Source organism: Engystomops pustulosus, chromosome 5, assembly GCF_040894005.1.
Source record: "Engystomops pustulosus chromosome 5, aEngPut4.maternal, whole genome shotgun sequence".
NCBI classification, from domain to species: Eukaryota; Metazoa; Chordata; class Amphibia; order Anura; family Leptodactylidae; genus Engystomops; species Engystomops pustulosus.
The window spans coordinates 23,164,113-23,236,201 of NC_092415.1; the positions used below are offsets into that span (position 1 = coordinate 23,164,113).

Consider the following 72,089-nt stretch of genomic DNA (forward strand, 5'->3'; position numbering starts at 1 on the left):
CCCCCTACTATGTAGGCCAAGCTTAGTCCCCCTGCAATGTGCGCCAAGCTTAGTGCCCCTACAATGTACGCCAAACGTAGTCCCCCTACTTTGTTTGTCTAGCATATCCAAACTAGCCTTTTAAGCAGGACAGGTCCTCCAAAGTAGGAGACACTATTTCTATGTTCTCACAAGGGCACACGGTGTTGGGGATGACTGTACAGCTTGTCCTTATAGAGGCTGTTAAGGGCCAAAGTGATCAACACCTTCTCTTCTGCAGAACTCGTTGCTGTTGAAGGACCTGCACAGATGCAGTCACATGACCACACTTGGAGAGGTCCCGAAATCAGAGAACAGAAGGTGTGGTCTGGTTATGTATTTATTTAAGAGGTTGTGCCCACTTGTTCCAAGGTACATATTTATTTAGTGGTCCACTTTTATGTACCACTAGTGTTTGAAGAATCATCTTTTTTAATGCTTTGGTATGGTTTTCTAAATCAAAGTCTTAAAGGGGCTGGCCACTCTTTTACTGCCTTGTGGATAATACCTGAATGTTCATCAAGTGATTCAGCATTCCTTATACTTACTTTTGTACTGTGTGCAGACCTTCCATGCTTCTTTGTTTACGTGTCTCAACTCTGATGAATAGGAGGAGCTGCAGCAGGAGATTATAACTCATCATTTGCCTCCCCCCACCTTCCTGCCTGTCATTGAGTAAGAAAAAGTTAGAAGAAAGATGACGTAGGTGACACCATGAGGATGGCCTAGAATAGTAAGATGGAGGAAGCTGTGTATATATGCAGAGGGCAGCACGGTGAGAACAGGGAGAGGCTTAAACTCTTAAAGGAGGCAAAGACACAGGTACATATACATGAAGGGACAGGTCTACTTTAAGGGTCACGCAAACAGGGCAACAAGAGGCTGAAGATTAATGCTAGTAGTATCATAGGGAGCTAGTGTAAATGGTGGGCAATAGATTGACATTTGCTGTAGGTGCAAACAACGATATTTAAGTAGCAAACTTTAGAGTTTGCTTCTTTCAGACAAGACTAATCAATGGCCTCATCGTGAGGTTGGATCTCAGAAGAAAAGGATAGATAGTGCCACAGGGCCAGGGAAAAGGGGGGGGGGGCTGAGGGAATCAACATGACCCCAACCCTTTTCAAGACTGCAAAATTTGAGAATTTGTTGTTCCATAAGTCTACTTTCCTGGCTCCAATAAATTTTGTATCCCTTAGTAATGACACACTGTACTATACTGTAAGTGACAACTACTTTGACTGTGGCTTAGTGTTAAGCATTACAGCCTTGCAGCGCTGGGATCCTGGGTTCGAGTCCCAGGGTCAACATCTGCAAAGAGTTTGTATGTTCTCTCCGTGTTTGCGTTGGTTTCCTATGGGTCCTCCGGTTTCCTCCCACACTCCTAAACATACTGGTAGGTTGATTAGATTGTGAGTCCTATTTGGGACAGGGACTGATTTGTCAAGCTCTGTGCAGCGCTGCGTAATCTGTGTGCGATATATAAATAAAGGAATTATTATTATTAAATAAAAAATCTTTGTAGCCCATGACCCATTTTCACCCGTCACCTTTTAGCCGTGTGTCATTTCCAACAAGTCTATCAGATTATATTGTACCTGCTCTGTATTAACAAAAATAAAAGTCTTTTATGTCTATACAAGAAGCTCGTAAACGACTCTGTATTGTCCAAATTGGCCAAATGCCTCTTAGATCTATCCCATTGCCAAATCCCTCTCTTATAATCAGCTAAATAGTAGTGAGACGTAAAGGAACCTTCACGAGAAGCAAAGATGATATTTGTTCTGTAATATTTTATGTCTAGATGTAAAGATTTTTTTATATAATTATTTACAGTAATATTTTGATGCCAACTCCTTACTACATGTACAATCGACCACTGACTGGCTCGCGATCAATGGGCCCAAGCTAATCCAAGTTTTTTTTTGTTTTATTTGCAGACAGAACATTGAATTGTGAAAATGAAAAACATATTGTTTCTTGAATTCATTTCATTGTTACAAGAAATGAAATACACTACCAAAATTATTAGAGACATGTTTTTAAAGAGATATATACGGGGAACATGTGACGATGGTGTGGAAACCATGGCCGAGATCACAGAGGGCCTAAAGTGTCATTGTCCTGCAATGTCCCCTATCCAGGGTCGGCTGCAGGTTTCTGTAGGCCCCTGGGTCACAGAGCCTCAGTGGGCCCCTTTGCAGTGAACTCACGTAACGGCATTAAAGATTCAGGAATGAAAACAGTTTATTGTTCCCTAAAATATTTGTTAGTTAATTATACCAAACAGCCCCATCCTATGGATTCATTAGAGACAGCCCCCCTCACTCCCTCATATGGGCCCTCCCAGGAGCCCTGTGATGGGGGTCCACAATGTATCCTCAAGGCCATGTCTGAGGATAAAGATGGTGATCTAATTGTCCCTTCTGAATAAGTATTATGTAGAGGTGTAATGTAGGGTAAAAAGGTAGTTAGGATGGGCAAATTGAAGAAAAAGTTTGGAGAGGTTGTTTTCTGATAATCCACAGTTCAGGTCAGGCAGAACTTACTTGGTAACAAATATAAAAGACATTCAACGACTCACCTCCAGCCTAGACGACTCCGTGCTCAGGGAATGTGTCCGGTCCTCGACATCGATGCTTAAGCCAAAAAGATGCAAATCACTCTGGCACTCATCCTGCCATGGAGTTTATGGCTTACTCTTTATGGTCCAACTACTTTTTGCCAAAGTGTACTATCCACTATGGATACCATTCACCAAGTAAGTCCTAATGTCCGGTATTTGATGTCTTGCGTCCAATCTATATTCACGCAATGGAAAAATGGCTATGATTAAGAGTGTCTTGAACGCTCGAAACGCGTAGGCTATACTCCCCGCTGGTCGATATGGTGTTGCCATGAATATGGCTTGGGTTAAAGTTGATTATTACACAACTAGGGGCAAGACTTTATAGCTATTTATTTAAAGCTCTTTGTAACCCTGCTGGCCCGTGCCTGATAGTATCTCATCCAGTGGCCATAACCACAACATATCCTCTCCCAATGTGCCTCTTCATTCTTCGGGGGCATAGCCACTCATCTCAAGGAAGCAGATGCAACTCCTCTTCTTAATATGTCTCTAGAGTGTGCGCCTGGCTCTTGCTGGTTCATAAAGGAACCCCCTATACAGCATCCCACACAACTGAGTGGAGCTATGGAAACCAGGGGGCTTCACACACAGGTGGGATGCAATTTCAGTAGATTTGGGGAACCGGGGTGGAGTGGCATAGATATAAAAGTGCTGCATCACACAAGGCTTCAAATTAAGAGGGCCTCAAGACATAACTTTACTTGCTAAAGCCACCCTTGAATGTGTGCACCCACTATTCTGTCCCCAGCCATTTCCCAGTGGCACCTGGTAATATATACCCACAGGAAGCTGCCTGAGCAATTAAAGTTCCTAACTTGCCAGTTTTTTGCAATTCTGTTTTGTGTTGCTGACTGTTTTCTGTGATCCTGATTTAGGCTTCTTTTTACGTCCTTGAGCTGCTGAACTCTAGTGTTGACCCTACATGACTCTGACTACAAATATGTGTAATTTACCCAGAGAATGGCCCTTACCTCCAACATTGTATCTGACTACTCTTCCCATCGGTGTTTCTTGACCCTAAATCATCCTTCACCACTACCTGGACCACTTTAAGAGGAAGTGGTCTGTGACCTTCCCGTGACAAATTTTAGATCCCTTTACAGGAGATAATGGGGCAGATTTACTTACCCGGTCCTGTCGTGATCCGATGAAGATTCGGGTCTGCCGGGATTCACTAACCTCGTGCGCCCGATATCCAGCAGTTGCCGCTGCTGCGCCGAGGTCCGCCGGAGTTCACCTTCTTCTTCCTGGTGCATGTGAGTGCTTGATCTTTCAACGCAAATCGTTTTTTAAATTCTGCAGGTTTAAATTCTGTCGGGTTATCCGACGGCCACGCCACAATCCGATCGCGTACTCCAAAATCCCGGGGTAATTCGTCGCAAAACAGGAATATTCAGGAAACCCGATGAAAGTGCGGTGTTCGGACCCTTAATAAATGAGCCCCAATGGGTAAAAACCACAGGAGTGGATCATAGTCCAACTGTGTAGGTGATACAGAAAGCTGTAGCTTACCTACAGATACACCAGAATAAACACTAATCACCTACACACGGGATAGGTAATGGGTATCTGATTACTCACCGGTCGGACCCCACCATCATGAAATAAGAAGCCCATGTCCTCTGCTTCACCACTATTGGAGGTTCACTGCCACTTTCTCTCACTATGAGACTGATGGAATTAGCTGAGCACAGTTTAGCTATCTTTACTAGTCTCATAGTCATTGAATGCAGTTACCTTGTGAGCGTGGTACCCAGGATCATTCTTTGTATGATCAGTCGGACCTCTATAAAGCCAGGTTTAACAATGTTTACCCCTACTTACCCATTGCTGACTTTTTTCGCTCCAGGTTAGAAGAATTTTTCCTATGTATTCTGTATTATCCCTTTTCTGCTTGTTATCACACACAAATGTCAGGGCTGGGAACTTTCTCCAGTAGTAATACATTTTTATTTTTCCTCCCTGGACTCATTTGGTCCGGTGCCAGCGCCTCGGGCCAATAAATGGTGGATTCCTAAGCCACTTAAGATACTGTAAACGTGTTACTTCTTCTTTCGAAAATAAAGTTATGGCTCTTAAAGTCTTGGTTGTGTATCGTGTTTCTGGAACATGCCTCATGTTAGATATTTCCACACTCAACACCAGTTCAGGTTCCCCGGGGCGTTAATTTCCTTTTTAAAATGTATGAAATATGTCATTCTTTTGTTGAACTTGCACAGTCAGCAGGGACCGCTGCAGCCTTCCCATTCCCCATGTTTCCAATCTCCCAGGCATCCATATAATGAATGACTCACTCAATTTGAAAAGTCGCAGGGAGGTGCAATTTGCAAAAAAGTGATAGGTTAATCTTTGTGTCCACATAGATCAGATTAAATTGTTGTACGCTTCCATCAGGCGCAGTGTTCGTGATGGCTGCGAGAGACAATCCCACTAACCAGAACAAGCCTTTAATGCTTTCCAAATGTTGCCTTTTGCGCTTTAAGTGACAATTTTCATTGTGATCTTGCCAACGTTTTGGGAAAAAAAATACTAAAATAAAAAAAAACGAAATAAAATACTGGCATATTTTCAGGTTTCATTGGGTTTTGTGTGGAAATTAATTGCGCTAGCCTGCTGCGATCACACCTTGATTGTTTATATGGGGAAGGTGATTAATTCCATGTTTTCTCACACATACAAAATATGACAGACGCTTGGGAAAACTTGGGAAACTACAATCTGGGCTGTACGGGAATCTGAAACACAATGGTTTTATGGGCTCCCTGGTGTATTTACGCCATCCTATGGATTGCCTATTTGTAAGTGGATCTGGTGATGTTTAGATGGATATAGAATTTTATAGGGGTCGTTCAATCAGGGCAGCCCCTGCCCATAGGCCCAAGGCACCGTAGAGTAATTCTATATTGGAATTGTACAGTATATAAGGTCAAACCTACCCCCTAATAATACAAGAGAGCGCAACACTGGGGCCCCTTATATTCACCATGTACATGGCTATACATGTCACAGCGGCTATGCTAGACATTGCAACTTCTCTTGATTCTCTTGAACTTGGGACTGCGCCCTATTAAGGGCACATGAATGATGGAGGCCACGATACTTACCTGTTAAAAGGGAGTGGATGTGCCATTGTCGAACTAACACAATGGGGCAGATTTACTTACCCAGTCCATTCGCGATCCAGCGGCGCGCTCTCCGTCGAGGATTCGTGTCTGCCGGCGATTCACTAAGGTAGTGCGCCCGATGTCCACCAGGTGTCGCTTTTTTTAAATACCGCTTTTTTTCCCGAATCCGTCGGGTTTTCCGACGGCCATGCCCCAAAAACCCGGGGCAATTCAGCACAAAACGGTAATATTCGGGAAACTCGACGGAAAAAACGTGATTCAGGCCCCCATTATGATACTTATTCTGAAGATGAGCAATCAGTGTTTTGCAACCCCTTTAACACATGTTTTGCTTCTATCTGCGCAGTATATGCCAAGTCCAGCAGGAACAATGAATGCTAAAACACAGTAAGCTGCACTCTATCATCCTGCTACAGAGCAATATACACACTCAGCTGAGGCCATCATAGCCCGTATGGCATCCATCCCCAACTTCTGCTGAGCGTACACTGTGAGTGTTACATCGCTCTGGTTCCGCTGGGGAGGAGCCAAACTGGAAGACTTATCTCGTTGTATGAATGGATGGTGGAATACGTTGTAGCCCTCTGTTGTAAATGTAACCTTATTTATTCCTAAGGCTAAACAATGATTAGGAAAGCTGACCTGCGCTGGTGTCCCTTCCATACTATGGTTCCAGGAAACATGCAGCTTACTCCAGGGCTGGTTTTAGACAATGTGGGTCCTTGGGCAAAACTAAAAGTGGGGCCCCAAAATAAAACTATTTTATGAGCAGTCACAGTTAGTAAGAGGCTCATTTATCTCTGCACAATAATAACACTTTGTAGTTACACACAGTAGTAGGTAAGTATCTGTAATATGGGACTGTAGGGGAATGTTATAGGAGATAGACAGATGGTAGGGAAATGGATGATAGAAGGTAAATATGAAAGATGATAACACATTCTCTAATTTACTGTTATTAACAAAAATGCAGCATTTCACAGATATAATTTCACTCTGTCTCTATCAGTCCGGGTGTACACAATTTCAGTTGCCCAGGGTCAGGGAAGACATATTGGGGCACATTTACTTACCCGTCCCGTCGTGATCCCCGAGGTCACCGTCTTCTTCCTGGTGCATGTAAATGCTCGGTTTGAGACGGCCCGTATATTGTGGTTGAGATGTAGCAGACCTGAGAATGTTATATGCATCTCATTGATCTCATCATCTCTCAACTCTGATTGTGTCTCATCTCTCTATGTGTCAGGTACTAGTCGAATGTTCATAAGCTAAATGAAAGTGTATATAAACCCGGACTTTAATAATCTAACCATCACAAGGGGATTGAAATTTGAGATGTTTCTTTCATGGGCAAACCCCTTTAATAGAGGTATGCGATGGAAAACCCATTTAAAGGAAATATGCATCAAAATCCATCATGATAAACCAGGGACACTTACTCATATATGGAGGCACTGTGACTGTGGTAATCTTCTTATACTGTATTAGTTATCCCAGTGTTACCAGAGCCCCTCCGTGCTGCAGCTTTACAGGCTGTTACACTATCTCCCCTTTTTGCTCCCTCTGCACTCTCCACCCTCTCTCTGCCTTCTGTAATCTCACACAGTGGGAGGGAAATTACGGCTGGGAGTGGGAGCAGTAGCGTAACTAGGAGTGGCAGGGCCCCATAGAAGGCTTCGGCTTAGGGCCCCCCTTCCCACTTAAAAATTATACATATATGTATACTCACACATGCAAGTTACAATCACACATTTGTACACTTATGCACACTCATATACAGCGTATACACACAGATACAGTGACATATACAAACACACAGCATATAAACACACATACAGAATATGCAGACGCCATACACTGTATACACATACAACATATACACACATACAGTATATGCAGACGCCATACACTGTATACACATACAACATATACACATCACAGATGCAGCATATATATATATATATCACATATTTGTTATATAGATATTATGATGTACAAAGTGCAGCATAATATGGATATAATGATGCACATCCTCCACTCTTTAGTGTGTCAGGTCGGATGCTGGGGCCCCCTGACACTGTGGGCCCCATAGCGATTGCTATGGCTGCTACCACTGTAGTTACGCCCCTGAGTGGGAGTGATGGGAATTACCGAGAAGAGCTGGCTTTTGACTGGCTCCTACATATATAATAGGAAGTCGCAGTCCAGCCAGTAACCTCATGCCACACCACATTTAATCCGATTGTATTGGTCTAAAGGGGCACGGTGAGCTGGTTGGGGGCGGGGTTAAGTGAGCCATTGGCTCACTGATGGGAGCCGGCTCTAGTGGGAGGAGGAAATATTTCTCCACAGTGTAGCAGTCAATGAAGCAACAGAGCTCACAGAGGAGCTCTGGTAAGCGCCCCATCCAAGCCATGCCGTTCTTGTCTATGATCTTACATATGGATTTTAGTAGGAACAAGGCAATATAAGATTACCACTGTCCCTGAGTAAGTGTCCCTGGTTTATCATGATGGATTTTCATCGTCCATACCTCGAAACCGCCCTGAATTCAGCGGGACAGTCCCAATTTTTGCTGATAGAGTTGATTACTATCACTGTGATAAGATTCGGCTTTAGGTTTCAGTGGGCCCCTGGGTGACAGAGCCTCAGTGGCATCTTTGCAGTGAACTCACGTGGCAGCATTAAAAATTCATAGACTAAAATAGTCCCGTTTCCTAAAATATTCCCTTCATTATCATCCCAAACAGCCCCCTCATGGTTATTTTATATACAGCCCCCTCATGGTTATTTTTTATAAAGCCCCCCTCACCTCCTATGGATACATTAGATACAGCCCCCTTAACCCCATTGATTCCTTATGTACAGCCTTATGTGGGCCCCCAGCAGCTCTGGGCCCTCAACTTGCCCAGCTATGACCAGTTTTGGTGCCGGCCCGGACTGTGATTCTGCTGTGTGTAGCAGAGTCGGCAGGCATGATGTCATCCCTGTCTGCCGGCTTCAGGAAAAAAGAGAGGAGCTGCTGCGAGGCGGAGAGGAAAGGTAAGTAGTAGGTTTTTTTAAAAATTTTTACTGTGAGGGAACAATAAGAGGGGGAGCTGCTTGAGGATGAGTTGTTGGAGTGCAGAATAAGAGGGGTATTGTTGGTGGGCAAAATAAGAGGCGGAGCTGCTCTAGGGTAAAATAAGCGTGGGAGGAAATTATTCTGTGTGAGGGAGGAGTTAGGGGCAAAGCAAATGGTGTGTCTTAGTGCAAAAAAAAAAAATCCACATATTTTGTCCCTCTTTCTCTGCTGTGAAAGTTGGGAGGTATGATACTCACACACCCTCCCCTTAATAGGTGCTGTCTGTAGGACCCCAATTGAGGTCCTGAAACTCTACAGTATCACGGGAAGCTTTATCCTTGTACAGGGGATATTCTAACTTGCCCCTTCCTCCCCGCATACCGCCATGCATTCTGGGGCACTTTGTAAATTTGTGAAAATCCCATTTTTCATTTTCCATGAATTATGGAGCGCAAGCTGCACTGATATATGTGTAAACATATGCAACACCCTCGCCGATGCAATGGCGAGGGAGTGTTTGCGAATACGTCCCACCTGCATGTACCCACATTACACTACATGGTCCTGATAGGACATAGGGGATATTGCAGTGGTGAATCCTGCCTGGCAAGGCAGAGGTTAAGTATTTTGTATGATGCAAGATGCTATTGTCCAATCATATGTGTTACATCCTGTGCTTTGTGAGCTGAGATGTGATTGGAGGAGCAGCCACCACCTGACCAAAGGGAGGTAATAAAACCCCCTGGTCAGGAATGTTCTGGTGTACTTTTAGAAGGGATTCCAGTATGTCACTCTAGAGAGAAGTCTCTCAGATCTTCAGAGAGATTCTAGTGTAGGAGAATCCTAGTGAGTGAGTGAGTGAGTAATCTCTGTCTAGCCCATACCAGAGCAGGAAGAGCCTAGCCCCTGCCTCTGAAGAGTGGAGTCTAAGACTAGAGTTAGTGCAGTGAGGAAAAGGGGTATCATCTTACCTTTAAAGGTGATACCTGAAGAGATCCAGGAACAAGCTGAAGCTTCCTACCAGGACACAGCTGCCTCCCAGCCTGCCCTCTACATCCAGGCTGGTGAACTATCTCCTGAGGCTCCCTCCAACTCACATCTCGGCACTCCATCTACCTGTTAAAGGCACGTTGCTGCGGTTCCTGCCGGTTCAAATAAAGAACTGTAAGTTGTTTTCTTCAACTTCTGTCTCCGTCTGGTCCCTGCTAATACGGCTGCCTTCATCACCGGCACCCTGTCCATCACCCAGAGACTCACACTCGGGACATTAAGGGGTTGCCCCAGGGAGATCCGCTATAGCAGCCTCTCCCTCATCATTTCTTGCCAACACCACCTGCTGGAGACCTGCCAGGCTGTAGGACAGCCCTCCGGTTCCCCCGTACCAAGCACCGTGACAATAGCGTGCTTAGGCCGCAACCGCCAGCCACTCCGGTACCGCGGGCCCCGGCTGTCACCAGGCCTCACCTCAAGGGCTAGGCCCCGGTGGGGGAGGTTGCAAGTGGCGTCACGAACAGGATTGATACTTCTGTGCCTTATTACGGCATTAAAGACTTTCCTTTATTAAAAAGACTGTGCAGCCTAACCCTGCTGCCATCCGGGTTTAGGCCCAAGGACTTGTGTGTTTCTGGAATGAACTGTGTTATACTGCTGCCACGTGCTGTAGAGCGCCGCTCCAGCACTCCAGAGGTTAATCCTGGCAAGAACTGCACCAGCTCTGCTACATCCGGCGCTGCCGCGCCCGAAGATTTTTACCTCAGAAACTGTGGCGCAGCAAATAATTCAAGCCCGCCAAAACCTTCACTGGCGGGAAACCCAGATGACGCATCAAGCTCCACCCACGCGCGAATGGCGCGAACCCCGCCTCCTGTGGCGCAGGAAAAATTAGAGCCCGCCACAGCTCTTGGCGGGAAGGACTTGGACTCCTCCCACTGGCTCGAGGCGGACTTCCTGCCCTGCCTCAGAGAAGCGCCAGAACTCGAGTGGATTTCGGACAGTGAGGACAACCCCATGTGGGGTCCTCCGCCCTTCCCTCCTGTGGAGCGTCCTGAATTCTATGAGGTACTAGAGACTATGGTGGTGGTCTCTGCGCAGCCGGTCCGGAGACCCTCCGCTGGACATCGGCTGCACCGAGGATTGACTCGGGCCTTCGTCACCAGGACGTGTTATCAAACGGTGACGCAGTACCAAGTCCCACCCAGGCGGTTCCTCATACCTATCCCGGTCACCATCCCGGCACCGCAGGCCCACGTGGAGGCGCCACGTGGGGAGGCCCCGACTCCTGTCGAGCCAACGCCTGGGCCTACTGCGGCTGTGCCACCTGCTCCGAGGCCTACCATCCCTGCTGTTCGGCCTGCTAGCCCTGCTGTGACGGTTCCTGATCCTCCGGCTGCTCCTGCTCCTGTTCCGGCACCTGCCCGACCATCACGGAGATCCGAGCCTGCACCGGAGCCACGAGCCCCAGCACCGGCACCTCCGCAGCCTCGAGGTCGAGGTGAGGCCGCCCGCCAGCGACTCCGGGACGCTGTCTCGGAGCAGCGACGCCGCGAGAAGGAGGCCCAACGCTACATGGCCGGCCGGTCTACAGCTGGAGCCTGGGTGGAAAAGAACCGCACTACCGGCATGGTCCGGTTCTTCGACAAGCAGCGTGGCTATGGCTTCGCCACCCAGGACTACACCGGACGGGAAGTATTTATACCCCGCCGGTCAGTCAAGAGGCCTGATCTGCCGGAGAGCCAGCACAACCTGAAGCCAGGCGAGTGCATTGAGTTCTCCCTGCAAGAGGGGCCCCGAGGACCTTGGGCGGCTGGTGTGATCCGGATCCCCGACTCCGATGAGGACCGTTACTTCCCACACGACGACTGGTATGAGGACGACGAGTGGCCGGAATCTCCGAACACCTCTTCTTCCTCGGCTGCGAGTCCCCGGGCGGTGACCCACGTGAATGCCCCATCCACGGTAATCGTGAGTACGGGTCCCATTGCCATCCATGGGCCGGGCATGATCCAGGGCGCCACCCCCACCGTCTCCCCTGCCGGGAGCATTGCCAGGTCCCGCGGCTCTTCTGTGGGAGAAGACATCCCGGCTAACGAACCTTGTCCGGAGGTTCCATCTAGGCCTACATCTCCCCTTGCCGGTTACCAATGGGGTGATGACCCGGCCCCGGAAGAACCGGAGCTGGAAGGAGCTGCGGCGCGGCCGCCGGGCCCTGTTTATTTCTTCCTGGACCCCTCCGTGGTCCCTGGCTCAGTTGAGCCCCCGGCTGGAACAGCCGACATCCCGGGCGACAACGCTCCTCCCCCTGAAAGTCAGGAGGATGTTGCTGCACCTGCAGTACCCGCTACTGCCACCGGGTGTCCCCAGCCGGCACCTACTCCCGCTGAGGATGCACAGGATTCCCTGCTGACTTTGGATCCTGTCCCTGCTGAACCCAGCGAAGATGCAGAGTAACCCCTGAAGGGCTGTAGCCCACTTCAGGTACTGTACTGTGTACATATTGTATATTTCTGTCCTTTCCCTAAAGAGCCAGAGACTTTCCTGAGACTCTTACCCTTATTTATCTCAGTCAAGAGAGTTCTTCAAAGGACTCTGTCCCTCTACCCTAGAGGAGACCCTTTGCTTCTCATTGCACTTTTCCCCACCTCAAGGGCTGTACCCAGAAGATGGACTTTGTCACTAGAGACCTTCTGTGAGACTTTTGCCAGATACTACCAGGAAAAGTTGCCACTTTATTTATTATCATTTTGCACTTAATGCCTTCCTTTTAGGTATGGACATTCTGCATGCACTCTTTATGCCTTTTCCTTTTCAGGTAAAGAGACATTTTATCCTGCTACCCTGAGTAGCCTACCTATGTAACGTCTGTAACGTTCAAGATATGTACCCATTGGGCTCCTAAGCCAATGTGAATTTACCACCTGTTTGCACACTGTCATATATGCCAGTAGTCCGCACTAACCCTTTCATAGGCTTTACAGGTTGTAGTGTGGCTGTGTCGGACCGTCTTTATGTAAAACACTGACCGCTACCTGATCCCTCAAACCGAGGTTTGCACATGGGGGTAGTCCGTAAACTGCGGGTCCTACGGGGACCGGGGGTGTTACAGAGTTAGCACCTGGATGCCACTCATACATGGGTAAGGATACCAGTCAGGAGGTACTCGTGTCGCATATGCTAACGCAATGCAGATAGACACCTTATATAATTGCCGCCAGGGAAGAAGCGTTGATAAAACAAATATACAGGCCTTGGTGCAAGGAGTGGATTACAGGACATGACACCACACCTTTCCTACTGTACAGTTCGGTTTAATGGCGTCAGCGACCAACTGTCATACAGATATACATATTTTTGTCTTAGTCCGACACCAACCCAGGTGCCTGTCTCCAGGACCATGGGCGGTTTGTCCCTACACCTTCACATAGCCTGCACTTACTAGAAGTGCCCTTAGCCCCCTCTGTGCCCCAAAACATCTGTAGTCGAGCCGAGGGCGGCTCTTTCAATTGCCCCCGGGGTATGCAACACCCTCGCCGATGCAATGGCGAGGGAGTGTTTGTGAATACGTCCCACCTGCATGTACCCACATTACACTACATGGTCCTGATAGGACATAGGGGATATTGCAGTGGTGAATCCTGCCTGGCAAGGCAGAGGTTAAGTATTTTGTATGATGCAAGATGCTATTGTCCAATCATATGTGTTACATCCTGTGCTTTGTGAGCTGAGATGTGATTGGAGGAGCAGCCACCACCTGACCAAAGGGAGGTAATAAAACCCCCTGGTCAGGAATGTTCTGGTGTACTTTTAGAAGGGATTCCAGTATGTCACTCTAGAGAGAAGTCTCTCAGATCTTCAGAGAGATTCTAGTGTAGGAGAATCCTAGTGAGTGAGTGAGTGAGTAATCTCTGTCTAGCCCATACCAGAGCAGGAAGAGCCTAGCCCCTGCCTCTGAAGAGTGGAGTCTAAGACTAGAGTTAGTGCAGTGAGGAAAAGGGGTATCATCTTACCTTTAACCCTTTCACGACCCGTGACGTAATAGCACGTCACGGGTCGGCCGCGGGTGCATGGAGAGGGCTCACGCGCTGAGCCCTCTCCATAGCCGGTAAGTCTTTGCTGCATATTGCAGCAAAGGCTTACCGGTAACACCCGCGATCGGTGCTAGCACCGATCGCGGGTGTTTTCACCTCGATCGCCGCCGGCAATGCTGCCGGTGGCTTCAAAAGCATGGCGGCGCGTGGGCGCCGCCATCTTTTCGAGGATCGCCGCTCCCCGTGACGTCATCGGGGAGCGGCGATCCGTCGCCATGGTAACCTCGGGTCTCGCGAAGACCCGAGGCTACTTTTGGTTAACCCATGCATTACAATGTGCTATCAGCACATTGTAATGTATGAGGAGTAAAATCCCCATATACTGCCATACTGTAGTATGGCAGTATATGATAGGATCGTGCAGACCCCCTAGGGAGTCTGAAAAGTACTAAAAAAATAAATAAAAAAAAGTTAAAAAAAAAAAAAATTATAATAAAAAACCCTAAAAACTCAAATCACCCCCCTTTCCCTAGAACTGATATAAATATAAATAAACAGTAAAAATCATAAACACATTAGGTATCGCCGCGTCCGAAAATGCCCGATCTATCAAAATATGATAACGGTTTTTCACTGCGTTTAATCCCGTAACGGAAAATCGCGCCCAAATTCGAAAATGGCACTTTTTTTGTCATTTAAAAAAATTAAAAAATTCTATAAAAAGTGATCACAAGGTCGTACAGTCCTAAAATTGATAACATTGTAAACGTCATCAAAATCCGCAAAAAACGACACCACCCACAGCTCAGTACACCAAAGTATAAAAAAGTTATTAGCGCCAGAAGATGGCAAAATCCCAAAAAATAATTTTGTACAGGAGGTTTTAATTTTTTTAAATGTATGAAAACATTATAAAACCTATACAAATTTGGTATCCCTGTAATCGTACCGACCCAAAGAATAAAGTAGACATGTCATTTGGGGCGCACAGTGAAATCCGTAAGATCCAAGCCCACAAGAAGGCGGCACAAATGCGTTTTTTTACCAATTTCACTGCATTTGGAATTTTTTTCCCGCTTCCTAGTACACGGCATGGAATATTCAATACCATCTCTATGAAGTGCAATTTGTTACGCAGAAAATAAGCCGTCACACAGCTCTGTACTTGGAAAAATAAAAAAGTTATGGATTTTTGATCATGGGGAGTAAAAAATGAAAATGAAAAAACAAAAAAGGGCCAGGTCCTGAAAGGGTTAAAGGTGATACCTGAAGAGATCCAGGAACAAGCTGAAGCTTCCTACCAGGACACAGCTGCCTCCCAGCCTGCCCTCTACATCCAGGCTGGTGAACTATCTCCTGAGGCTCCCTCCAACTCACATCTCGGCACTCCATCTACCTGTTAAAGGCACGTTGCTGCGGTTCCTGCCGGTTCAAATAAAGAACTGTAAGTTGTTTTCTTCAACTTCTGTCTCCGTCTGGTCCCTGCTAATACGGCTGCCTTCATCACCGGCACCCTGTCCATCACCCAGAGACTCACACTCGGGACATTAAGGGGTTGCCCCAGGGAGATCCGCTATAGCAGCCTCTCCCTCATCATTTCTTGCCAACACCACCTGCTGGAGACCTGCCAGGCTGTAGGACAGCCCTCCGGTTCCCCCGTACCAAGCACCGTGACAATAGCGTGCTTAGGCCGCAACCGCCAGCCACTCCGGTACCGCGGGCCCCGGCTGTCACCAGGCCTCACCTCAAGGGCTAGGCCCCGGTGGGGGAGGTTGCACATATGTGAACAGACCCTTAAACTAAGAACTTCTGAGGTCACCACCAAGTTGTCGGGATATAAATTATTCTTCGACACAGATCTGAAAAATAGCTCCTCGGCATGTTAATTATTTTATCAAATCATCATTTTTAGGTTCTGAATCGGATTAGAAACCGAAAAAGCCCTTTCGACTACGACAAAATGGCGGCCCTAGCGCGGACACTGGTGGTTAACTATTTGCACTCTAGAATTTGTACACGTCATCCTTACAGCGCCTCACTGGTAGCTCCGCCCCTCGGGGTTTTCTCGCGTGTTTGTCCCTGTTTTCCTGCTTGTTGAATAAAGATTGCTGGCCTTTGAAGCCTTCCTCTTCACGCCGGCAACCATGGCGGACTACGATCTGACCACCAAGATCGCGCATTTTCTCGACCGACATCTTGTGTTCCCGCTGCTCGAGTTCTTGTCTGTTAAAGAGGTAAATGTTGTGTGTGGTGAGGAGTTAGATCGGGCGGGAGGGAGGATGAGGCTGCGCCGGGTGCAGGCCGCGGCCTGGTCTGTGCACCATGTGATGGCTGATACCCGCCATATGTAGCGCTGCGGATATCAGTCACTCTAAACTTATATGTGCCCATTGCAACCAGTCATAGAAAACCTTTAATATCATATCCTGCTTCGGAAATATGAAAGCCTTACTGTGATTGGTCGCTATTGTCTGCTAAGGCCGCGTTCACACTAGGCGGAAAATTGTATTCTCCCTAGCGCTAAAATATAAATATTTGTTGCGTTTAACCCCTGCACTGGAGCAACTACTCTACCAGCAACTATTTAGTGACTCGCCAACCTCTAATCATATATTAAAGGGGATTTTATCAATCAGGAACCTCTGGAGCCCCTTAAAGGGATTGTACCACATTATATTGTTATCCCTTATACCCAGTATGTTCACTAAATTCCCTCATGGATGGAGTTGTGTGTGTGTTCTGCTGCTCCTTTTAGTAATATAATGTTGCAGCGCTGGAGTTATCCTCCATTTGCTGACTGAGCGTAAAGTCCTAGGGTGATGACCATTTTGGTGGAGTTGGAGGGTAAAGTTTGGCTTATCGACTCCACAGCCCTGGTTATCCCAAGAGAACAAAATAACTGGATACAACCGCTTTAAACAAATGTATTTCATTCCTCCATTTTGGGTTTCCCTTTGCTTCAGCTTCGCTGCTCTTTGTACTAAGTGTTTGATGCAAAGTAAAGGACTATTTGGTGAGAATCTCGTCACATTTTGTCCAACACAAAGAATTTCAAGAGATATTTTCTACAAAATTGGAATCACGCACACACAGCAATTTTCTAATTATTCTGGAAAACTTTGGGGCAGGGGGTAGAGGATAATAAATGTCGCTGCACATGGGGCCACCATTGTTATTAGTGAGGCAGGGTGTGTACTACGTGCAGTCTACCTCACTATGGGGCAGGGTGCTCCCCATTCCTGAAGACCGGAGCGCCCTCTTCATGGATCCGGCGCTCCCTGTGGACACACGGTTTGCACCAGTTTAATGGGAGTGTTACACATTTATGTTGGACTTCCACACCAGAGCGCTGCTTTATGTGCACAGTGTTTTGTCGTTGCGTGCATAGTGCAGCCACAATACACAGTACAGGTGTAAACGCTTTATAAATCCATGTGCAGGCAGTTTGTGCAGTCTATGCAGACTATGGCCCATTGACTGCCTATTCCCATAATGTGCTCCATTCAGTCCCGATTTTTTTTTTCCAAAGAAGGTCATGTGACCCCCCCCAATCTTGGGATCTTGTATAGGGCTGTATACTGGCTGGAGGTGGCCAGGACCATATCCATCCCTTCCTGATAATGCTCGGGCAGGTGAGATGGTATCTCTGGACAAATACAACCTTTTCCTTCCTTCCCCCGGTCATGATGGACTCCAGCTGTGAGGGTGCTATAGGGACCTGGCCAATGTCAGTATGGGATCAGCGGAAGAGATAAAAGTTTTGGTTTAAGGGGTTGCTAATTTGTTGTGGTCTCGGTGATGAGACTCCCGTAGATCTCGATAACTGAGGTCCTTTGTACCCTTGTTGTGTCCGAGATGACCGGAGCAGCCAGTCACGTATGCACCAGCTGCTCTGGCCATCTCTATGGTGCTGATGGAGATAACCAAGCGCTGTACTCGTCAATCTCTGTCAGCGCCATAGTCATGAATAAAGCAGACTGGCTGCTCCGGCCACCTCAAGTGCAACAGGGTTTATAATGCACACCCGTTTTTGAGATCTGTGGGGGTCCCATCTCTAAGACCCCAACAGATTAGCAAGTTAGACCCTATCACTGGACAACCCCATTAACTAGTTGAACCCCCTTTTCATATTTACTAGTTCTACTTTTCCTTCATCTTCCCTGAGACTCACTGTGGCTCTTAACTCCCCAGATTTACAATGAGAAGGAACTGCTTCAAGGCAAGTTGGACCTGCTCAGCGACACCAACATGGTGGACTTCGCCATGGACGTCTATAAAAACCTCTATCCCGACAAAGAGATCCCTCTAGGTAAGTCTTCATTTCCACCTCCTACAGATCCATCTTTTACTGAGCTGTCAGAGGATACGCTCCTCTGTTATCACTCTACAAGGACCTGGAATAGCCATGTGGTGGCTTGTGTGAGTCTGTAATGGGTCAGCAAGCAGCAGCATTAAAGGGCCGGGCTGGGGAGGGCTATTTTAAACATAATAAACATGTACTTGTCTCGTCCGACGCTGCCGATGACCCGCGCCGCCGGCCGTCTCATCTGTGCGCCGGTTTCATTACAAGGGGGCTTCTGGCCAGCCGGAAGCTCCCATCCGACACCATCTCCCAGCGCTTACAACGCCGACGGATGGGAGGATGGTGGCCACTGCTGAGTGTTCCTTAGTCTCCCTGCTCTCTCCTTTTTCTTTGTCTAATGTGACCGTCTCCTTACAGCTCTAAGGGAAAAAAGAACCACAGTTGTCGCGCAGCTGAAGCAGCTCCAAGCAGAGACAGAACCCATCGTCAAGATGTTCGAAGATCCAGAAACAACCCGACAAATGCAGTCGACCAGGTAATTGACTTCATTGCTCTTCTATTCTTTAAAGGGGTTGTCCAAATGCTCCATTCAAACTGAATGGGAATGCTGGAGACGGCAGACTATATAATTCCCATTGAATTTTAATGGAGCGGAGGCAGCATGAATACTCGACTGGCAATTGGGTGAAGGTCAGTTTGTGTTTCTGGTCTAAGAGTACGCCGGTCACAGATGCTCTGGTGTTCAGGGACTCAGTGGTGACATAGTGTGAACAGCGCTTACTACAGTCTCTGGCTGGAGCCTGTAATGGGCTGTAAGTGGAAGCCCTTCTAGCCCCATTGTACCAAAAGAGGCCACTGGGGATGGGAGGCACCGAAAGGGGAGCGATACACTACCTGTGGCCATTCCTTTAAAAAGAAAACTACAGAAAATTGAAAACCCTTTAAAGGACACCTGTCATCCGGTCTCTGTCACTAGTCCTGTCACTACTACCTGTTGGAGCAGTTTACAAGGATCCCATCACAGCCTTTATCTAGTCATTTCATACATTAATTATTGTAATATCATCTTTTCTTTATTATGTAAATGAGGCTGGTCACATGGTCAGAGGCAGTGATGTCACCCCTGTTACCCCTCCCCTCTCCTCCCCCTGCTCATGTCTGTGTGTAATGTATAGTAAAGCATGGCTAGTGTGTGTGCTGCATCTGCTGACATGCTGCATCCTCCTAATACACAGACATCAGCTACACAAGTACCTGACATGTTCTGCTATACACATGGCTGCATCCTGGAGCTGTTGTATCTTTCACATACACACACACACACATGCACACATAGGCTGCAGGGGGCGTGGCCACCAGCACCAGGAAGCACATCATTATACAGTCTCACATCATTACACAGGCTGTCAGTCATGCACTGGGGTGTGGCTGTACCTCCCACTCATGAATAGAGTGGACAGCTTGAATATGCTAATGACTAATTGGACATTGAACAGGTCATTTGCATACAGCTTTAGGACCTCATTGCTTAGGTTTACAGGCATGTAGAGGGACACTGAAGGGATAGAGGCAATGCTCTCTAATGGCAGTTTATGAAAATATATTTACATTAGGGGGGTTATTTTGCCTGACGGGTTCTTTTTAAGTCACTGAAGGAACAGTGATATCTGTACAGAGTCGCGATGGCATTTGTTAAAATGACAATGTAAACTACCAGTAATCTGAAATGGTCGTCTTTCTCCACTTCTGGCTCTTATCCATCCTCTTGTTTCCAAATCTGCTTTTCACGTAATTTCTTGCAAGCAGTAAGACGGAAGCTTTCATAGGTGTCGGGAGGGGGATTATTGGGTTGTTACAGCTAAGGTTTGCTCGCTGAGGATGGTTGAAATTGCTGAATTGTTGATCCATGTGTCACATATTACAGATAGGAGATCTCCCTGTATGGTGGACCGTACCAAATGGGCTATAAACAAAGGCCCCCATCACAGTTCTAAGTAATGGACAAGTTATAAATAAGAAACTTGCACCTTGGCCTCCATGACTGTATACTTATAGTATGGAGACTATAGATCAGGAGCTCACAGCTCAGCCTCCATGACTGTATACTTATGGTATGGAGACTATAGATCAGGGGCTCACAGCTCAGCCTCCATGACTGTATACTTATAGTATGGAGACTATAGATCAGGAGCTCACAGCTCGGCCTCCATGACTGTATACTTGTAGTATGGAGAATATAGATAAGGAGCTCACAGCTCAGCCTCCCTGACTGTATACTTATAGTATGGAGACTATAGATCAGGAGCTCACAGCTCGGCCTCCATGACTGTATACTTGTAGTATGGAGAATATAGATAAGGAGCTCACAGATCAGTCTCCCTGACTGTATACTTATAGTATGGAGACTATAGATCAGGGGCTCACAGCTCAGCCTCCATGAGTGTATACTTGTAGTATGGAGAATATAGATAAGGAGCTCACAGCTCGGCCTCCATGACTGTATACTTGTAGTATGGAGAATATAGATAAGGAGCTCACAGCTCAGCCTCCCTGACTGTATACTTATAGTATGGAGACTATAGATCAGGAGCTCGCAGCTCGGCCTCCATGACTGTATACTTGTAGTATGGAGAATATAGATAAGGAGCTCACAGCTCAGCCTCCATGACTGTATACTTATAGTATGGAGAATATGTATAGGGAGCGCACAGATCAGTCTCCCTTACTGTATACTTATGGTTTGGAGACTATAGATAAGGAGTCCACATATTATCCTCCCTGACTGTATAATTATGGTATGAAGAGGTTATACACTGTTCCCACCCTGCTAGCAGAGATGGTTCTCTTTTGAGGCATCCTGGCAGTTCTAGCAGAGGAGAGAGGAATATAATTATATGTAGGGAGAGATTGTGGAGGTACAGTATACCCCCATAGTATCCTGAATCAGTAATGTCTGCGGGTTAGGGCACTTTGACATCTCTGGGTCAGTATTAGGAGTGGAGGCTACCCAGATATAAGGATTGCACCTGTTGTATGTTTGACCCTTCCAGGTTTTTATTGGTGTAATAGTAAAGATGTGAACCGGACCTTACTGGGCTACTACCAGTCCTGTTCCATCTTTTCTCCCAGCCCCTCCACCTGCAGTACAGTGCAGGCATCTTCCTCCATATGGTTAGTAGTCTCTCGCTTGTCCTTTTATTGAGGATGAGGAAATCCTTCCTTCTGTGTAATTGTCTCCAAATGTTAGTATTTCTGTAGTGACTATTATTAAAGGTTATAGGAGATTGTCTGCCTTTCATGGTTCAGAGCCTGCAGCATTCAGCAGCTTAATAACACGGGGTGTTGTAGACATTGTGCAATGTGCAGACCACTTACTCACTTTATTGCGCCCTTTATCTTTCCCCCTTCCTTCTGCTTCTTGCTGCAATTAAAGGTTATCTCTTCTACAAGCCACACACTACCCCTTCCAATACCATCCATTACTGCTGATGGGGTCCTTGTCTCTCTTGTGGTCTGGAGGAGGGTAATGACTAGTTGTGTCGTAGCCTTCAAAGCAGAGTCCTCCGATCTGTAAGGTCCTCTGATGTCTGTGGCGGTAGAGTATTGAGGTTGGATGACTTCCTCCATGTGCTGATAGGAGGTGCCATGACTTCTCCTTTAAGCAGTACGGTTCTGGTCGTAGTGCTTGGGTTATATCAGGATTGTGGGGCTGTCCATGCAGCGGAGAATGACGGTAAGTAGTCTCACCACAGTCATCCCTCTCCGCTCCGAGGCATCTAAATCTGCTTGAAGAGCGTAAGAGCTGCTGGACGTTCCCTTGTAAAGTTGGCTAATGAGATTTTAGGCTTTTAGTGCGCTCTAAAGTTAATTAGGGTTGGCGGGAAATCCCAGGTGAAAAGACCATAAGGAATTTGCAAGTTCTGGCTCTGGACTCTAGGTTCTGAGAAACCGACTGAGACCATGTGACCAGATGAGCGCCATCCTGGGGTGGGGGAGGGGAGTTTGCTATTAGGTCTTGGATGATGAATTATAATACATAGGGGTTTGATGTGCACCAGCAGCTATGATTGGCCTACTAAAGGAAATCTACCATGAAAATCCATCCTGATAAACCAGGGACACTCAGACCCAGGCATCGGCTCTGTGGTAATCTTCTTACATTTGTAACATCCCCCAGATCCCTTTTGGCTCATTAGCATAATTTTAAAGGAGGCCATGGATAAGAAATATAAGAAGATTACCACAGTCCCCCCGGTGCCTGGATCTATGAGTAATGTCCCTGGTTTATCAGGATGGATTTTAGTGATCTATCTGGAAAATATTATGGCCTATGTTCTGCCGCTGCATTAGTTTAGGGAATTTGTTGGGGGTTCTTGGCGTTCACTTTGTTGTTTCCTATGGATAGACTTGGATTTGGATTCTTACAGGCATCTGGGTGGCATTTTTGATGATGTGAGCTTTTAGTTTAGGGAGGTTTTGTGTGTCACACTCTTCTCGGGTCAAACGTTTTGCCACAAACACAAGTTTGAAGTTACGGATCAATGCAAAATTGCGTGAAGGTGTCGGGGTTGTAGTGTACTAGGTGACATGTTCACATTCTGTGCTGTTCTTGCAGATGAAAGTAACAGAAACCTTAATGGAAACCCCAAGGCCTGAGCCAGATTGAGACGTGACCATGGCCCGGGTGGTTGTAGATCCCTCGCTGAGCCCTGGCCATGTCCAGAGTGTAGTGTCTGCCGTGTTCTCAGTTTATCTTGTAGTAGGCCACTTATAGGGCATTTTCCTATACAGAGAGTCCCCGGGTTACATACAAGATTGGTACTATAGGTTTGTTCTCACGCAGGTTTTCTTATCACTGCATCTAACCCCAGTGTTACTCAGGCACTGCTACAGACACGTCTACTTTTGTATTTCTTTTTAATGGAATCGTGAATAAAGAATATTATGGTTTTAATTCGCACCCGGTGCGGCATGCGATTTCTCTCTCCTGTTCCATTGATAAACATGGCTGCTTTTTCCCCAGAAAACGGTGCCACATCTGCCCATGGCTGGTGCCGGTATTGCAGCCCGGCTGTATAGGAATGCATGGAGTACATGGAGATTAGTTTCATTACCATAAACTATCCTAAAAAAAGATGTTTTTAGAAGAAAGCGGACATCTTTTTCATTCCCACCTGACAACCCCTTCAAGTAGTCATCTTCCCTCCTCCAGTATGTGCACAGCCTGTTAAATGCAATGCGCTACATCTTTTCCCCCTGTGGTGGCGCTACAAGGAGACTGTGTGCACTTGTACCTGATCCGCAATGTTACGCTAAATTCTCAAAGGTCCCAATTGGGTGTTATGGCATTTCTTAGTAATGGGAAAACCTTTAACTTTACCGAAATCAGTAATCCAGTGTGTGCTTTTGGTTTACACTGTTACCAGTGATTGTCATAGAAGCTGGTACATAGGGATCTAGCTGCTGTGACTCATTGCTTTCACCTTTTTGAGCTTCTGTTTTGTTACTCTGAAATCTTTGCTGAATTCTTATGGTAGTAAAAATCCTATTGGGAAGGAAAGAGGGAGGATAATAAAGAGCCCAAGTAAGCAGAGAAGGCAGCACTTTCTTCTGGTTTCAAAGATTCTTGGGGTCACTTGTATTGCAACATAGTTGGTAAAAAAAATTTAGGGACAAGACTCCGGAGCCTAACCTGCTTTCTATGTTTCCTTTCAGGGACGGACGGATGCTTTTTGACCACCTGGCAGATAAACACGGGGTAAGGAATAGATATAATACAGTAGGAAGTACATGTCTCCAGCTCGTATGCTCCGCAGTGATCTTAATCCTTTGTCTTGATCCCAGTTCAGACAGGAGTACCTGGACACACTATACAGATACGCCAAGTTCCAGTACGAGTGTGGCAACTACTCGGGGGCAGCAGAGTACTTGTACTTCTTCAGGGTGCTGGTAAGTCTGACCGTATAACAAATGTGCACATGTTACTAGTGAATATTGGTTAATTGCAACCGTGGACTATTAGAGGATGTGTTAAAGGGATTGTCCAGATTTGTTGGCGTGTTCTCTTCACTTTCTATCAAGAACAGAGTCTTGTGTTGTATAGTGACTGTGCTTGGAATTGCAGCTCAGGCCTATTCACTTGAATGGGGATGAGCTTCTCACATGAAGGTGCACATCAGCGGCCTGTGATGAGGAAGTGGGCACCCGACTTATGGAGGGGAGCCCCTGCCGATTGTAAGCGAAAGGCCCTGGTCTAAGGATAAGTGATCGGATCTTACAACCTGGAAATTCTTCTAGGGTTATGTTTCTGTGCATACATGTTGTGTGTTGTATTACACGGGAGTTGTCTGCTCCTCTAAGCATTCTGGAAAAGAATAGGTATTTTTCTGTTTAGTATACAGTCTGTGCAGCGCTCAGCATGAGAATCCATATTTTGTTTGTTCTATATGCTGTGATATGTGAGGGGTGAAGCTGCATTTATGCTTTTCTTCACCCTCACTTTATTTTTCTTTAAAGCATTTTTCTTAAAGGGGTGATCCATAAGTATTTATATTTTATGGCGGCTGCTTTGAAGAACAAAACAAACTATTCTGCAGCCCTTCCTCTCCTTTCTGGACTTTGTTGGTAAAGAGAAGCTGCAGTCATGTTGTTGGTGTGCAGCCTAAGGGCAGTCCCAAATGACTATGGATGTTCTGTGGGTCCAGAACCGTGCAGTGTCCTGTTTCACAGACCTGTACAGACCGTGGATTCGCAGCATCATTGTCCTATATGTAGTCATCAGTTCAGTGCTGCTGTTATGCTGGGAACCAGTCAGGGAAAGGGAGTATCATACTCTGGTGTAGCTCTAAATTTGGGGGAGATTGCACCGTACGGCACATACTTGAGGTCTTATCCACAACCCTGTAGTTGGTCTGTGTTTCATAACAATAAAAAAAACACAAAAAAACACAGAAGAGGATGGCGCCTCATGTAGGATCATCCAATAAGAGGATAGTAGCCAGGTAAGTAAATACTCACCTTGTTGCCGCTTAATACAGTGCAGAACAAACCTCCTCAGGGGAACAGTATCCCGATCCTTTTAGTAGCCGGCGGTTGTTATAGTAGCTCCCACAGCTCCAGAGCCGGGGACCCAGAGGAGGACTGGTAAGAATGCAGTAATATAGAAAAATTTGGGCTCACGCAGGGCGCAAACAACCTATAAAGCGGAGGGCCCACTACGGGACGAAACGGAGGCACTTCAGTTCACCAAATTCATGAATAGCCCATGGTCATCAATAGACGTCTATAGGCCGAAGTCATGTGACTTCCACAGCCTATCCCTGCTCTTGGTGAAGTTTGGCTGTAACCAGTATGAGGGGGTGGGGGGCACAGACCTCGTCCAACAGGGATTGCCGGGGTTATTTTTAGGACAGTCTGGGATGTGCAGGAGCAAATGACATCGGGCTGGGGGAGCAGGAGGAGGCGGAAACAGTGTAAGAACCTATGAAGCTACTGCACGGAGGGGCTCTGGTAACCCCCCCCCCCCCCCCAAAAGTCCTTCTGGCTCATTAGCAGAATTTTCCAGTGGATTTTGGATAACAAATGTAAGAAGATTACCACCCTCCTCGGATCTATGAGTAAGTGCCCCCAGGTAAATCAAGATGGATTTTGATGGTGGATTTAGCTCCGAGCACAGCAAATCCTTGGAGTGACTGGAGCGGCTCTGCCGGGGGCTGTGTGCAGGTGGACTCCAGACCTGATTGTAATCTAAATCTCCAGCACAAAATACAAAATGTTGAAAAGCAGACTGGCAAATTGTAGGTAATGGCCAGTAATGCCCCGGCGAGGCTCGGCCTCCTCTTATCGGCCACTTCCATCTGCCTCCGCTGGAATATTACTACGGATTTAGGAGAGTAATAGTCATTTACCAGGGAAATGTAAACAGCTTAAATGAGGTCCACAAACCCCGAGGCCGCGGCTTCATTACAAGCCCCTGAAAAGAGCTGCTTATTCATATCATTTGTTAATGCTGGGAGTGAATTTTGAGAATGAAGATTTAATGTCTTGTTCCAGGGCTCAGCACAGTAAATTTATTGTTGCTGCCACTGACTGAATGTGCCCCCCCCCTCAGCAAATGGAAACTTTAGGTAACCCCTGTAAAAATCCAGATATTGAAACTATTCTACCATATCCTCGCCTGAAAGGTTAGTACCCAGAGCCAACTGTAATGACATGGAGCCGGGCCAAAGAGCTCACATGATCCCTCGCCTTAGAGAGAAATCTACAGGAAAGACCCCGCAATGTGGAAGGTGCCCCCCCCGAGGCCCCCCCCCCCCCCCCCGGGAATCTCAGTGTGACATTATTACAAATTTATAGTTTTACTTTTTCAATCTATAGATCGGAACTGAAGTCTTTTCTAATATTGATTGGTAAGTGGGGCTCAGACATAGAACCCCTACCCCAAGAAAAAGCAAAAAAAAACCCGGCCCCCAGATTCATTCATTCATTGCTGGGGGTGTTGGAAGTTGGATCGTCCTAAATCTAGGGGATAAAACGATGATCCTGGTTGGTCAGGTAATTCCAGAACTTGTGCTGGTCATATGTCAGAGAGCGGCCACACGGCAGAGGGCAGGACTCCAAGCGTCATAGAGACGTATGATACAAGGAGCCCCTGCTAACCAGTGGAACAGAAGGGATTCCTTCCCTCAGTATTACTATGATGCTCGGAGTTCTGTCCTCTGGATTGTAGTTGGTCTGTGAAATTAGTTGGTTCATGGACCAAACATGATTGCAAGAAATGGTCTTCAGATTTGCGGTCTAAGGAGAGGCCCTTATAGGGGTTTTATGGGCTTTATTTCGTAAATCAATCACTTACTGATAGGATACGTGAGGATGACTGTACACTGCTTAGATGTGTGTGTTATACAGAGGGTTGCTGTATAGTGTATATATATATATATGGATGTATATATATGAATTATTATTATGAAGTGTATAACATGTGTTATAGAGAGGGTTTCTGTATAGTACATACAGTATATATAGAAGCGTATACCATGTGATGTATAGAGGGTTGCTGTGTAGTGCATACAGTATATATAGAAGCGTATACCATGTGATGTATAGGGGGTTGCTGTGTAGTGCATACAGTATATATAGAAGCGTATACCATGTGATGTATAGGGGGTTGCTGTGTAGTACATACAGTATATATAGAAGCGTATACCATGTGATGTATAGAGGGTTGCTGTGTAGTGCATACAGTATATATAGAAGCGTATACCATGTGATGTATAGGGGGTTGCTGTGTAGTGCATACAGTATATATAGAAGCGTATACCATGTGATGTATAGAGGGTTGCTGTGTAGTGCATACAGTATATATAGAAGCGTATACCATGTGATGTATAGAGGGTTGCTGTGTAGTGCATACAGTATATATAGAAGCGTATACCATGTGATGTATAGAGGGTTGCTGTGTAGTGCATACAGTATATATAGAAGTGTATACCATGTGATGTATAGGGGGTTGCTGTGTAGTGCATACAGTATATATAGAAGCGTATACCATGTGATGTATAGAGGGTTGCTGTGTAGTGCATACAGTATATATAGAAGCGTATACCATGTGATGTATAGAGGGTTGCTGTGTAGTGCATACAGTATATATAGAAGCGTATACCATGTGATGTATAGAGGGTTGCTGTGTAGTGCATACAGTATATATAGAAGCGTATACCATGTGATGTATAGAGGGTTTCTGTGTAGTGCATACAGTATATATAGAAGCGTATACCATGTGATGTATAGAGGGTTGCTGTGTAGTGCATACAGTATATATAGAAGCGTATACCATGTGATGTATAGGGGGTTGCTGTGTAGTGCATACAGTATATATAGAAGCGTATACCATGTGATGTATAGGGGGTTTCTGTATAGTACATACAGTATATATAGAAGCGTATACCATGTGATGTATGGGGGGTTGCTGTGTAGTGCATACAGTATATATAGAAGCGTATACCATGTGATGTATAGGGGGTTGCTGTGTAGTGCATACAGTATATATAGAAGCGTATACCATGTGATGTATAGGGGGTTGCTGTGTAGTGCATACAGTATATATAGAAGCGTATACCATGTGATGTATAGGGGGTTGCTGTGTAGTGCATACAGTATATATAGAAGCGTATACCATGTGATGTATAGGGGGTTGCTGTGTAGTGCATACAGTATATATAGAAGCGTATACCATGTGATGTATAGGGGGTTGCTGTGTAGTGCATACAGTATATATAGAAGCGTATACCATGTGATGTATAGAGGGTTGCTGTGTAGTGCATACAGTATATATAGAAGCGTATACCATGTGATGTATAGGGGGTTGCTGTGTAGTACATACAGTATATATAGAAGTATGTAATATATATGTAAATAATGAGATAAGTGGAGTATTACACTGGGGCACAGCCCTGGTCTGGTGGGGTAGTCTCACCCCCGGGCAGGAGGACGGAGGTGCCAGGCGCTGACTATACATGAGTATACACAATGCTGGGGGCATGTAAGTGGTTCCTTGGCTGCGCTGTAGCTGGCACGGGCCGGGAGCTGTCCGCCACATGTTGTGCTGCGTGGAAGACTGAAAAGCAAATCCATCAGTTTGTGTTAGGAAGAGAAATAAGAGACATCCGTGACCCAAAGCGACTACTCTGGGTTCAATCTGTCTGTGCCTGCGATCCATGGGTGATACCCAACCTCTCAGCACCTCGAATGAATGACCTGGTCTGACTATATTTACAATCTGCCCATCACAAGACTCTGCTGGCACCACATAGAGCCGTATGTCTGCGTGGGAAATGTACATCAAACGTGTGTTATGGCTGCAGCACTTGGCCTTGGTTCACTTGGGGTATTGCCCAGATATTCCATCACTTTGATCTCATGACCTCTGGACCACCAAATATCCATAGTGCTCCGTTATTGTTCCCCGTGCAACAGCGCCCCCAGCTGTCTGGCCAGTGCAGGGAACTGCAGTCTCATCCATTCACTGTAATGGAGTAGCGCTGCCTCACTTCTCTCATTGTGAGTGGAGGTCATAGAGCTGGGACTTCATGGCATCTCCTCGCTATAATACTCTATGCAAGTGCACTGGATCCGTATATGGGAAGCCTTGGGTTGCATCAGAGTTGCAGTTACTTTGCAGTTCCGCCATGTTTTAGCCACTTATTTTTATAGGGGAGGGCATTGGAAAGTCAAAAGTACCTCCACATTGTTCCGATGAAAACCACAGCGCGTGTTGTAGAAAACAAGATCTCGGCTTATTTTCCATCAAAGGAAATCTCCTCCATCATGATAAAATCTCCTCCAGCTTCACAATTCGTTATGTGTTCTCTCCCTTTCCCGTCTCCCTTTTGCCTTCTGTAATTCTGCACAGTGTAACAGCCTGTGAAGCTACAGCATGGAAAAAAGTTAACTTTTCAAATTATGCTAATGAATCAGAAGGGCTCTGGGGGCACCCCCAGAGCCCTTTTGACTCATGAGCTTAATTTGAAAAAATTGATATTTTTTTAGAAGGAAGGAGCGAAGGATAACAAATATGACTGCAGTCATTCCTGCAGGTGTCTGGATCTATGAGTAAGTGTCCTGATCTTGATGATGGATTTAACAAAAGGTCCCCAATCTAACAACTGTACAATCATCTCAAACTGTGCACTGGCCGGATTTCACAGACTGACTACAGGGACTCCGAGCGTCATAGTGATTTAGAGTCCTGCGTCGCTGACGAGCAACACCGGCCTGTAGTTTTGATCACTGAGTCATGTCCTCTGCATTGTAGTGGGCGTGTGCCATACGCACCAGTGAGAGACCCGCTGCTGGTGACGTTTTTCCACGGAACAGTTGGATCCGGCTGTAGAATTCCCACATGCCCGATCCTCGTCTTCCCATGTTTAAAGCTTCTGTAAGTTATTGGTTTTTCAAAATGATCTCTCACTTTATTGATATGTGGGAGTCTAACTGCTGGGGCAATGGGGTCCTGTTCTCGCTAATTGTTGGAGCTGCAGTTTGATGATGTATCGTGACGCTCAGTGCTATGGCAGTGTTGGAAATTGCTGAGCATAGCGCTTGGGTATCCCCCAGCACGCTCATATAATCTTTAATTTGGTGAGGATGGGGCATAACCAACATGTTGCAACTCCTTTAAGCCCACAACACCGCATGTTCCCTTTGGGCCGCCAGAAATGTTTTCTAAGTGGAGCCAAACATTGCCACTATCACTCTCCGTAAGGAAACTTGCTGAACGCAGCAGCCAGTCACAGCACATTTTTCATTTGTTAGAAATCTGCGCTGTGATTGGTTGTTTTGGACCAGTCTGCGTACACGTCGCAGGTATGAGATCCGCGGCTCCTCTGGAAAGCCTACACGCTCAGGTTCCCTAGGGAATTGGAAAAGTAAGACGGGCTTCAGTGTCTGCCCCGACTCGTTCCAGCGCTGGGACCCGTTTTTCCGGGTGAAGATTCATTTAAAGTGACGGCTGGAGAAACCGAAGCCATGAAAGGCCCATTGTCCGCGCGCTCTGAGATTAGAATTTGACACTCTCAATGACCTAGTGTAGTTCAGCCTTGTATACATTACAGCTCTATGACCCCGGCGTTACCCTGTGGCTTTCTCTAGACTTGAACTGAACTAGATAAAATGACTAGACCTGTTCTCAAGACTGAGCGAAGTGGGTGGTGGGCGCTTTTGTTGGTTTTGGGGGGGGGAGACGGGGCTTCTGTTTCGTAATGTATTGTCTGCACTGAGGCCTCGGAGGAGATTTCTGTATAACCTGCTGGAAATCCCAGATGAGATTCCTACGTGACCGGCGGACGGGAGCCGGGACTGTCATAGGGATGGGGTCGGAGATGTATATTTATACTGGGTAAGGCTGAATTCACACGACTGTTAGGGGTGTATATACGGCCCGCATAGGCCGGCAAGGGGCGCATGGCACGGTACCGAGGTAGGGCAGGTCCTATCTTTTTCTATATTATGGTGCTGTGCGCCATATATCTCTGTGGAGAGGGGCTAACAGCGCTCAATATCCAATGCCCACGGTACGGCGGCCACACATTCGTATGAATTCACCCTAAAGCCGGTGCTCAGGATTTGGAGAATTCACAGGGGGCTTCAGGTATTGCAGTTCTGTAGGGGGGTTCCTATCAGTAGGTCCGGTTGTGGGGTGTCAGACTACTGGGTCTTATCTCTGTGGGATTGATGGAGTATTGTATTCCGGCACTGGGAGGTGGATGTGTGTGTATTACTGCTCCATTCACATTAGGGACCCCTTGCATCTTCTGGAAGATGGCACAAATTTATTTTTAAGTCCGGTGTAAACTCTGGGGCACAGTATTGGGAGGATTCGGCACAAGTGTGTTTACAATGACATTGATTTCGGGAAGCCTCGTGTTGAGCGCTGTGTTTGTATTGCATTCACATGATGCCGTGATACACTCCTTGTGATAACAGGTGATGGAGGAGAAGGAGGTGTTTAAGAGGCGAGATCAACATTTTTATTTATTTTTTTTTTTAAGTGTCTTGCAGAATAATGGATTTTATTCACTTTTACTGTCACTATTTACATCCTGTACCACTGGTCCTGCTCTATAACATGTTGCCTGCAGATAGGACACTATGTACAAACTGCTCAGGTCCTTCTGCTATAAACATGCTGCCTGCACATAGGACACCATGTACAACCTGCTCAGCCCCTCCTGCTCTATAACATGCTGCCTGCACAGAGGACACTATGTACAATCCCCTCAGCTGCTCCTGCTCTATAACATGCTGCCTGCAGATCAGATTTGTATGATGTTCTGTTACTGATATCTCATAATTAACGTATTTTCCTTCCGGTTTGTTATAGGTGCCTTCCACAGACAGAAACGCCCTCAGTTCTCTATGGGGAAAGTTGGCGTCAGAAATCTTGATGCAGAATTGGGACGCGGCTATGGAAGACCTCACCAGGCTGAAGGAAACCATAGATAACAATGTAAGGGGACTACAGATTTCTGGTTCATCTCTATTCTGTATTCATCAAAATGTATTTTATTGGTAGAGGAGTTGTAGGTGCTACGGAAATCTACCAAGTCCTTCTGATATATTTAGCATCTGTACTAAAGTGAGAACGCTGCTCTGCTAAACCAGATATTAAAGGGGTATCCTCAGTATTTTCTGGATGCTGCCCTCTTAACTCCTGCACTGCCATAGAGAAACTGGAGTGGCAGGACAGAAACTCTACCTGTCGCCCCTGTCCTTGTGATTATAGGGCCGGCATTTTATCGTCTATTCTTTGGGTAGGGGTTCTTATTTAATCTCTTGGCGTCCCCTTTAAATTGTGTATTTTACATATCCACCACTGCTATACAGCAGGGCTCTGTACACAAAAGCCAAGGACCCCCCCCCCCCCATGCTAAGCACTCTGACCCTAAATGCTCGCATACACAATACATGTGAAGATGTGTTCATAGTACATCCCTTCAAGTGGAGTAATGTCCATTACATCTTAAACACTTCATGTTGATCAATGTTCTGTTATCAGTAATGTATATATTTTTTTATCTTCTTTTCCAGTCGGTCAGTTCTCCTCTCCAGTCCCTCCAGCACAGGACTTGGCTCATCCACTGGTCACTTTTTGTCTTTTTCAACCATCCCAAAGGGCGAGATAATATAATCGACTTGTTCCTCTACCAGCCGCAGTAAGTGACTGATTTTTATGTCCTGTAGTAAAATTTTAAAGGGGGTTCTGGGGCAAACCACATGTGGCCAGACACAAAGTAGTGCGAACCTGATGGCAGGAAACTGCCTGGGAATTTTAGATTTACTTACACCCAGTCCATTGCTTTTGAAGGAACCCAGTGATATACAGGTCACTACTGATATGCAGTGATCGGCCCACTGTCTGGGTGTGTGCACCTCTGGATAGATCAGGAGGCCATTGCTTGTAGTGTGGCCACATGTGATACAACATCTAGTGATGGGTAGTGTGCATATCCCGTGTCTTCTCCTATACACGGAGCTCGGATCCCCCCACCCCCCCACCCATCATCTCCTGACAACTGCGATGAACAAATCTGACTGCTACCGACATAAAAGTCAAGCGTCTTGTCAGACTATTAATTGCCCGAAACTTACAGAATATTTCTGGTAGAATCTCCTCCGTAAACGGCTCCATTACTCAGTTCTAGATGAATGGCTGTAAATCAGCTGTCTGAGAGCTGGAAATAGAGTGCATCTGCTCTTTCACAACTCCACCAGCCTCCTCTGGTCCTCTAACTACTAACAAATGTGCCGAATATCCTCCTGCACCCCCCTCCCCGGGCCATGGATAAGGCCTTGATTAACAACCACTGATTATAGAGGATGTTAAATGCTAATATGTGGGAAGCCGGGACTTTCATCGTAATGTTCTCACATCTTGTCTGGCCGACCACATGTACGGCCGCTGGGTTTGATTAGAACAAGCGTCCTGCCATGTGCACGGGGATCGCGCTGGGAAACCCTTATTCCTTGTGCAGGTGCCCTGCTCCTTCAGCGGTTTCTTGTATTACATTGGGATCCATTTTTAATGTAAGGTTCAAACTTATATTATAATAATTCCATACAATCCTGTTTGGATTTGTTAATTTTGGGTTTAAAGAGGACCGGCTGGGACGTTTTGGGACCCTAAACCAATTACAGGACATTATGGGACACTGAAACACTGCTCCATAAGGACCTGTGGGTGATTTGGTGTCCTCTTTAAATCTTATAAAGGTCCAGTCCCCCGCAAAAGACTATGGTAAAGGGGTTTTTCAACCCAAATATTTCTTATAACCAAATTGATAATGATTGTGAGAATGGGGATTGCAACACCTGGGACTAAAAGGGGTTGGCCACTTAGACCAAAGTTTAACGGGTTAAGTATAAGACCCTAACAAGGTCGCATATATTATACCTTCCATGTTAGTTTGTCATTCGTAGCTGGTCACATGATTCCCAGGTAGCAGGACACGGGACGGTTTGTTACATCCTGTCACCTGGTTGCATCCTATATATGGATGGGGGGTGCAGGAATAACTTCTCGGTCATGACTGCTCCCATATCAGTGGTTGTTGGGGCGTATGGATGTCCTTGGTTAAAGGGCATCTACCACCAGAATGAAGAACTGTATGTAAATGAGCCTAAGGGGCTCCATATGTGTCAATGGAGCCCATCAGGCTCATTTGCCTACAGTCTTTCATCCTGGTGGTAGATGCCCTTTTGAGGGGGGTGCTTATAATAATGGGAGTGTGCAGACAGTAAGGACAGCACGGCCCCCACAATCTGCTAGAAGCCAACAAGACATGGGACATCACAGGAAACCTCCAGTCCTGTTTCTTGGGGGTCACATGACAAACTTTAACTGGGAAAGTATAATATGGGTGTCCCTTTAATGATCTTACACTTGTTGAACTTGGGTCTAAGTGGCCAATCCCTATCTTAATTCAGGGAGGTGGCTTTAAAATATGTACATTTTAGCTGCCTACAGCCGCCACCACTAGAGGGAGCTGACTGTATATAGTGTATACATGAGGATCCCTCTAGTAGCTGCCAGACTGTTAAGACTAAAATATGTGTTCATACAGAACACGTAAAGCCGGCTCAGAATGGGCTCCTATAACATGTGATATATGACGATACATGAATATTGATCATTTATTCTTAGGCTAGATGATCCGTCAGGTTGGTGGTTGCTGAAACCTGGTCCAGTGGCCCCATGTCACATGGCCGATGTGCTGTTTGGGGTGTCAAATAAATGAGGCTGAGCTGCAATACCAAGCACAGCCACTTTGCTATGTGCAGCGCTGTGCTGAGCATTGTGAAGACTGCAGCGATCACATGAGCTCTGCCATGTGTCAGCCTCCCCTCCTTGTAGCATTGTAGTTTCCATCATGGAGCAGCAGAGGTAGGTGAGGTTTGCAGCGCGCGTTACCTGACTAGGAGCAATATATGCAGCGACCAGACATCACAGCTGCACATCAAAGTCCCAGTCTCTGCTCCGTGTAACATCTGTTTGCCATCAGAATTTTTTTTTTGTGTACAGCAAGAAAAGAAAAAAACCCTACTCCTACAGATGTCCACGCGCTACCGAAACACACCAGGGTCACATTTGGCTTTTATTTTTAGGATAAATGTTACACTTTGTGTTGTAGGGCGTGAAATTGTTGTCTTTTTGCCTTGTTCTGCTTTAAATAGGTTTCCTTCAAGTTCTGTCTATCATCAGGAATCTGCCTATGAAGGTAGATCTGGTACGTTCCTAGTAACATCCTAAGCCATAAACTATCTTTTACTAACCTTATCTATACTTTACCTAAATAACATGTGAATTTTCGGCATAGGCTACTGGGTGGTGTAGTAGCCTCTCTGGGCTGCTCCACGCTCTAGGTACCCTCTGCCGAATATGGCATATTAAAATATTAATAAGAATAGGAAGTATTATAGGGTAAGGGAAAGCTGGTTTAGGGCCTGGAATGTTACTAGGAACCTACCATCAGACGTGCCTTAAAGGGAACCTGTCATCAGCAGCCCTTTTTCTGGCTCCCCCATGTCCCCATAGAGAATAACGGAGCGATTTCCCTAGGGTGGGGAAGGCACTCCTATGGGACACAGGACACTGCTCTCCAGAGAGGGAGAAACTTTCATCTAACTTTTCTTTTTATCGGAAAAAGCTAGTTTTTATAATAAAACACTTTGGCAATGTGCCCACTATTCTCTGTGGGGACATTTGGGAGCCAGAAAAAGGGCTCCTGATGACAGGTTCCCTTTAAACTAATCTGCTTATTAAAGGGAAACTGTCAGCAGTCTTGACCATATATAGCTGCTGACAGTGATAAGGAGAAGCCCTGGAGTTCTGTGTATAAACCATGCCTTTTGTGTATGTATGTAGTTACGGGGCCTCCGCTGGGCATATACATCACTCAGGTGGAAGCAAAATGTAAAGTAGTGACATATACGGCGCTGAAAGAGGCAAGAAGGGGGCGGTGTTCCTGCCATGTTTACACTTAATGTATCCGCAGCGTGTGAGGTTCTATTTAACCCCTAAGGTTACATTCACACATCACTCTGTCTGGCTTTCGCTAACCTTTTTACTTTTCCCTCTTTAGATACCTGAATGCCATACAGACCATGTGCCCGCATATTCTGCGATACCTGACCACAGCTGTCATCACCAATAAAGATGTGAGGAAGAGGCGGCAGGTCCTGAAGGATCTGGTGAAGGTGATCCAGCAGGTAAGGGAGCTGCTTCCTATGGGACCATAAGCATCCAACACCAGCGCAGTGCTGTGCACTTTCATGAGGATTATCTGAATTCATGAAACCCTTTTAATACACCCTGTACAAGTCAAGGGGATGTTTAGGATCGTCATCTACTCCCCTGAGTAAATGGTACAAATCGTATTCAAATTGGACAACCTATGTGAATGCCGTCATGCTGTGTCCTCTCTATTACATGTAAGGGGCTGCTCCTGCGTTACCTGGAGGTAATAGTACTGATATGTCCCATTGTATATATCATCTCCAGGAATCTTACACCTACAAGGACCCAATCACCGAGTTTGTGGAATGTTTGTACGTCAATTTTGACTTTGACGGAGCACAGAAGAAACTAAGGGAGTGTGAATCGGTAAGTGGTGATTGTGATGGTCCAGATATTTGTGGCACCCATGAAATATTGGGATAGCTTGTGATGTCTTAGGGAAGTTATCGGAGCCAGGTTGGTACATGAGCAGATACATGCGCTAAAATTATAGTGCAAACCACTCTATATACAACTACAATGTATCCTGTGATTGGTCGCCACACCAGGTGATCTGATTGCATCCTGGGCTTAATCGATAGATATAAAAATCTATTTAATAGGATGACGGGTTTCCTAATTTTTTACACTATAATACAAGATGGCCTATAATCAAATGCCATCCATTCCCTGCTCAGAAGAACAGACGGTCTAGTGCCTGGCCCTCCCTGCTCAGAATAGCAGACGGCCCAGCCCCTAGAAACAGACCTGTATGTTTGTCCCATCATACGGACTGCACATTTTGCACAGGACAGGCGTCATTGCATCATACAAAAATATGATGCAAGGACTCCCTGTCTGCCGGCCGAACTGCAGTGCTGGTAATGTAAGAACTGTTCGCATTGGTGTTAAAGTAAGGACAACAGAAAAGGGAGTCCTTGCATCATATCTGTTCTGTGCAGTCCGTACAATCACATCTACATATGGGTTCATTTCCACGGGCTGAGCACTCGGCAGCCCCTTTAAATGTGCCAATGGCCACAGACCCGGCTGCTTCTGACTTTGTAGCGAACAATATGAGTGAGACTTCATCCCTACAAGCGCACGGCTCGGCATCTGCTCTGACAAGTAGAGCAGATACTGCAGATGTAGAGACGTCACAAGTTTCTCGCTGTAATCGCTTGTCCTGCATCTCCTCTCAGAAGCCGAGGAGACATTAGACACTGCAGAGCCCCACCAGGGGTCCACACCAGGGGTCCGTCTATATAGATGGGAAAGCTCGTCTAGTATGTTGTCCTGTAGTAGCCGACCTTACACGTGAATCCGGTAACGTCCTGTAATTGGAACCACCCGTCCTGAGATTAGTTTACAGGCCCAGCGAGCATCTGCTGCCGCGTCACATGGGAGCGTCCAGCCCTGTATATAGGTGTCCTGGTAAGATACACGCCGCTGCTTTGATGTTGCCATCAGACCATTGAACTCCGCAGACGACGCGTTAATAGCGGTGACCAAGCACGGAAGGAAGCTGACCAGGGTGCCCGCTGTCTTGTACGCAGTAAATCGGACGCACAGATGATTAGTTACTAGTAATTAGCCCGCACTTATTGAAGTAGAGAACTTGTTACGAACTTACCTCTGTGAGTCACCCGCCAGAAACACGGGGCATTGCGAATAGTGAGTCACACACCGGATTGTTAGTATAACCTTTCCAAAAATCCCGTGTAGGGAGCAGATCAGTCCTGGGGTCCCCCCCTCCATCACATGATGTTCTCTTGTAACCCGCAGAGAGAAGTTAACGTGTTAACCTGCTCCGGTCACATCTGAAAGTGTTTTGCATGTATTTATGTGCGTCCTACTTCTTCCTTGTATCCCGCTTACTCTGGTGCTGGATTATGATGGATGATCCTTGAGAGTTTGCGGCTTCCACTGAGGATATATAATGCAGGAGGCTGCTACATGTGTCATGTGTGTCCAATGGACTGGATGGCGGAGGGTGCCCCGGAGCTCTGGGGGGGGTGTAAGGTTCTCCATTTACATTGTAGATGAGGATAGACGTGTATATGTAACCCCTCGCTGTCTTACTCCTAGGTGCTTGTGAACGACTTCTTCCTGGTCGCCTGTCTCGAAGACTTCATAGAAAACGCCCGACTTTTTATATTTGAGACCTTCTGTCGCATCCATCAGTGTATTAGCATTAGGTAAGTTCATACAAACACACAAAATCAACATCCCATCCCAAAAACTAGTTGTATTAAAGCGATCCAGACCTCCATCAGAGCATCTTGGTGTAGTGCGGTCCATGGTGACGCTGCTCTTACTGTAAAGTTTTGTTTAGGTCGTTAGTCCTAATAGATGATAGTCCTCGTCATAGTGTTAGGATGGCGGCACATGACTGCGGAACCGCAGTGTATCATGGATGTTGCAATGGACGGATTTCAATGTCCTGGGGGAAACGCTTTGTATTGTAAAATGTCCCTGTTTCCCTGCAGAACATCAATGCACATATGTTATGTACACAGTGGGAAAGGAATCTTGTATCCGATGTCGCTATGATGCATGGAGTCCCATCCTCTGTATAGTGGTTGGTCTGTTAATCGGGGTCATATGCTGCTGAACAGTGTGCTGTCTGGATTTCAGTCCAAATGCAGTGCTGGGACGAAACTACGACCATTGAAGTGATATGATACAAGGAGTCCCTGCTTCCCTGCAGAAAAGTGTTCATATTTTATCGTGATCACAGCGGGGAAGCAGGGGATCCTTGTATCATACATCACTATGATACACATAGTCCCGTTCTCTGCACAGTGATTGGTCTGTGAAAACCAGACGGCACAAGCTTCACGATTCACAGAAGTATGGCGGTGGACCAAAGTCCTAATAAATGGCATCATAGTCTGGGCCGGTGACACTCATGTGGCTGGGCAGTGAATTACGGATTGTGCGCTGGATGGGTTCACTGTCCAACCACAGCGCCGGGAATGTAACTACAAGCATTGTTGGAATATGATACCAGGAGTCCCTGCTTACCTGCAGATATGCTATCATAATCAAAGCAGGGAAGCAGGGATTCCCTTTATCAGATATCATTATGAAGCATGGAGTCCCATCTCCTGTGAAGTAACTCCAGCATGCAGTCTGTGATTGACCGTCGCGTGCTACTAGCCGAAAAATATCACCCTCTACAGAGGAGCAGTGCAACAGCGGGGGGGGATATATGTGACACAGAAGTGGAAAGTTCTCCTGGAAATCAGTCGGTGGTTGGATTTTTAATAAAATAGTAAATCTAGAAGAACACAGAGGGTCCAGATGTGTCCTGTAGGTGGTGTCCACTATACATCTGGCCGCTTCATGTCCTGCCCTTTAATTACACATGTATAGGAGGAGGTTTATTAAGTTCTCAATCGCTTGTCTGTTTCTCATATTTTCCCGGTGACATAAGCCGGCGATGGCCGCGATATCTGTGGGGATTGTGCTTTATCTGTGAGGAGCGGCGTCTTCTCGCACGCAGCTATGATAATTATACAGCAGCTCCGCATTCAGTCAGCGTTACGTCTTTCCAGGAATTGCTGGGAATAAAGCGGAGATATTTTGGCTTTTTCACCAATCCTAAACCTTCCATACATTGTGACTGTAGCGGATTGTGTAGTAAGCGCTGGCAGATAGGGGCTAATAATCTTTTGTAGGTCCGACTGCCGGGACCCCCATCAATCACAGAACTCAGACTCCCCTTAGAATCCTGGAATTCTTAATGGAATCGGCACCAGCGTGAATGTAGCCTAAAATCCTTCTCTGCAGCTTATAGAAGGGTCTCAAATCATTTCCTCGGATTACGATCCATTGAAAACCCCCTTTTAAAAAGTTTCATTCCCCCCCCCCCCCCCCCCCTGCCTCCGAAACACACATCTCCGACCTCTCATTCCTCAGCCGTTCCCGTGTTTTCTGTCTGCCTGTCATGGTATCATTTTCATGCAAGTGAAGGGAGGGGAAAAAAAAGTCTATTTAGGAAACGCGATCCCCCGGCTGAGAGCGTGTAGTGAGTCAGTGTTGTGTGGCCGCTTTATAGATGTCTAGCGTGAGAGCGCAGCACTCTGATCCTTACTCACTGTTTGTTTAGAGACAGCAGCGAGGTCACATCTGCACAGCAGGAAGCGAGAGTGCCGATGACCGGCCGCTTGCTCATTTGCATATCAAGGTCCGGGATAATCTAATGTTGCGCAAGGTCGGCAGGGGGGTGGCTAGCTGTCAAGAAACGGGTGTATTTTTAGGTCTGATGACGCAGAGGGGGTAACGATATGTAAAGGTGATCCCCTCCTCTCATGTGGGATGGATGTTGGGTTTAGATGTTTTGGGAACAAGCTTTGTGACAGCACATGAAAGCCGGCATCCTGCAGGGCGATACTGTATCACTAATGACTTAATAAGAAACACTGCTCCGAGCTCACAAGTCTCAGCAACACTGGGAGAATCCGAATCCGAAGCAGGTGCTGATGGGGTTAAAACTTTTGATGCATCAATAGAGCAAAAAGAGTGGACGCGAACCCTCTAATTGGATAAAATCTAGTGATGGAGCCCCCTTTTTAAAGGGGTTGTCCAGAAGTGGAAAAAACATGGCTGCTCTTTTTACCTAAAACAGCGCCACCCCTGACCATGGCTTGTCCTGGTATCGCAGCGCTGCTCTATATAGAGATGAAGGCCGCTTCTTTGCAATTCCCTGCACTACTCTTGGCTGGGAAAGAAGCCATATTTGGAAGAAAGCCTCCATGTTTTTCTGCATCTGGACAATCCCTTTAAAACTCATACCCCCCCTCAGGAAGAGGATGAAATGTCCTTTTTAGCTTGTCCTTTTTTATGTGAAATCTCATCCATCTTCCCATTTTAAATAAGAAAAATCAGTCATGTGACAATGAGCAGAGAAGAGTCATATTTAGAGGTCCCATTTGCCTAAGATTAGTCACTTTTAAAGAATGCAAGTGGAGGTCACTTCAAATGCCACTATCTTCTGGGTCTATAGTACCTAGAAAGGGATTTCTAGAAAGGACACTTCATCCCTGAGGGTGGTGGTCTAATGGGGTAAATGTGCTGACAGGTTCCCTTTAGCAGCATGTGTATTTATGATGGTCTTATTTTTATGAATAGTCGTCTTCTCCCCTTATAACTTCTTTCCTTTTGTAATTTGCAGCATGTTGGCCGATAAGCTGAATATGAGCCCCGAAGAAGCCGAGAGGTGGATTGTAAACTTAATTCGGAATGCCAGGCTGGATGCCAAGATAGACTCTAAACTGGTAAGATTGTGTACAGGCTTATCCAAGGAGACTGTCCCTCCTATACACCACCTCATCATACCTGATGGGTGCACTCCATGACCGCCCACAATTGGGCATTCCCTGAAGGCGACCATGGATTTTTACACCTGTAGCTGCCAATTTCTAGAAGAGAATTATCAGTTTGAGGGGCTCCCGACTCACTAAAAGCAGAATTAATCGGGTCCATTACATAATGGCTTTTTTGTGCATGGTGGGGGCCACCATGATGGCTTAAAGGAAATCTACCATAATGATAAAGCCGGGGTACTTTCTTATATTTGTTATCCATGGCTTGCTTCCTTTCTAAAAAATTTTAAAATTATGCTAGTAAACCTGAAGGGCTCTAGGGTGGTGTTACCAGAGCCCCTCCATGCTGCAGATGTTATCTTGCACAGGCAGTGAAAAATGCTCCTGTTACACACAGTGTAATAGCCAGTGAAGCTGCAGCACTGAGGGCTCTGGTAACACCCCCCCTACCCCTGAACCCTTCTGTCTCATTAGCATAATTTTAAAAGTTGAATTTAGAAGGGAGGAGACCATGGATAACAAATATAAGAACAGTACCACAGTCACAGTGCCTGGATCTATGAGTAATTTCCCTGGTTTATCATGGTGGATTGGTGACGTTCGATTTCCTTTAGACATTACCCACAAGTCAGTTTGAGGTGAGGGCTCATTCACAAGGCTGCAATGGGGGGCCGTGATCTGGTCGCACGATTTGTCCTCTGTTGCCAGATATGTGACTTCCTTTGTGCGGTCAACCCTTACCTCCCGCCCAGGTGGAGGAGGGGGGACTATGACGAATAATCCTTTTAACTTTGAGCGATTCCTCTTCCGTGACACAATCCATTATTTCAGTCGGTTACAGAACGCTCAGTCCGTTCCCCGCAGATATTTCTATTTTAAACGCGTTGCGTAACGTCTCCCACCGTGGCGCTTCCTCTACGAGCCGCTTACCGTCCTCAGGACCCGTCCTGTGATTTACGATCGGCTTGAACAGAGCGTTCTCCTAAACTGATCATAAATACTGCGGCTCTCTGCATAATGTGCCTCTCTCCCGGTTTTTATTTTTAGGGTCATGTCGTAATGGGAAACAATGCCGTATCGCCCTATCAGCAAGTCATCGAGAAGACGAAGAGTCTGGCCTTCCGCAGTCAGATGCTCGCCATGAATATAGAGAAGAAAATGAACCAGAACACAAGGGCTGAGGTGAGAGAAACAGGAGGGTGAATGGGAAATGGCGCCACCTTGGTCTGTGGACATATCTGGTAGTGCAGCTCATCACATTCCATTGCGATCACAATCCAAAATTGTGATTAAATGGGCTGTACACAAGACTGTGATCTACTGCTGCTCTGTCCAGTGACTTACGAAACACATGTACAGGCAGTCCCCTACTTAAGGACACCCGACTTACAGACGGACCCCTCTGCCCTGTGTGACCTCTGGTAAAGTCTCTGGATCTATAGTCCCAGGCTGCAATGATGAGCTGTCAGGTTCTGTAATGAAGCTTTATTGATAATCCTTGGTCCCATTACAGTAAAAAAATTTTGAAACTCCAATTGTCACTGGCAAAATTTTTTATTTTTTTTTTGTCTGGATCAATAATTCTAAAATATACAGTTTCAACTTGCATACAAATTCAACTTAAGAACAAACCTATGGAACCTATCTTGTACCCGGAGACTGCCTGTATAACACAAATTATGACAAAACCCGTCTCCTATTGAAAGGCTTAATTTTCTTTCTTTTTTTTTCCTTTCAGGCACCAAACTGGGCGGCTCAGGACTCCGGCTTCTATTGATAACTTATACATTGGATTCATCTGATACATAGTGCACAGCGTCTTACACGTTCCCACCTCAGTGTAAGGTTATTAATGTTTAGAATAAAATTGGCTACAATTGGTTTTACTCGAGTCTTCTAGAGTTCTTCTTGTTATGTCTCCTGATACAAGTCTTTGTGTGGACTCGCTGATGCACACATCACCACGTGGTGCCCTTACGTGGCTCCCAGCACTGACTGGCACACTAAGGTCACACAGATCATAATAATAATTCTTTATATAGCGCACACAGATTATGCAGCGCTGAGAGTTTGCCAAATCGGTCCTTTCCCCCGATGGGGCTCACAATCTAATCAACCTACCAGTATGTTTTGGAGTGTGGGAGGAAACCGGGGGACCTGGAGGAAACCCACGGAAACACAACATTCTGGGCACAGGAAGAGCCATTGGAGTTTAAGGTGTTGTTCCAACCACAGTGTAGGGGATAACTTCCTAACCAGTCTGATAGCTGGGACCTCCACCGATCACGAGGGTCTTGTTACGGGTTGAGCAGGTGACGCTCTGTTCTATAGAGATGGCTGAATGCTGCGCTCAAAACTCTTCAGCAGCAGGACGCATGCTCAGCCGCCCCTCCACCCATTAGTGATGAGGGGTTTACTGCTCTCATAGTTGCTGCTCGTTCTCATGTTTAGGACGTTCTCCTCTATCCTGTGGATTGGGTATAACTTCCTAAGTCTGATAACAGGGGTGCACTCTCTCCAGGAGTGTGTTATGCCCACTGATGCCCATGTAGTGCCACAGTAACCCTTAAAATGAACCCCCCCCCCCCCCCCAAGTGCCGCACAAACTCACATTTCTGTAGCAGGCTCCAGCATTCACACAGCAGAGGGTCAGGGCTTTTAAAGAAGTTGAATGCACAGAGCACAGCAGTGTGAGGATACTCTACAATCTGGCAATATATATGCATTTTTTCACAGTTCTGCTGCTGCTAACACACACAGTTATTATACCGCTCTCCAGGGCCAATACCGAATACCCTCAGATGGTCAGTACTGTTGACAGGTTCCCTTTTAAGGCAATTAAGCTTCTTTAAAGACGGAGACCATGCAGTGGTTGCCTCACACTCCTGCATCTTATCTGCATGTCCTTCAGACGGCAATCTGTTTCCTGTGTCATTCTTACCCATTATATACATGGTGTGTATTAATTATCCTGGTACTTGCTGTCACCGGAGACTTATCTGCAGTCTGACTTGGTCTCATTAGAATCCTCTCCAGGTATATAGAGTATCCGACATCTCCAATCCACAGCCTCATCCGTCCCATCCATCCGGATACATTTGTGCATCGTTATGACTCTGCCTCTGCGCAGCTCAATGGCTCTTATGTAAAGTAGTGGTAATTATTTCTGTATTGTCTGGGATTGCTGGGTGCTACATGGTGTGGTGGATCAGAACCAGTTATGGTGTCGATCCAGACTGGGGATTAGACTGGAAAAGTCCATCTGTCGCAAGTGGATTTCCCTCAATGTAGACATTAAAGGAAATCTACGACCAGGATGAAGGATTGTAAACCAAGCACACTGACATACTGGTGTGTTCCCCCTCTGCCACGATCGGCTAGTCTTTTAGCTTCTAATTCCCAGTTTTTTTTTGTTTTGTTTTTTTACAAAAAAGGGTTTCAAAATTATGCAAATGAGTCTGAATTAACAGCTATGGAACATGAAACCCCTCAGACTCATTTGCATACTTTTTAAAGCCTTTTTTTGTAAGATAAATCGTGGATCCTGCCAGAGGGGCACACACCAGTATGTCAGTGTGTTTGGTTTACAATCCTTAATGCTGGTGGTAGATGTCACCATAAAGCCTGTATAGGATTTAAAATGGGGTCTCATTGTCAATTCCAACATATGTCAAGTAACATATTATGATTCCATATTACTGGATGCTGGAATTAGGACTTGTATGTGAGTCTGTAGGGTGGGTTGTTGGGTGAAGGTACTTAGAAGAGATCCTTCTCAGGAATTCACACCTTGGTTTCTTTGATATCAGACAATACATTCCAGCCAGGATATGTATCCCTCAGGTTGAGTAACATGTGATATGTAGGTGTGATGATGGATGTCCTGGAATATGACCAAGATGTCTAACTGTTGGGCAACATCCTTGGAACACCATTGTATTATATAACTGAGGCCGTCTTCTATGGCCTGACCTGGACAACTTCTTTAAAAGAATTCTCCCACCAGGATGAAGGACTGTAAAACAAGCACACTGACATACTGGTACCCCACCCGCCTCTGGCAGGACCTGCTCTTATTTTAGCTGCTTGGTTTTTACAAATAAAACAAAAATGCACAATTATGCAAATTAGCCCTAGAGTTCTCGGCTTAATTAACTTTTCCATTTGCTTAATTTTTAAAGAGAACCCGTCATGCAAAATAACCCCCTAAACTAAATATATTTTCATAAACTGCCATTAGAGAGCATTGCCTCTATCCCTTCATTGTCCCTCTACATGCCTGTAAACCAAAGCAATGAGGTCCTAAAGCTGTATGCAAATGACCTGTGAAATGTCCAATGATGCATTAGCATATTCAAGCTGTCCACCTTATTCATGAGTGGGAGGCACAGCCACACCCCCAGTGCATGACTGACAGCCTGTATATTGATGTGCTTGCTGGTGGCCACGCCCCCTGTGTGTGTGTATGGGAGAGATGCAACAGCTCCAGGCATCCATGTTACAGCAGAACATGTCAGGTACTTGTGTAGCTGATGTCTGTGTATTAGGAGGATGCAGCATGTCAGCAGATGCAGCACACACACTAGCCATGCTTTACTATACATTACACACAGACATGAGCAGGGGGAGGAGAGGGGAGGGGTAACGGGTGACAGCACTGCCTCTGACCATGTGACCAGCCTCATTTACATGATAAAAAATAGATGATTTTACAATGAATAATGTATGAAATGACTAGATAAAGGCTGGGATGGGATCCTTGTGAGCTGCTCCAACAGGTAGAGGTGACAGGACAAGTGACACAGACCTGATGACAGGTGTCCTTTTAAAGCCTTTTTTTTTTTTTTTTCTTAAAAACAAGGGCATAAGAAGCTAAAAGAAGAGCAGATCCTGCCAGAGGGGGCACACACCAGCATGTCAATGCGCTTGGTTTACAATCCTTCATCCTGGTGGTCCTTATCCTTTTAAGACTTCCTGTCCTCATAAGCAATTTTTTACAAATGGTAATTTGGTTTATCAAAACTTTTCAATCAATGAACAAATGAAAAAAACGATTTGCCATCTTCACGGCTAAAATATTTTTATGTCAATTTCCAGCTGCCAAAAAATAGTGAAAATGATGGTGGAGCCTCGGAGAGGAGAGGTCATAGATGATTTATATCCGGAAATGGGAGAGGGCACAGAAGGGAAACGAGCGAGAAGATTTACCTTCCAGGAGTATTAGTGTAAACATGACAGATGTAAACTGTATGTAGAAGTAATAGTGTCCTCCTGCTAGATGACAGCGCCGCTCAGACGTATAAATAATACCGTCATGTATACACGTGAAAAGTGCTTTAATGTCTACCAAAGGTCCAGGCCACACACAGACTGCAGGAGCCGGCAACACCTGACATGGCATGCATGTGTGTAGCAGGAGCAGCAATGATTCAGCACCACCTGACATGGCATGCATGTGTGTAGCAGGAGCAGCAATGATTCAGCACCACGTGACATGGCATGCTGCATGTGTGTAGCAGGTACAGTAATGATCCAGCACCTCCTGACATGGCATGCATGTGTGTAGCAGGTACATTAATGATTCAGCACCTCCTGACATGCTGCATGTGTTTAGCAAGTACAGTAATGATTCAGCACCTCCTGACATGGCATGCATGTGTGTAGCAGGTACAGTAATGATTCAGCACCTCCTGACATGGCATGCATGTGTGTAGCAGGTACATTAATGATTCAGCATCTCCTGACATGCTGCATGTGTTTAGCAAGTACAGTAATTATTCAGCACCTCCTGACATGGCATGCATGTGTGTAGCAGGTACAGTAATGATTCAGCACCTCCTGACATGGCATGCATGTGTGTAGCAGGTACAGTAATTATTCAGCACCTCCTGACATGGCATGCATGTGTGTAGCAGGTACAGTAATGATTCAGCACCTCCTGACATGGCATGCATGTGTGTAGCAGGTACATTAATGATTCAGCACCTCCTGACATGCTGCATGTGTTTAGCAAGTACAGTAATTATTCAGCACCTCCTGACATGGCATGCATGTGTGTAGCAGGTACAGTAATGATTCAGCACCTCCTGACATGGCATGCATGTGTGTAGCAGGTACAGTAATTATTCAGCACCTCCTGACATGGCATGCATGTGTGTAGCAGGTACAGTAATGATTCAGCACCTCCTGACATGGCATGCATGTGTGTAGCAGGTACATTAATGATTCAGCACCTCCTGACATGCTGCATGTGTTTAGCAAGTACAGTAATTATTCAGCACCTCCTGACATGGCATGCATGTGTGTAGCAGGTACAGTAATGATTCAGCACCTCCTGACATGCTGCATGTGTTTAGCAAGTACAGTAATTATTCAGCACCTCCTGACATGGCATGCATGTGTGTAGCAGGTACAGTAATGATTCAGCACCTCCTGACATGCTGCATGTGTTTAGCAAGTACAGTAATGATCCAGCACCTCCTGACATGGCATGCATGTGTGTAGCAGGTACATTAATGATTCAGCACCACGTGACATGGCATGCATGTGTGTAGCAGGTACAGTAATGATTCAGCACCACGTGACATGGCATGCTGCATGTGTGTAGCAGGTACAGTAATGATTCAGCACCTCCTGACATGGCATGCATGTGTGTAGCAGGTACATTAATGATTCAGCACCTCCTGACATGGCATGCATGTGTGTAGCAGGTACAGTAATGATTCAGCACCACGTGACATGGCATGCTGCATGTGTGTAGCAGGTACAGTAATGATTCAGCACCTCCTGACATGGCATACTGCATGTGTGTAGCAGGTGCAGCAATGATTCAGCACCACTTGACATGACATGCATGTGTGTAGCAGGTACAGTAATGATTCAGCACCACCTGACATGGCATGCTGCATGCGTTTAGCAGGTACAGTAATGATCCAGCACCTCCTGACATGACATGCATGTGTGTAGCAGGTACAGTAATGATTCAGCACCACATACTGGTGCCCCCCCCCCCCTTCTGGCAGGATCTGCTCCTCTTTTAGCTGCTTGGTTTTTACAAATAAAATAAAAAAATCACAATTATGCAAATTAGCAGGTGTAGCAGGTACAGTAATGACTCAGTACCACCTGACATGGCATGCATGTGTGTAGCAGGTACAGTAATGATTCAGCACCACCTGACATGGCATGCATGTGTGTAGCAGGTACAGTAATGATTCAGCACCACCTGACATGGCATGCATGTGTGTAGCAGGTACAGTAATGATTCAGCACCACCTGACATGGCATGCATGCGTTTAGCAGGTACAGTAATGATCCAGCACCTCCTGACATCGCATGCATGTGTGTAACAGGTACAGGAATGATTCAGCACCACCTGACATGGCATGCATGTGTGTAGCAGGTACAGTAATGATTCAGCACCACCTGACATGGCATGCATGTGTGTAGCAGGTACAGTAATGATTCAGCACCACCTGACATGGCATGCATGCGTTTAGCAGGTACAGTAATGATCCAGCACCTCCTGACATCGCATGCATGTGTGTAACAGGTACAGGAATGATTCAGCACCACCTGACATGGCATGCATGTGTGTAGCAGGTACAGTAATGACTCAGCACCTCCTGACATGGCATGCTGCTTGTGTTTAGCAGGTACAGTAATGATCCAGCACCTCCTGACATGGCATGCACGTTTTTATATTCATTAGATGCACCTACCACCAGATCTACCTTAATAGGTAGATCCGTGGTGGTAGGTCTCCTTTAATATGACACCAGCAGCAAGTTTCTAATTGCTTTAGAACTAAATATATGAGTGTCTGAATTGACTCTTCCCCCTAAACTTGACTGATCTCAGGCAAAACATGACTCTTCTCTGCTCTTCTTAATGGGGTAAAATCTGATGATAGGTTCCCTCTAACGCCTTGAATCAACTTTCCCCCTCTATTATCAAGCACTTCTTTACATTTTGCATCGGCCTCTGCTTAGCCATAACTTTTAAATTTTTCTGTGACTGTAAAACCAATTGTTTTTTGCAGGACTAGATGAATTTTTTTAATGGGACCGTAGTTGTGGTCCATAAATTCTATAACTAATTTTAACCCTTTTTGAGAATGTGGTTGTGGAAATATTTTTTTTTTTTAGGTGTTTGTCTTATTACAGCTTAATAAAACATTTTTTTATTTCAACAGTGGTTTTATTCTCGCTATAAAGCTGCTTTGTGTTTATTAAAAAAAAATTTTTTTTCCCCCCCCCGACCCATTAAGGTACGTTACAATAAAATGTTGGTATACTGGGAATTGGCCATATTTATTTGTCTAGCAGTTATACTCAATTCGTATAATAACTATTTTTCCATGACGTCCCCCATGACGGCCCACCTGGAGGATTACCCCTTGACCTCTGCAGGGACAGGAAGGAGAGAGGTTAAATGTCCCTCCCCCTGCATCCCTCACCAGTGTTCTTCCTGTCCCTACACAGGTCAGGGGGAAGAGAGGGTCTCTCTCCTTCTCATCTCCTTAGGGGGGTGGGAGTGGAGGGGGACGCCTTGGAGGCGCGGCACCTGGTGCTAAGATCCTCTCCGGGCCTCGATCGGTTTCTTTCCTGGCAGACATCGTGGAGGGGTGTTAGGTGTGATCCCTGCGGTCCCTCTGTGGTCTACGGCAGCAACGTAATGTTCCGGCTCCCGACGGTGAAACGCAGCCGCGTTCCACAAGGCCCGATGACAACTTCCGGTATGCGTTCCAAGGCTGATGACGACTTCCGGTTTTGCGTTCCACAGGGCCCGATGACGACTTCCGGTCCGCGCGTCGCACCGGAAGTGACGCCGGACCTCTCGTCATTGGCGTTCGGGAGTCAGGAGCATGGAGCGGTGAGTTTAAAAAGGCGGAGAGTCTATTAGAGACCTCTCTTGCTACCAGGACGTCCGCAGGTTTTGTTCTTACCTAAGTGTGTCACAAGGTGCAGGTTAGTAAGATGTGTCCATGGCTGGCGTTTTTTTTTGGACTTGCACCGCTCCACTCATACCTCTACCTCCTCCCTTGTCCACAGGCAACATGGACCCAGCCCCCCTTCCTCAGACATCTGTAAGTTAAGGGGGTCTGAGGGGCGGAATGGTGGAGGGGGGGCCCTGTATATACATACATCCCCTATACATCCTCATGGTTTTCTTCTCACACCTAGGAGAAAAAGGAAAAAGAGAAGAAAGAGGATAAAAAAGAGGAAAGGAAGGAAGATAAGTCAAAGACTAAGACTCTTCCATCTCGTAGATGCAATATGTGCTTTAACAAACTCCCAGAATCCTACAAAAAACCTTTATGCAAAGATTGCGTGGATAACATAATGCGGGAGGAAAAAACTTCCTTCATGGATGAGATGAGATCGATGTTTAAATCTGAAGTAAAAAGCACAGTTACATCCCTCCTTTCCGAAGGAATTCCTCCAAAAAGGTTCAAACCCTCTGAACCCAATCCGGAGGAGATGGATTCAGATCCTGAAAGGGCTTCCTGTTCCTACCAAGGTGGTGAAGAGGAGCAGCTAGACAGCCAGGAGCAAAAAAATGATACTAGATTCCTCTTTCCTATGGATAACCTGGACACCCTACTAAGGGCGGTCCGAGAAACATTGAATGTTGAAGAACCTGTGGAAACAAAGTCTGTACAGGATGAGCTCTTCGGTTGTTTAAGAGCAAAAAAGAAAACAGTGTTTCCAGTCAATAATGTGCTGGAGGACCTTATCCAGGAAGAGTGGAAAGACCCAGAGAAACGGCTATCAGTAGCCAAAGACTTCAGGAATAGACTCGTATTTGATGAAGAAAAATCTAAAAATTGGAATTCAATTCCGAAAGTGGACATCCAGGTTACGAAAGTGGTTAAGAAGACTGACCTCCCCTTCGAGGATGCGACTCAACTTAAAAGACCCCATGGATTGCAAATCTGACAGTGTCTTAAAGAAAACCTGGGAATCAGCGATGCTGAATCTAAAGGCAAATATCGCAACTACATCTGTCGCCAGAACAATGACCTGCTGGTTAAATGGGTTAGAGAACCAGATTATCAGCGGAACCTCGAGAGAAAAACTCCTAGAGTCTCTCCCTCTGCTGAAACTAGCAACCACCTTTATTGCAGATGCGTCAGGGGAATGCGTCAGATTCTCCGCAAAAGAAGGAGCACTCTCTAATGTCGCCCGTAGAGCCCTCTGGCTCAAGCAATGGTCGGGAGATTTTAGGTCAAAATCAAATTTATGTGGCATACCGTTTACCGGCGAGTTCCTATTTGGTCCAGAATTGGACACGATCCTGGAGAAAGCTGCAGATAGGAAAAAAGGCTTTCCAGAACCCAGACAGAAGAGGCATTCCTTTCGTGATTCCCGCGACAAAGTTCCATCCTATCGTGGGAAAGGAAAACAAGGAGCTACACAAAAGGAGGTAGAGGTTACAGTTCCTTCCAAAGTACCCAACCCAACCCTGCCCGAAAACAATGACGCCAGGGTGGGGGGAAGACTAGCTCTTTTCCCCGCTCAGTGGGAACAAAATATAAGGAATACCTTGATTTTACAAGTTATTCGGAAGGGCTACAAGATCGAGTTGAACACTCCACCTCCTCAAACGTTTGTGACAACAAGAACTTCATCTCAGCAGACGCTTCTTCTTATGTGGGAAGAAGTCCAGTCTCTGTTACTCAAAGACGTAATATCTCCTGTACCTCCTCATCAACAGAAGAAAGGATTCTACTCTCCCCTCTTCTTAGTTCAAAAGCCGAACGGAACCTACAGAATGATCATAAACCTAAAAAATCTAAATACCCATATCAAATACAGGAGATTCAAGATGGAGTCCCTAAAGTCCACAACACCATTAATTCCAAAAGGAGCAGCTCTATGCACCACCGACTTGAAAGACGCGTATTACCACGTCCCAATCCATCCCTTCTCTCAAAGATACCTGAGATTCGCGATCTTGTCCCCAGAAAATCAGGTAAAGCACTTTCAGTTCAGAGCTCTACCATTCGGGATCTCCTCGGCTCCCAGACTATTTACAAAAGTTATGGCAGAAGTGGTAGCAGTCTTAAGACAAAAGAACATAATACTAATCCCTTATTTAGACGATCTCCTCCTAATCTCCAGCTCAGAGGAAACCCTTTTATTCCAGAGAGACACGACAATAGCAGTCCTAGAACACTTAGGTTGGATAGTAAATTTCGAAAAATCAAATCTTCAACCAAGCACCAAGTTAAAATTTCTAGGAATTCTACTGGATTCAGTGCATCAATGCTCCCTTCTCCCAGAAGAGAAAGTCAAAAATCTTGTTTTGCAGGTGTCAATGTTCCAAAGCAGGCAGAAGTGTTCAATCAGAGAAGCCATGAAGCTCCTGGGCCTTCTCACGTCCTGTATAGCCGGTGTCCCCTGGGCTCAAAACCATTCAAGAGACCTCCAGAATTGGACCCTTTCATCTTGGGACAAGAATTTAAACCATCTGGAGAAGAAAATCAACATTTCCCTATGGGTAAAAAATTCTCTAAACTGGTGGAAGACAGTAGAAAATCTTACCAGGAGCAATTGGCCAATAACGTCCATTTTTGACAGACGCAAGCAAGACAGGTTGGGGAGCAAAACTCCCAGGGAAACTGGTTCAGGGCCAATGGTCTCAGTCAGAGATAAACAGGTCCTCAAACTACAAAGAACTGAAGGCAGTCTGGGAAACCCTGAAGGTCTGCTCGGAACAATTACAGGGCAAAAACCTCAAAATATTATCGGACAACACGACTACAGTTGCCTACCTCAAACGCCAAGGGGGCACACAATCCACATCTCTACTAAAAATATCAAAAAAGATCTTTCTTTGGGCAGAAGAAAATGTCCTCTCTCTGACGGCAGTCCATCTGAAGGGATCAGAAAACAAAGAGGCAGATTTCCTGAGCAGGTACACTCTAGATCCCCACGAGTGGTGCCTAAACAAGGAAGTATTCTCCCACTTGACTCGGAAATGGGGAATACCGCAAATAGACCTATTTGCCACCAGGGAGAACAAGAAAGCAGACCACTACTTCTCCTTACAGAAGAGCACCCCAGACTACCTTCTAGATGCCTTCTGCCACAGTTGGCATGCAAAGCTAGCCTATGCCTTCCCTCCACTTCCTCTGATTTCAAGGACGGTGCAAAAAATAAGACAAGAAGACCTAAAAATTATCTTGATAGTTCCCTTCTGGCCAAAAAGAAGCTGGTTCCCAGCACTAAAGAATATGGCATTAGAAGAACCAGTCATTCTCCCCCAGAGGAAGGATCTCCTATACCAAGGGTCGGTTCATCATCCCAATCCAGAGTCATTCCATCTATCAGCCTGGATCCTGAGAAACAAATGCTGAAAGCTAAAGGTCTCTCAGAAGAAGTCATCGCAACATTACCGGCAAGTAGGAAGCCAGTTACTTCAGCGATCTACCACAAAATCTGGAAAAGATTTGTATCCTTTTGCCATCCTGAAATCCCTAATCTGTCTTCTCCTAACATACAGCAGATATTGGAGTTTCTTCAAGCAGGGTTGTCTAAAGGCCTTAAGACCAGCACGCTAAAGGTTCAAGTCTCAGCCCTCAGCGTCTTCTTTGATGTCTCTCTGGCTGACCATAGGTGGGTAAGACGTTTTCTTCGAAATAAGTAATAGCTGGCGGAAAGATTCAAACTTGTTTCTTCAGTTCCAGGGCAAGAACAGGGGGAAGAAAGCGTCGAAGATCACCATTGCCCGCTGGATTAGACAAACTATCCGGGACTGTTATACTATCCAAAACTTAGAGGTTCCTACAAATCTAAAAGCCCACTCTACCAGGGCAGTGGCCACTTCTTGGGCAGAGCGAGCAGGAGCATCCCTGGACCAAATCTGTAAAGCCGCAACCAGGTCCAGTTCCACAACTTTTGCAAAACACTACAGATTGGACTTACATTCTGTCAAAGACTTATCATTTGGTAGAAAAGTTCTACAAACAGTAGTCCCTCCCTAAAAATTCTCTAAGTTATCTGGTATATCTCCAGGTGGGCCGTCATGGGGGACGTCATGGAAAGCGAGAATTAGACTCACCGGTAATTCGTTTTCCATCTAGTCCACCATGACGGCCTGGAATTTTTTCCCAACCCTTACAAATATTATGTTATGGTTTTTGTTGTATGTGGAGTAACATGCTAATAAAACCTCTTGCATCCTTCCTTGGTGTAATCATTTGGTAAGACACTGGTGAGGGATGCAGGGGGAGGGACATTTAACCTCTCTCCTTCCTGTCCCTGCAGAGGTCAAGGGGTAATCCTCCAGGTGGGCCATCATGGTGGACTAGATGGAAAACGAATTGCCGGTGAGTCTAATTCTCGCTATCTCAGATTTGGCTTTTTGGCCACATTTTAGCTCATTGGTTTGGTTACAAGCTGTAGCCTACAAGGAACCGGAGGTAGTTTGATACGCCCCTGTCTAACGATCATCTGACACTGCAGTGATAGAAAACCTGCCATTTAAATAAACCCAACCCAAATAAATACTATGAATAAAATGCATTGCCCCTATCCCTAAATGGTTCCTTTCCGTGGCTACAATGTTAAAAAAAATAAAAAAAATCAGTTTGTAAACTCATATGCAACTTGCCTCATGTGAGTCCAATAACAAGGAGTCCAACGAGATCCGGCATATTCAGTGGTTACTGCACTGCCCTGCCTCCTGGTTGATAAATCTTACTGCTAGAACATGCTGCTGTATAGAACATGGAGAGCTCTATTAAAGTCATGTGACCAGGGTAATGTCATCTAAGGTCCCATCTAAGGTCCTATTACATCTGCAACATCTACCCCATGTATGTATCTGATCACATGAAACAACAGCAGCCTCCATGAATTTCTACTCCTCCCCATCCTCCATGAAGGCTCCTGTGGTTTTTTTATGTGATTGGATACATACATGAGGTAGGTGTTGCAAATGTAACAGGACCTTAGATGACATCACCCTGGCCACATGGCTTTAAGGGCCCAATGATGTAATAGAGCTCTCTCTCTCTGTTACTTTTGCAACACCTACCTCATGTATGTATCCAATCACATGAAACCACATCAGCCTGCATGGAGTATGAGGAGGTATAGAAATCCATGGAGGCTGCTGTGGTTTCATGTGATCAGATACATACATGGGGTAGATGTTGCAGATGTAATAGGACCTTAGATGACATTACCCTGGTCACATGACTTTAAGGACATGACATGAAGTGCTGAATACTTAGAAGAGGCATGGGACATGGGGAGGAGTATATGGGAGTGGCTGGCTGAGCAGGACACGCCCCCTCTGATGCCAGGTAATAGGAAGCAATCGCCTTCAGTGGCTTTTACATCAAACTTGATTAGGTTCACTTGTTTGTGATTGCAATTATAAGAAAATTTGGATTGCGAGGCCACTGGCTACCGATGTATCCGTACCAAGCATGGACGTCCTCCAGGCTGATATGTAGGTCACGGCAGTGATAAATACCGTATTGTACTCTACAGAAATGACTCATCCCCCGTCCTACTGATATATGGCCTCAGTCTTCAAAGAATGATTTGTCTTATAGGAAAGACTTTGAGAATCCAGACGTACAATGACCCTGATGCATGCGCATCTCTCTCGGATCTTCTTGTATCTTTCTTCCAAACAGCAGGAAGGAAGATTTCATTGAGAATGAACATCAAACATCATCCGGTCATAGACAGTGAAGAGTCTCCGTATGTGCGAGGATTACAGCGATTTATACGAGTGTCATCCATACATTACAGTGTTTATGGAAGCCGGGACGTGACGTCTGATACACGGCGTGGCGGCTCCGTGCCTTACTCTGACCCCCGGCGCTGACGTTTACATCTCATCACTCAACCGTTAGTATAAAACGTGAAGAATGTAGATTTATTTTATACGAGACGCTATAAAATTTTCCTTATACAAGGTTACGCAACATTCTTTGAGGAGAATGTATCAGCGGAGAATGACTTATTCGTTACATCCGCTTTTTATTATAAACATATTTAGTTTAACATTTTTTATTTTATAATCCGCATAAAATATCTTGAGAGATGGCGCTTTTCACGCTGCACGTCACGGCAGTCACACTCCTGCACTCGGCTGTACCGTGTATAGGGTGACATGATCAGCAGAGTCATCTCATGGTGGGGCCATGACAGTTCTAGGACCTATAGGAAGCGAGACAGCAACAAGATACATAGAATATCCGTGCCTTTCTTCAACTCGACTTGATGAAGCTTAGATGTCCTTTAACAACAGGATGAAAGACTGTATGCAAATGAGCCTGAGGGGCTCTAAGCTCCATTAACACTTATGGAACCTGGAGCCCCTCAGGGTTATCTGCATACAGTCCTTCATCCTGGTGGTAAATGCCCACCTGTCACATTTTCCACTAATAGAGCTAGTGGCAGTTTCCCATAGAGCTTTAGTAACTAACTGACACCCTTCTTTTAGCTAAACAGTTCCCCTCAGATTCCATTATATTCAACTTTATAATTTTACCTGCTATCCAGGGATATCTATAGCGATTTGAGGTGGGCGTGACCTCCACGGGTTGAATACAGCTGCTTCTCCCCATGCTTTCTATGCATGCAGTAGTAATGTCATGTGACCAGGGTGACATCATTGCAAGTCCTTTAGCCTCCTTACATTAGCAAACTGTACACCAAGCATATATCTCATGAAATCCAAGCAGATCATATCACATGAAATCACAGCAGCCTGCATGGAGAGGAGTAGAAGTCCATGCAGGCTTGATGTGATTTTTTTATGTGGTCAGATATGTGCATGGGGTACTGTTTGCTAATGTTAAAAGGCTAAAGGACCTGTGATAATGTCACCCAGGTCACATGAGATTAGGCCACACCCCTCAAGTTGCTCTATAGATCCCTAGATACCAGGCAAGTTTATAACTGATTTTATGGGGATGTGAAGGAAACTACTTTTAGCTAAATGAAGGGGGTCAGTTAGTTACTAGGGCTCTATAGGAGCCTGTCACTAGCTGTATTTGTGAAAAATGTGAGAGCAGGTTCCTTTTAATTCAGCTTTGTGGGTAGAGGCAAGACAAGGCCAATTACCTACACCAAAGACCCAAAAATTCAATTCAGTTCATAAGGATTTGGAAGGTTATGGACCATTTTCTGTGCACAAGGAAACAAGTAACATAGAACAGAACATTCTCCCAAATTTCTGGAAGGCTCACAATAAAAAGTGAAGACCTAGAAATCCTGGTAGTGTCCAGCACATGACATAACCAGGCCCCAAAGGTGGGTGTGCCAGACTACAAAGGGCCATGAAGCAGAAGTAGCGCTCAGTTCGAGCACAAAATGCATTGTTCCAAGTAAATGGATCTTTATGTTTTTATGCAAATAAATTGGTTTTTAACCACCACATGAGTCATCCAGCGCCATTTCAGGCTCATAGCAAAACCGCCATTGAAAACCGCCTCTCTCCATTGTGAGGTACAAATCCAGTAATTGGTTATAATTTGGGTGGTTTAGATGGCAGCATGTGAGGCCCAAGGCTTGTAAGGGCTCCATGGACACCAAGTTTGATACTATCCTGTAGAGATAATAAAAGAAAAGGACCTCCAGCATTCAAATCCCTAATACATATGTGCCGGCCCTCGACACACACAAAGGTCTGTAAACTTACAGAATCAAAGGCCTACAAAAATGGCCTCCTCCGTTTCCAAGAAGCTTGTTTCTAGTACTGTATGGAGGCAATAGATGTCAAACCATCAAAAAAAAATTGGAATTTTAGGGGTCCCACAATATCTTTAAAGCCCTGGACCCATGGCAGCCTTAATCTACCCCTGTTCCAATCTGCACCCAACATATTCATTCATATAAATGACAATTGTATCAGTGTGGGAGAATTCAGCTGGAATTCTGTCCATAGCCCCAGGGCAGGAATTTTACTGCGGATTCACAGAAAGGTCACTCAAACAGTAGTCTGGTCCTCAGTCAAGGTATATGACCCCAACTTAACGCGTTTATGACTTACGGAGTAGTAATATGCTAAGAGCATAAAAAATATTAACTCAAGTGACAATGGACTCCACCGCGTTCCAGGGCCTCGGACAATCCGCTGACGCTCGTATGTGTAATGAAACGTTTCTTTGTGAGCAACTTAATTTACAGGGGCTGTCTTCTGGTGAATGGGAAGTGCTTTTTACTGCGTGGCACTAATTGAAGACGTACTAGGAAACTTGTCCTTTTAAGTCGTAGGCCATCTGCAGGGGGTCCTAGCAGAAAATCCTAAAAGAATGTATTTACTGTGATTAATATCCCAGTCAATGTTTAGAGAGCTCTGATGTCTGCTTCACATAGTGTCCCGGGCCATAAACCCTGTGTGACAGACGCACATGTGATCCCGCGTTTAATGGACCTGTAACCGGCAAAAAATAAAGATAAGTAAGAATTGCAACGTAAACAAAGTCATTGAAGATCTGAGGGCTCCTATCTGTGACACATCTTGCGGAGGGGAAATCCCAGCGACATTGCATAAGATGGAGAAACTTGGGAGATTTGTGTTATCTGTCCATGAGGAGGGACTGCTGTTCTATGTGGACATGGACGGGTTGGGTTCCTCATCTATATTCTATTGTGATATCCATTTGATGTGAAGGCAGGATGCAAAAATCTGATTAATATGGCCAACTAAGACGTAGAAACTTGTGAGTGTTATCATCTATAGGGAGTCACTGCTTTTCCACAAGTACATGGACAGGTTGGGTCTTTGTGAGTCATCTATATTCTATTGAGATATGCATTTCATATGAAGCAAACAAATATCTGATTAATACAGCCATATAATATAGAGAAACTATGGAGTTTTGTGTTATCTGTCCATGGGGAGTGACTGCTCTTCCTCAAGTAATACATCTATATACAGCCTCCACCTCCCCAGTAATATATCTATATACTCAGCCTCCACCACCAACCCCAGGAATACATATATATACACAGCCCCAACCACCCCCAGTAATACATCTATATACACAGCCTTCACCCCCCCCCCAGTACTACATCTATATACACAGCCTCCACCACCCCCAGTAATACATCTATATACACAGCCTTCACCCCCCCCAGTAATACATCTATATATACAGCCACCACCACCCCCAGTAATACATCTTTATACACAGCCTCCACCACCCCAGTAATACATCTATATACACACAGCCTCCACCACCCCCCAGTAATACATCTAAATACAAAGCCTCCACCACCTCCAATAATACATCTATATATACAGCCTCCACCACCCCAGTAATACATCTATATACACAGCCTCCAACACCCCAGTAATACATCTATATACACAGCCTCCAACACCCCAGTAATACATCTCTTTATACAGCCTTCACCACCTCCAGTAATACATCTATATACACAGCCTCCACCACCCCCAGTAATACATCTATATACACAGCCTCCACCTCCCCAGTACCACATCTTTATACACAGCCTCCACCACCCCAGTAATACATCTATATACACACAGCCTCCACCACCCCAGTAATACATCTATATATACAGCCTCCACCACCCCCCAGTAATACATCTCTATATACAGCCTTCACCACCCCCAGTAATACATCTATATATACAGCCTCCACCACCCCCAGTAATACATCTATATACACAGCCTCCACATCACCCAGTAAATACATTTATATACACAGCCTCCACCCCACCCAGTAATACATCTATATACATAGCCTCCACCACCCCCAGTAATACATCTATATACACAGCCTCCAACACCCCCAGTAATACATCTATATATACAGCCTCCACCACCCCCCAGTAATACATCGCTATATACAGCCTTCACCACCCCCAGTAATACATCTATATACACAGCCTCCACCTCCCCAGTAATACATCTATATACACAGCCTCCACCTCCCCAGTAATACATCTTTATACACAGCCTCCACCACCCCAGTAATACATCTATATACACACAGCCTCCACCCCCCCCCAGTAATACATCTAAATACAAAACCTCCACCACCTCCAATAATACATCTATATATACAGCCTCCACCACCCCAGTAATACATCTATATACACAGCCTCCAACACCCCAGTAATACATCTATATACACAGCCTCCACCACCCCCAGTAATACATCTATATACACAGCCTCCACCTCCCCAGTACCACATCTTTATACACAGCCTCCACCACCCCAGTAATACATCTATATACACACAGCCTCCACCACCCCAGTAATACATCTATATACACACAGCCTCCACCACCCCCAGTACTACATCTTTATACACAGCCTCCACCACCCCAGTAATACATCTATATACACAGCCTCCAACACCCCAGTAATACATCTATATATACAGCCTCCAACACCCCAGTAATACATCTATATACACAGCCTCCACCTCCCCAGTAATACATCTTTATACACACAGCCTGCAACCCACAGTAATACATCAGAACCTCAAACCCAGGTTGGATTGGCCTTGCCCTCCTCCTCTTGAGACAGAGCAAGAGAGGGTTCACCTCAAGGCCAAGTACATAATGCACAAAAATACTAATTTTCATATAACTAAACATGCTTAAGATGGAGGATACTTCGCCTACCAGACCATATGTTTATATGTGACCCGGGAGCTGGTTTATTTGACAATAGATGGGTTTACAACGCACTTGTGATCCATTACTGGAATCAGGGAGGCCTTGTTACATCTTAAATGATTTCCTGGAGTTTATATGTAACAAGTTTTAAATGTTCTCTTCTATATAAGTAAGGGTTACCACCTCGCGCTGCGCCCTGTGAGCAGATAAATTACAGTCTCGGAGGATCGGGATTCTGTCTTGGACAATTTTATAAACATTCCATGTTTTGTGCCTTGTGGTTAACCTCCATATCTATACATGGCTGCCTTGTAAAAACACGTCGCTTGGGGTTGAGACCATTAGTCTGCTGCCATCCATCTAGACTATACAGATTGTCAATCTCCTTCTAATGGATAGGATGATGTGAGCGAATGTACGGAGCGGTGACACACCGAGAATGCATTACCAAGAATTATGACGAACCATTGTCTTCATCCAATGGCCAAAGCCTGAGAGACTGGAGGCACCTAAAGGAACTATTATAGACCACATCTCATCCATGCTCAGCCTTACAAAGCATATATAAAGGAAACTACATCCAATTCATGACTACCACCACAACCTATGACTATTACCAGGCAGAACCAAAATCTCTGGTCCAATGTCACCATGGACTTTTATGGAATCTCCATCAGTCATGAATACAAGCATTGTAGAGACAATTTAACGGGAGATTCGTGGAAGTTGGTTCCACCTCTGTGACCTGCACAAATGTGAAGAATTGTGTTCCTCTTATCCACCCAAGTGAGGAATTCTCTTCTATTGGGTTTATGGAAACATCCAAGTGGTGTATGTTGTGTGTGTTGTAGACATGTGGAGTAAATTAGTTCCCCAGCCATAGAACACTGCAGGTTGGGTTGTGTCTTTGTGGTGACTAAGGAGACCATCAAAGTTGAAATAGTTCCTGCAAAACAAGGAGAAGGTCTTCCTCCTGCCAGTGTGACCATTGAGATACTGATAGGCAGTATAGTAGAGAAGGTCCAGAGAAGGTCCTTTGGGTTGGACTAAGTTGGACCAGGTGCTAGATGGAGGCCAGACTTGATGGACAACACAACTGACAATAAATTACCAGGTCCCTTCTACAGATCTTGGTTGAATTGGGCTCTGGATCAACTAATACAGATGTTTATGTTGCTCCAAAGTCCAAAGACATTTCCCAATTGATCTAAGTTTATGTCATCTACAGCAGACAGCAGAGTTTTCCCCTCCAGAACAATGATGCAGTTCACGTACAGACACTGGCGGATTCCACAGTGGTGACATCTCCTTCCATTACCCTGTAGTAGATAATTTATGATCCAGTGTCACTGAGGTGGTGACCCGGCCGTGAGCACATGACTGGCAGATAATATCATTTATCATTGTGCGCTTTTTAATGAAACCTTGGCATGTAATATGTCCGACAACGCTCTGGTCTACGTGGCTCCCAAATACAGAGCCTCCATACATGATGGGACCATCTCCACTGTACTCCCCTATAGGAAGATCTCTGTTTATATAGGGACTATGGAAATCTCTATATGGGTAATAAGGCAGAGGTGCAGTAGTGGCACTTATAGAGCAGCTTTTTGTGCCAAATGTTCTGTGGGTTTAAAAGAAAACCTGTCACCAAAGTACAAAATGCCTGAATCCCATGTGACCCACAGCTAAGGACTTGTTTACATATCTGCAAACCTCCCAATCGCCCTTACTCCGGGGCCATGGTAACCAATCAGAGCTCAGCTTTCATTTTATAAACAGCTGTAGGAAAATGAAAGCTGAGCTCTGATTGGTTACCATAGGCAACTTGAACAGATCTGCTTTCAGACACTTTTAATAAATCTCCCCCCTTGTCCTTGTCAGTTTCAAAGGGGTTGACCACTTTACCTCATGTGTGTATGGGGGGATATTAGGTAATTTACCAATATACATCTAGTAAGAGTTTTGCTCTGCTTTCCTGATATGTAAAGTGAAGTCTCCTGTCTGTTACCTCATCAGCCAGACATTCCTGCCCATAAAATGGCCGCAGATGGAGGGTCATGTGATCTCTAACTGTCCATGAGCAATTGCCCTGCCAGGATCTTATGATAATAGTCATGAATATAAGATTAAGCAGGGCGATTGTTCATGGACAGATAGAGATCACATGACCCTCCATCTGCGGCCATTTTATGGACAGGAATAGGAATCTCTGGCTGATGAGGTAACAGACAGGAGTCGTCACTTTACATATCAGGAAAGCGGAGTAGAACTATTAATAGATGTATATTAGTAAATTACCTAATATCCTGACCCCGCACCCCCCCCCCCCCCACAGATTACAAAAAACATGAGGTAAAGTGGCCCGCACCCTGGCCACACAACAGAAACATAAGATTCTGCGGCTGCACGGATCCTCATTAATAACCCGGGCCTTATGTGCGCCTTTCCCTGACATGTGTTTTACATTGTAGGTGCAGGTGATCCGTCACTACACCCTCCGCTTCCTCCTCCTTCATCCCGTCTCCTGATCATAGTATAATCCTCCTCAGACAATCTTCCAAATAATTGTCTCTACCCTCTCCTGCATTCAGTGGAAACCGCTGAGACAAAACTCCAAGCCAAACATTGGGATTTTATACGATTAGTAGGAGGAAAGAGTCACGACTAAAGGATAATCTCCAAGTGAGCGATTCTCTCAAATTCTTCTCTATTTTGGGCTTAGAGTCCAATACATCCTATACAAGTCTGTACAATCCTATATACACAAGTGTCCCCTTAGTAATATGTGCCGGCAACAGTACCCCACAAAATAATGCATGCCCATTACTGGTGTCCCCATACAAGTGTTTACCAACCATGGTGACCCCCAAAACAGTGTGCACAAGAATGTTCCCATAGAAAAAGACACAAATGCCTTGATAGGTCCATTTTAAGTAAAATGCTTAAGGGTGCGTTCACACTTTGCATTTACATTGTCGACGTCACGTTTACGTAAACGCAATGTTAACACAATGGGCCACATTTATAAAACTGGCTGCACCAGTTTTCTGCTGTACTTTGCACATACATACATGTGCAAACTGCTCGCAGATGTATTTATGAAGTGTTTGCGCCAATTTTTTTGTCACGGCTCCACTGTGGGGACGTTCCGGTGCCGATTCGGACCGTGCAGAGCAATTTGCCTCCCTGTTGATAAATGTGGCCCAATGTTTACATGGAAACTCTATTGGATTGCACTTACAATCGCAACGTGTGAACACACTATAACAGCTAGACCCCCCCCCCCCAACCTCTATTTTCAAAAATTTATTTTCAGCTTATACCCAAATACATAAAAAGCCAAATCATTCAGAGCCCAAACAATACCACCCTGCCCAAGTAATACCACTATACACTGCCTATAGAATACCGCATAGAGTGAGCCAATAACACTGCTAAACAGTGCAAACCATGCAGACTTCATTGCATGAATGGAACACTAATGAAGTATATAAATAATACCGTGATACTATCTCTACATGGTGAAGATCTGGAGCAGTGAGAGAAGTCTCTTTTCTCCTTGGTGCCAAATTTAAGGATAAAGAAGGATCTACATATGAATTTTAACCAGTTGATATGTTAATTTCAAGGGGAGATGTCTGGTGTCTACAGTATATTCCCCTTTCCTGTTCGTGAACACATGCATGCTCTGTCACGCCAAGGGTGCATGTGTGTGTGGGAAGTTGGGAGGAATAGCCGTGGGCGGATGAATACAAACTTCCTGTTGGAAAGATGCCTAATGTCAATCAAACTTCCTTCCCAACTTCTTAGAGGGTCTGTCAGCGATGATAACTAAAAGACATGGGGACACATTTACTAAGGGTCCGCAGACCGAATTTTCGTCGGGTTTCCAGACTTTTTTCCGTTTTGCGCCGCATTTGACTGGGGTTTTTGGCGCACGTGATCGGATTTTGACTTTCAAGCGGCACAAATCGGACAACTCGACTAATTCGGACTAAGCACAGGATTTAACATTCAAAATTGTGTGGCAAGATCAAGCACTTACATACACCGGGAAGAAGGTGAACTCCGGCGGACCTGAGCCGGGAAGCGACACATGCAGGAAATTGGACGCACGATCTTAGTGAATCGCGGCAGCTCCGAATCCTCGTCGGACAGCGCACCTCTGGGATCGCGACGGGACGGGTAAGTAAATGTGCCCCACGGTATTGAGGCTAAGTGATGTAACAGAGACCCCGTAATGGACAGTCACTGCCCCTATTGGCAATGCCAGTTACAGTCCCTGGAAATACAACCTGCCTGGCTCCATAGAGAGTAACCAGATTGACTTCATATATAGCGTAACCGCTTCTACAAAACAGAAGACTCCCTTCAATCATATCCGAGTTTCTCTATTACAAGATGAACATAGCAAATTCTGGATTCAATATTGGATTCAACTCCTGGCAATATATATTGAATCAGATGTTTGGGAGACATATTATATGGGCAACCTGTGAAGCTAACCGCTTACATTTACCCATTAAGCAATTGCCTGGACCCCTAACAATGAGGTTGGTCTACATTGTCATCATCTGGTAGACAATACAGTTTAAAGCTTTGGCATAGAACAAGAGAATAGACGCTTTGCTTTGCCACTTGGAATAGAGTTATGCATTAGGAGCCTCCTGGAACAATGCTAAATCCACACATGGCTTCAGGATCCTACAACCAAGGGATGAACCCAGGGGCGTCACTAGGTCAAAAGATCTGGGGCCGTGCTTCTGACATCTGACATTGGTCCCGCTGCCTGGGCATTCCTCCCCATTCTCCTGAGGACACAGATCATGAAGAGAAAGTGTGCATTACTGCTTTTCCCATGCAGGTCCTGTAGCCCCAGGAGAATATTACTACCCGGAGGCTACAGGACCTGTGATGATGTCATAATCACATGACCTGCAGGGGAACGCAATGCACTACCTAAATAGTGACTGGGAATCATGATAGGAGCTAAGATAGGGGGAGGACATGGGGTAACTGTGTAGGGCACATTACTTGGGGTAACTGTGTAGGGCCCATTACTGGGGGCACATTACTGGGGGAAACTGTGGGGCACATTACTGGGGGTAACTGTGTGGGGCACATTACTGGGGGTAACTGTGTGGGGCACATTACTGGGGGTAACTGTGTGGGGCACATTACTGGGGGTAACTGTGTGGGGCACATTAATGGGGGAAACTGTGTGGGGCACATTACTGGGGATAACTGTGTGGGGCACATTACTGGGGGTAACTGTGTGGGGCACATTACTGGGGGTAACTGTGTGGGGCACATTACTGGGGGTAACTGTGTGGGGCACATTACTGGGGGTAACTGTGTGGGGCACATTACTTGGGGTAACTGTGTGTGGCACATTACTTGGGGTAACTGTGTGGGGCACATTACTGGGGGCACATTACTAGGGGAAACTGTGTGGGTCACACTACTGGGATAACTGTGTGGGGCACATTACTGGGGGTAATTGTGTGGGGCACATTACTGGGGGTAATTGTATGGGGCACATTAATGGGGGTAACTGTGTGGGGCACATTACTGGGGGTAACTGTGTGGGGCACATTACTGGGGGTAACTGTAAGTCACACTACTGGGGATAACTGTGTGGAACATTTCTGGGAGTAACTGTGCGTGGGGCGCATTACTGGGGGTAACTGTGTGGGGCGCATTACTGGGGGTAACTGTGTGGGGCGCATTACTGGGGGTAACTGTGTGGGGCGCATTACTGGGGGTAACTGTGTGGGGCACAATACTGGGGGTAACTGTGTGGGGGACATTACTGGGGATAACTGTGTGGGGCACATTACTTGGGGTAACTGTGTGGGGCACATTACTGGGGGCACATTACTAGGGGAAACTGTGTGGGTCACACTACTGGGATAACTGTGTGGGGCACATTACTGGGGGTAATTGTGTGGGGCACATTACTGGGGGTAATTGTATGGGGCACATTAATGGGGGTAACTGTGTGGGGCACATTACTGGGGGTAACTGTGTGGGGCACATTACTGGGGGTAACTGTAATTCACACTACTGGGGATAACTGTGTGGGACATTTCTGGGGGTAACTGTGCGTGGGGCGCATTACTGGGGGTAACTGTGTGGGGCGCATTACTGGGGGTAACTGTGTGGGGCGCATTACTGGGGGTAACTGTGTGGGGCACAATACTGGGGGTAACTGTGAGGGACAGACTGTCAGGGAACAAAAATGTAGGGACAATGAGCTTCCATGATACAATACTATGTCCATCAAACCCAATTCGGTGAAATGACCCCATTAACATTAGGCGCATTAGTGACCATGTGCTAAACTGGTTATACAGAACAATGCAGGAGACAAGGCTAATAAGAAGGAGGTTTATTGCCCGAGCTAATGGGGCGTCCACTTTACACAACTGCATGAATGTACAAGATCCCATAGAGTGTGTAACAGACTACGCAAACATCCGGGGTTATGGACTCGTAATTTACTGAAAGGCCTCAGACTTGACCATTACCTTTATCTTGGTCTTGCTTTTTCCTATTATAGCTAATATTAGTATAAAGGAGTAAGTAATGGGGTCCTCAGACTATGTAGGACTAGGTACAACTTCTTACACAGTAAACTCAAAGGCCTAATTGGAACCTTCATCATGATCCATTTTAGGGTCATATACAAAAAAATTAGGATTTTTGTCTCATTTATAGATACAGTAATGTCACAGTACAGGATAATACACACAGTGATGTCACAATACAGAGATAATACACACAGTAATGTCACTGTACATGGATAATACACACAGGGATGTCACAGTACAGAGATAATACACACAGTGATGTCACAGTACAGGAATCATACACACAGTGATGTCACAGTACAGAGATAATACACACAGTAATGTCACAGTACATGGATAATACACACAGTGATGTCACAGTACAGGGATAATACACACAGTGATGTCACAGTACAGGGATAATACACACAGTGATGTCACAGTACAGGTATAATACACACAGTGATGTCACAGTACATGGATAGTACACACAGTGATGTCACAGTACAGGGATAATACACACAGTGATGTCACAGTACAGAGATAATAAACACAGTGATGTCACAGTACAGGGATAATACACACAGGGATGTCACAGTACAGAGATAATACACACAGTGATGTCACAGTACAGGGATAATACACACAGTGATGTCACAGTACAGGTATAATACACACAGTGATGTCACAGTACAGGGATAATACACACAGTGATGTCACAGTACAGGTATAATACACACAGTGATGTCACAGTACAAGGATAATACACACAGTGATGTCACAGTACAGGTGTAATACACACAGTGATGTCACAGTACAGGGATAATACACACAGTGATGTCACAGTACAGGGATAATACACACAGTGATGTCACAGTACAGGATAATACAGACAGTGATGTCACAGTACAGGGATAATACACACAGTGATGTCACAGTACAGGGATAATACACACAGTGATGTCACAGCACAGGATAATACACACGGTGATGTCACAGTACAGAGATAATACACACAGTGATGTCACAGTACAGAGATAATACACACAGTGATGTCACAGTACAGGGATAATACACACAGTGATGTCTCAGTACAGAGATAATACATACAGTTATGGCACAGTATAGGGATAATACACACAGTGATGTCACAGTACAGGGATAATACACACAGTGATGTCACAGTACAGGGATAATACACACAGTGATGCCACAGTACAGGGATAATACACACAGTGATGTCACAGTACAGGGATAATACACACAGTGATGTCACAGTACAGGATAATACACACAGTGATGTCACAGTACAGGGATAATACACACAGTGATGCCACAGTACAGGGATAATACACACAGTGATGTCACAGTATAGGGATAATACACACAGTGATGTCACAGTACAGGATAATACACACAGTGATGTCACAGTACAGGGATAATACACACAGTGATGTCACAGTATAGGGATAATACACACAGCGATGTCACAGTACAAGGTAATACACACAGTGATGTCACAGTACAGGGATAATACACACAGTGATGTCACAGTACAGAGATAATACACACAGTGATGTCACAGTACAGGGATAATACACACAGTGATGTCACAGTACAGGGATAATACACACAGTGATGTCACAGTACAGAGATAATACACACAGTGATGTCACAGTACAGAGATAATACACACAGTGATGTCACAGTACAGGGATAATACACACAATGATGTCACAGTACAGGGATAATACACACAGTAATGTCACACCATTAGACCTTGGCCGTGTTGATTCATAGTCCAGGCATAACAGACACATGATAGGGCTCATACATGATTTGTGCCCTGGCGCTGGTTGTCATTCAGGATGCTAAAAAACAAAACCTGACTACAGAAGTGTGGTAGAGGGTTCAGTGTCCACATACTTATGTCACCACAGAGATGCCTACAGCAGAACGTGGGGCAGCACCTATGTAAATGATTCCTACCTAATGTTTCCTCCCTATCAGATGTTAGGACATATGGCCCTTCAACTTAGACTTAGACTTTTCCATAGTATAGAACATAGAAACCTCTGGATTGACACACGTTTTCGACTCCTTACCTCCTGGCGCCTGAATTGCCGATAATTCTCATTTTGTAACTCAAAAAAACCATAAAAAACCTGAATGACATGTGTGAGGTCATGATTGTGAGATACTGAGGAGGCAGCGGCTATCGCTCAACCACCTCCGACCTACTGTCTATGTCCTGAGGAGGTTCCTTTTCATCTGTGAAGCTGTGAAGTCCTCGTGATGAAGGGACCACAGGGCCTGCGATTATAATGGTGACTTGTGGCGGCTGCTCGTGAAATACACAGATAACATTATATGGGAGATGTTCCCAGAAGGACCCGAAAACAGCTTTTGACAGCAAACAAAATCTTCAAAACATTACATTGATCAGAAATTATAATAATAGCCCATTTCTCATTAAGTTATTTTTAAAGCAAATATGAAATTCTAATTTGGCAATCAGCTAATGCTATATAGATAACACTGACCCCTCATTACATCACTATTGACAATAGATGATGTCACAGCTTATCTCCTCCCCCTCCCTGTACAATGACCTCTATATAGATAACACGGACCCATCATTACATCACTACTGACAATAGATGATGTCACAGCCTATCTCCTCCCTCTCCCTGTACAATGACCTCTATATAGATAACACTGACCCATCATTACATCACTACTGACAATAGATGATGTCACAGCTTATCTCCTCCCCCTCCCTGTACAATGACCTCTATATAGATAACACTGACCCATCATTACATCACTACTGACAATAGATGATGTCACACCTTATATCCTCCCCCTCCCTGTACAATGACCTCTATATAGATAACACTGACCCCTCATTACATCACTACTGACAATAGATGATGTCACAGCCTATCTCCTCCCTCTCCCTGTACAATGACCTCTATATAGATAACACTGACCCATCATTACATCACTATTGACAATAGATGATGTCACAGCTTATCTCCTCCCCCTTCCTGTACAATGACCTCTATATAGATAACACTGACCCATCATTACATCACTACTGACAATAGATGATGTCACAGCTTATCTCCTCCCCCTCCCTGTACAATGACCTCTATATAGATAACACTGACCCATCATTACATCACTACTGACAATAGATGATGTCACAGCTTATCTCCTCCCCCTCGCTGTACAATGACCTCTATATAGATAACACTGACCCATCATTACATCACTACTGACAATAGATGATGTCACAGCTTATCTCCACCCCTCCCTCTACTATGACCTCTATATAGATAACGCTGACCCATCATTACATCAATACTGACAATAGATGATGTCACAGCTTATCTCCTCCCCCTCCCTGTACAATGACCTCTATAGAGATAACACTGACCAATCATTACATCACTACTGACAATAGATGATATCACAGCATATCTCCTCCCCCTCCCTGTACAATGTCTTCTATATAGATAACGCTGACCCATCATTACATCACTACTGACAATAGATGATGTCACAGCTTATCTCCTCCCCCTCCCTGTACAATGACCTCTATAGAGATAACACTGACCCATCATTACATCACTACTGACAATAGATGATGTCACAGCTTATCTCCTCCCCTCCCTGTACAATGACCTCTATATAGATAACACTGATCCATCATTACATCACTACTGACAATAGATGATGTCACAGCTTATCTCCTCCCCCTCACTGTACAATGACCTCTATATAGATATCACTGACCCATCATTACATCACTACTGACAATAGATGATGTCACAGCTTATCTCCTCCCCCTCCCTGTACAATGACCTCTATAGAGATAACACTGACCAATCATTACATCACTACTGACAATAGATGATATCACAGCATATCTCCTCCCCCTCCCTGTACAATGTCTTCTATATAGATAACGCTGACCCATCATTACATCACTACTGACAATAGATGATGTCACAGCTTATCTCCTCCCCCTCCCTGTACAATGACCTCTATAGAGATAACACTGACCCATCATTACATCACTACTGACAATAGATGATGTCACAGCTTATCTCCTC

At 45.5% G+C, this 72,089-nt stretch overlaps 1 protein-coding gene across 1 annotated transcript; it reads left to right on the forward strand.

Moving 5' to 3' along the window:
* The first annotated feature begins 15,936 nt into the window (after positions 1-15,936).
* EIF3E (eukaryotic translation initiation factor 3 subunit E) lies at positions 15,937-43,650 on the forward strand. Its single transcript, XM_072151327.1, has 13 exons — positions 15,937-16,094; positions 18,052-18,169; positions 18,581-18,698; positions 23,879-23,921; positions 24,008-24,112; positions 32,043-32,168; positions 32,750-32,874; positions 36,301-36,427; positions 36,720-36,821; positions 38,523-38,632; positions 41,614-41,716; positions 42,812-42,946; positions 43,503-43,650. The coding sequence occupies exons 1-13, from the start codon at positions 16,005-16,007 to the stop codon at positions 43,539-43,541; spliced, it is 1,341 nt and encodes a 446-aa protein (XP_072007428.1). The 5' UTR covers positions 15,937-16,004; the 3' UTR covers positions 43,542-43,650.
* The last annotated feature ends 28,439 nt before the right edge of the window (positions 43,651-72,089 follow it).

Bases quoted from the DNA above. Each gene is read 5' to 3' on its own strand.
- EIF3E (XM_072151327.1), top strand. From the start codon at position 16,005: ATGGCGGACTACGATCTGACCACCAAGATCGCGCATTTTCTCGACCGA. The intron at 36,428-36,719 runs GTAAGGGAGCTG...TATCATCTCCAG, and splicing joins TGGTGAAGGTGATCCAGCAG to GAATCTTACACCTACAAGGA. The intron at 42,947-43,502 runs GTGAGAGAAACA...TTTTCCTTTCAG, and splicing joins ACCAGAACACAAGGGCTGAG to GCACCAAACTGGGCGGCTCA.